The sequence below is a fragment of the Cryptomeria japonica genome, chromosome 7, assembly GCF_030272615.1.
Source record: "Cryptomeria japonica chromosome 7, Sugi_1.0, whole genome shotgun sequence".
Lineage (NCBI taxonomy): Eukaryota > Viridiplantae > Streptophyta > Pinopsida > Cupressales > Cupressaceae > Cryptomeria > Cryptomeria japonica.
Genome location: NC_081411.1, coordinates 202277378 through 202349466, shown reverse-complemented (window position 1 = coordinate 202349466; position 72089 = coordinate 202277378). Strand labels below are relative to the sequence as shown.

The window sequence follows — 72089 nt, the reverse complement described above, 5'->3', positions numbered from 1 at the left end:
GCTTGATGTATATTAAATCATTCAAAAAAGATGAATAAATACATGGCGATTTAGATTAACCAACGACACAGAGTGAGTTTAACTAACCGTTCAGAATAGATACCCTAACAATGTAAGTTTGAATCATTCACCCTGTTATATTCAAATACTTATTAGGTCAGTGATTTCACAAGCTTTCAATTCATATTGGTTTTTAGCCAGTCTTAAACAACAACACATTAAGGAACAAATTAAGTCTAGAAAATTTTAGTTAATTCTGACTATTTTGTACTTTTGATCTAGATATCAACCGTTAATGTGTGATGTTTAAGCCGTCCTAATTTGAAGCAGTTATGTTGAGATGATATCATTCATTTATGGTGTTATTTGATTTGAGTCACAAAGAAATTCTTAACATATATCAACCCCAAAGAAGAAAAAATTGGTTGTATATGAAATGTGACACTATCTCATCTATTAGACATTTAATACATTAAAAATTGGTCAATATGAAGTTCAAATCCAATTCAATGGTTGAAAATATATTTTGCTACAACATTTACAATTATTTATCATTTATAAGAAATTTGGACCCACCTGAAATGTGACAACATCTTAACCGTTAGACATTTAGTGTTAAAATGGCTTTTCTTAAATATAAGGTATTTAAATATCAAAAATAAATTTTAATTAATACAGTTCATGCAATATGATAGGAATACATTTTCAATGATGTAGAATGTGTGTGCACCCGTCTGCGTATTTAAGCTCAAGGATATCATAAGTTCATCTCCCTCCACAAGAGATGATACAAGTTTTTAATTTCTGTGGTAGTCTTTCTTAAAATAGAATACAGAAAGTGAAGGGAAGAGGAGCATCCGTTTCTGATTTGCATGGCTAGTAAGAAAATGTTTCATTAGAGTGTTCTTAGAATGAAAACTGTGCGCTTATCATTGCGTTAAACATGTTTCAAAAATATTGCACATTGGTTTTACTTCACTCGTCTCTCGTCATGATGGTATTTCCGAACTACATCTATCTGTGAATAAGAAAAATCAAATACTCGAGCCTTACAATATAAACTGCATATAAATGATAGAAACAAGTTTGACTTACATTACATTTCCATTTACACGTTAGGATCTAACAATGAAATTAAAAAGCGTTAAACATTACACGCTATGACTCTGGATTTCTATTAATCAACAGCAAACAATGTACATAACAGCTAATATGGATATGTTCAATGTCCAACCCCTGGGCTATGGCCTTGTGGATGGTTCGCGATGGGTGTTCCTCCACTAACATCATCTTCGCTTGTTAGATAAACACCATATTTACTCTGCTTAGACTTTACACTATCAAAGCTTTCATCTGCTGCCAAATAGCTTGCCTTCTCGTTGTCATTAACAACTGGGACCTTACTGAAGATGGGGATAGGAGCAACTGTAGAGGTTATTACTGCAGTATTAGGAAGCTTCATTGGTCGAGATTCAGAAACCAAAATAGCCCCAGCAAACACAGACAGAGAAATAATGAAAGCAAGACTAGTTTTCATATTGTATTGAACAGAAGCTACTGAGGCCGGGTATATTAGGGATGGTAAGAGGGAAGCACCTGAGTGACACAAAAAACTTAAAGACGTCAAAGACTAGTTATTGTTGTTGCATTTACTATATCACCTAACACTGTATATATAGACTTATTTGGTTCCGAGTCTACAAGAAAATTAATATTTTATAGAAATATAATAATCCAGATTCTATGCCAGTAGGAAGTCTGTATAAAAGTTCCCTACCAATGGGAAATTTGAGTGTCATGTGGCATCTATATTTTTTTATCTAATTTGTTAGAATGATATTGTTAGTATTTTACTCTTAAATTTCAGTTTGTACTGAACAGAAGTTAGTGCGTCCGGGTATATTAGGAATGGGAAGAGGGCAGCACTTGATTGACACACAAAAGTAAAAGGCGTCAAAGACTAGTTGTTGTTGCATTACTGTATTACCCAACGCTGTATATATAGACTTATTTGGTTCAGATTCTACAAGAAATTTTTATTTTATAGAAATAAAGTAAACCAGATTCTCTGCCAGTAGGAAGTCTGTATAAAAGTTCCCTACTAATGGGAAATTTGAGTGTGTCATGTGATAGACATTTTTTAATCTAATTTGTTAGAATGATATTGTTAGCATTCTATTCTTAAACAAATTAGATACTTTGACACTAAACAGAGTGATGGTCAACAGCTTCAAATTCCAAGGTCGGAATCTGTTAAATTCATTATTTTACTGGCATGAATTTTACAACTTGTCAAGTATAATTTATAGGTATTGACAGTCTCAAATGAATAAGGTCCTCACAACAGTCTGCAGCAAAATAGTCTATAATTGCATGTTCCTCTTTTAGAATTTTAATACAATATTGAGAAATGAATATATTACCTATTTTCCCATCTACTTGTTTTTTTATAATTCACTTCGGAATGTGTGAAAAGACACAGATTTCTGTACATGTCTACTATGTTAAAAACGCTTTTACTTAACCGAAAGAATTTTAAATATCAGAACAGGCAACTAGGTACTATTTGCTGGGGAAGTGTCTAACAATTTCTTGTTTGTTATGAGTATAAAATAGGGTTTGCAGTCTTCCCTTCGTTCCAAATATATTTTGAGCGACGATTCTATAGTAGGTTTTCATTATTAATGTAGACATCACAACATATTGGCAATTGTAAATAAATATAACATGTCTTTATCATTTCATTTTACAGTCCACGAGCATAGCAAAGATCCTCAGTTCAAGAGTAATATATTCCAACTAGACCTTTTATGAATTACGAGATGACCGTATATGAATAATACTCTCACATGATTTAGAGATGCGTTACCTAGCTGTTTTTGTCTAGCAAGATTACCACTTGCGGCGTGAGGCAATACAATGGGAACTTGGGTTTTAGGGTAATGGTCGGTACCTCAAAACAGCTACACTTTATATTTTATGAGTGGTCGTTTTGTTGGTCTATTTTATTATTACTATCTTGTTTTGATCCTTCTTCACATTATATCAAAGCTAGACCTCTTGTGTTGAAGCGTTAAGATGATGCTGACTGATTTTTTTCAGCTAGATAAGAACTGAAATTGATATATAAGATTCATATTAACCAATTTATATTAGATTGTATTTCTTTTTAGTCTCAAGAATGAAGATTTGTTATTTTTTTATGGATGTAGTTTTGTACATTAGGAGATTGTAATTAAAAATGTTCAAGGTAAATTTTAAAAGATAACCAAAATCATAAAGAAAGGTAGTTAAAGAAATATAAAATTCGAGGAGAAAAGAGGTAATATTTGTGAAGCTTTGTGCTTAAATTTTGATAGAATATTTGTTTGAATGCAAAATTCAAGGAGGAAATAGGTATTATTTGTGAAGACTTGGGCTTAAATTTTCATAGAAGATTTATTTTTTATTAAAGTAAGTGGGGAAGGGCCCCAACCTACTACAAATCAGACAAAAAACATAGAAAAACAATTTTAATATAGTCAACAATGTGTATATGAGGTAGGCCAACATTGGTAAAATAACTATATCTGATAAAATATATCAAATATAAAATCAAATAAATAAAAATAAGGTTGATCTAGAAACTAGACATAAAGAAGAACCTAGCACTAAATTTTGGTATTGATTTTACTTGATAAAAGTGCTGGGTGCCTATTTTTTAACATGATAAATACTTAGAAGATGATGAAAAATAAAATCAAGAAGCTCTACACAGCTATCTCTTGAAAATCTAGGTCAAACTTGTAGGATAGTTGGGCCAAGTGTCCTAGTCATATGGTTTTTATCTATTGAAAACATAGGAATGTTTTTTTTATGTATGTGCTTCTTGCCTATAACTTCCTCACTATTAGATCTAGACTTTTGCACACAATAAATAGGGACAATGTTTGTATCATACAGGGGCTTACCTAATTCGAAAACCTTGTGTTGTTGTTCCCACATCCACAATGGAAATGAAGAGATATTTTGCATGCGCTCACAAGGACCGAGGCTAACCAAATGATAAATTTTGAAATAATCAGACATTAATTTAGGTATGAAACCCTCTCAAAGAATATCAAATAAAGGTTTGGTGTGATTCTAAAGAAGTCCTAAAATAACCTTAACATAAATTTTATAAATTACTTGATCATAGCCTATAGCAAACTTGAATGATTGAATGCCTAAATTTGCTTGCGCTTTAGAATGTCTCAATTGAATGCTTGGATGTGATCATTTGAATATAATTTATCCACTTATTTTTGAAATAGAAAACAAAATTTTATTTATATGCAACTGACATATTTTAAACACAACCTTTTATCATGAGCCAACAAACAAAACTTGGGATCACCCATATTGCAAGAATGAATTTCAAGTCTCAAAATTTAAACCTATTTTATTAGGATAGGGTTGTGGGGAGCTCTAGTCCTAGAAAAATGCACTAATGAAAAGGCCTAACAAAAGGGTAATTAATATAGTTTACTTAATTGGTCCTATAATCAAGAACATACATGCATAATCAGTCCCATATACCAAAATGGGTGCTCAACTTAGTGTGAAATTATTAGAGTAATCAATTTACAATGCTCTATTTAACCATCATTTTAGTTGGGATACAAAATTATAATCATACCCATAGTATGATACTGAGAAGCCAAATATCCTTTCATAAAAATATTAAATAGATAGGAGAACTCCAAGGTTAAAAAGGTATTCTCCCTTAAGAATTAGGGTCCAGTTAATCCATAATGCCAAAATAAAAGGTTAAGCATGTAAAATGTAAATAAACCATATATTTAGAATAAAATATTTATAAAAAATTATTTACATTAAAAAAATACATGAAGCATGCTTAGCACATGCATGAATCATACATAGAGCATCATGAGCAATATGGTATGCATCTAGGAATACTAAGATCCATAGACTCTTACTAGGAGCCATATTTACAAATACATAAGGAATAACCTCTCGGACTAGAAAGATACGTAGATGCTTACTACGAGTCATGTCCATGAATATAAAAGCCATGGCCTCTAGGACTAGTAATATCCCTAGATATGTACTAGGAGCAATATTCATAAGGGTTCATGAATCACAAAATAGCAATTTGTTTTATACTACATGGATCATAAACCAATCAAGACCTCAGAATCTAGTAGAAATATTTAGATATAATAGGTGAGAATGACATCAATGATATCAAAGATTACTAGGAAAGAAAATTGTGTTGCCTATTGAGTAATTTAGATAAAGTGTTGTTAAGGATAATCAAAAGGGGTGCTATGATAGAACAAGAAAAATCATGGTGTATGCTCAAAGTGAAATTCATGGAGGAATTTATGCCCCCACCTTAAAGTGATTACTAAGGCCAACTAAGAGAAATTGCATTTAAGGTACTAGAAATTTGAAGACAAGAACATTGTAAGATTGAATTGCCCCCAACATAGTCAAATCAAAGGGATGTCACTTGAAAATAAAATTATAAAATAAAATATAAGTGATTGGGGTTAGTATGGATTCTTGAATAATTAATGCATACTGAAATGATACTCCCCGAATTAACCTCATTTCCTATATACAATGGAACTACAAGTACAAAAGAGGATGAGTACACAGAATTAAAAATACTTTTAAGACAACATGGAAGATACTTAAATGTCTAACTGCTTTACATCATCCGTAGAATACAAAAAAATAAGCATTGACAATAGAAGCATATTTAAAACAAATAGAAGAATGTAACGATAGTGTGAGTTACTTTTATTTTTTGTGCCAATAAAGCATCAAGGTTCATCCAAAGAGAAGATAACAAAGAAAAACATGTCGAACAACACCTAATAGGGAATTGCATTAAATATGAGCATACACAAAAATAAAAAAGGTATCGTAGTTATGAGTTGGTCTACAATAAATTATATACGTCCCAATCTTAGCCATCATAAAGAGATTGTAATAACTATGGTAAAGGAGCTAAAAACAGTGAAGTATAAGGAGATATATCTAGTTTCGTAGATGAAGGATAATTTCCTAAGGAAGGATCACAATGTGTGTTACTAGGAACTAGAATCATTTATTGAGAGAACATTAAGAATAAATATAAATGATTCTTCATAATTTCAACTTTATCAACAAAATCTTTATCAAATTGTATCACAATAAGTGGCCTAATAGTACTAATAGCATCACCACTAGCATTATCAACCATGGTAGAAGAAGAAGATTCAAGAAGAGGAATATAAAAATTACTCAAAATAAAATATTAAATCTTTTTTCGAGGGTGGGAAAGTTAAGGAGAAATCTTAGGACAAAAAAGAGAAGAAATATTAGGAATAGGTGAAAGTATGGTTGAAGAGATCGGACCAATTTATCATCTATGGTATTGTAAATTGTATCCTCATATAAGTCATACTCATTTGGGGCTCACTTCTATGGTTTTTCCATCTTGCCTCTGATTTTGATTGATTATGGTCATCCCATGTCTCAATTTGGATTCTCAACATAATTTCATGCTCACTAAGCTCAATTTTGTCTCAAAAAGAAAGGAAATCGACACCTACTACCCTAGTCATCCTAGAATATGGTGCCTAGTTCTTCAGTCCAGTCAAACCAAACCCAACGTTTGATGACTAGGAAAATATTAAGTGAGAAAGTACTCCCCATTGTCACCCTCATTTAATATTTCAATACATTTTGTGAATTTATTTATAAATAAAAGAATCACCCCTTCATTTAAACATCTCTTAAATTTCCCAGTTTCAATTCACACTCTAATTGAGCACTTTCAATAAGTTATGTTCAAGGCAGTATATGAGATATGTGAAGTGAAGAATCCAAGCATTCAATTTAGCGTCCATGATAAATTTTATGTGTTACACTATGAATGGAGGCATGTATTAGCTCTTATCAAGAAACATCAACCTTTCATGAGTTTTCTAGTCAATAATTTTCATATCAAAGGTATCATTTGTCAATTTTGCATTTGGTTAAGGTTTCTAACCTCTTTCCTACTATGGGTAACCTCTCTTTCCAAATTAGAATTGTTATAGTGGAGGTTAATTCCTATATTAGGTTTTACATAGGCAATCCCATATATACCATAATATTTTCCCCTCCGTTTTGTGTGTAGATGATAGATATAATAACTAAAGAGTGAAAACAGAGAACTATAGCTCTAAATTTTGAATAGGTAGAAACCCTTGGATTATGCCAAATTTCTCACCCATCTGACAATTTTTGACTAAATTTTGGGGAGGGTGATTCAAAGAACATTCTAATTCAATATTTAAAGTCTTCGGTCATAGGAAACCTATCAGGACTAAGGTTCCTAAGACACATGTTCACCACTTCCAAGAACATATTTCAATGAGAGTTTCTTTTTAGTGTCTTATTTCCATAATTTTGCATCTAAGTTGAACTTTAGTTTTGTATCTTATTCTTTATATTAAATATTTTCAACTTTTGATCATTTTACATAATTATTACATCATTCATATGAAATTATTATAAATTAAAAGAGGATAATCAATACAAGTACCTAGCTCTCCTAAAGGACAAGATTTGGGCCTAATTGATTATTCTCTATCAATTTTGATGAGGATTAGAAATGACTCGTAGTTTACATGTTTGGACTAGTGATCTTCATTCACCATGTAATGCCTACCAAGAATACCCTAGAGAAACTAACCAACTATCTAGAAAAGTAGGGATATATTTTTTAAAAGAGTTACAAGAACACATAAAACCTAAGAGAAACACATACCTTCAATTAGTATGATCAATGAAGCTTAAGTTCAAAAGAGGAATTATTTATAATATTTAAATTTTATTCTCTAGGGTAACTCAATGACATTACTTACATAGACCAATAGTAAAGATATGTGAAATATTAACTAACAATAATACATGACTTTTTCTACTTACACTAATGTTCACTTCATTACATAGAATATAGGAAAGTAACCATTTAACCCATATTTGACACTTCTAACACATTAAGTCCATTTTAATACCTAGTTATCAAATGTTCCTAAGTTAATAATTCTAATATACAAGATTATCCATACATCCCTAAAATATACCCAATACCTTTCTATATAGAAATAAATTGCTTAAGTCATCATTACATTATATATTGCATCTCATACAAAGTAATTATTACAAATATACATTATGTAATTCGAATAGGAGGTCATGATACACCACTAACTGCATGAATAATATCCAAGTTACATATTACAATGATATTTCTTGAACATATTGAATAAGTCACATCTACTCTATGAATCCATGGCACAAGAATTAAGAGAAGTAAAATCCTTAATCATGCACAGGAACATCTAATGAGAAATCCCAATGGGAGAATTCATCAAAAAACTCCAGTTATTTGACCCCCTCGAGGGCACTAAAACTGTTGCTTCTACCCTATGGTACACTTGGTGCAACTTTCAACAAGGCTCCAATCGTATTTACTCCAGACTGGATAGATTTTATGTTAACAACTTCTTCTCCTTCTCCCCTAACCACTTGGGGAGTGCGGTTGTTATCCTGCCAGTTACCCTTTCTGACCATTTCCCTATGCTTGCAGTCATTAACACTAGAAACGCTATCCCCTTCAGCAACCCCTATAGCAAGAAATTTATTCTCAACACCTCCCTCCTCAAAGACCAAGATGTTCTAGGTGCCCTTAAGGTGGTCGGGTTCTTCAACCTTCAGTCTCAGCCTCCCCAATCCTGCACTTTCAGGTGGACAAGGAATGTCTCCGGCTAGTAGATAGTACTCCAAACCATTGGCCAAAAGAAAGCCAAGGACTCTAGAGCCATAGAAAAAAATCTCACCCATCGCCTCCAATCCCTAGAGTAGGATATTCAGACTAACCCCTCCTCCCCACCTTGGCCAAGCATGTCTCTAAAGCTAGAGACATCCTCAAAAAGCACCAGCAGGTCAAAATTAGGGGAGCCTTCATTAGAGCCCACAACCACTGGCTCCAATTTGGAGATAAAGGCTCCAAAATCTTCTTTAACCTCCTTAAGAAGAAACAAAACAGAGAAAAAATTGATAGAATAACTATAGACAACAAGGAACTCCTAGATCTCAATGATATCAAAGAGGCCTTTTAAATGTTCTATAGAACTCTCTTCACCTCAGAAGATAATGAGGCCTCGAAAGAGGCTCGACACAAATGTAGTACCATCATCCCTAAAAGGATCTCTGATGATGATGCTCTCCTCCTCAAAGCCAGGATCTCTATACAAGAAATTGCTGATGCCATTAAAGCCCTCCCTCATGGATAATAAGGCCCCAGGCTCTGATGGTCTCCCTATGGAGTTCTACAAAGCCAATCTTGATTAGGTCACGCATGACCTCTATGACATATACAATGAAGCTCTTGACAATGGCACTCTGGGGGAATTCATAAATAAAGGTATTGTTAAACTCATCCCTAAAGATGGAGACAAAGTGCTCATTAAGAACTGGAGGCCAATCACCCTCCTCAATGTCTCCTATAAAATCCTTGCCAAAGCCTTAGCTACCCACCTTGAAAAGATTCTTCCAAAATTCATTTGCTCTACCCAAACTGGATTCATTAAAGGCAGGTACATATTGGAAAACCTTGTCACTAGCTGGGAATCCATGGAATGGGCCAGAACCTCTAACCAGGACACTGCCATGTTCCTTGTGGAGTTTGAAAAATCCTATGACAGAGTCGAGTGGGATTTCATCCTCATGATGCTCTGAGATTTTGGCTTCCCTAACAAGTTCTGTGACTATGTCTGAATTCTCCTCAAAGATGCTTCCGCCATGATTGAAGTTAATGGAACCCTATCCCAGCCTATTGATCTCTCTAGATCCATAAGGCAGGGCTGCCCTCTTGCCCCTGCTCTTTTTGTTATTGCCTCAGATGCCCTCTTCTATCTCCTTAGAGATGATACTCTATCTCCTAGAGTCCATGGCATCGCACTGTCGGATAACTCTGAATTGCTGAATATCCAATTTGTTGATGATACCTCTCTTTTCCTGGAGCTCTCTAGGCAAAACATAGATTCCCTCAACCTAAAAATCAACACCTTCAGTAAAGCATCTTGAGCCAGGATCTCCAGCTCCAAATCTATTTTACTTGGCTAGAAGGATGAACCTCTAGACAGGCTACAGCAAGACAGGTACTCATGGGGAGGACCCAACAAGATTGTCAAATATCTCAGTATCCCCCTCTCTTTGGGACATGTGGACCTGGGTTAAGGGGAAAATTGATAAGAAGCTCAACAAGTGGGACAATAGGATCCTCTCCCTAGCAGGTAGGGTTCAAGTATGTCAAAAAATCCTCTCCTCATATAGTATCTACTACTATTCGATTTGGATGTTCAACAACTATCAAATTTATGAAATTCAAAAGGCTATCAAGCACTTTCTCTGGTTTGATCGTAAGGGCAAAAGAAAGGCCCATGCTGTAAAATGGGCCTGGTGCCACTTAGACAAAAGAACTTGGAGGTTTGGGCCTTAAGGATCTTAAGCTGGAAGGAATCTCCCTTGGCACCAAATGGATATCTCATGCACTAGATGGGCAAGAACCTTGGAAGATTCTTATCAGAAACAACATTCAAAATGGATTCCCAAAGGCTGCTTAATCATGGAAAGTCCTCCCACTTAGTGATCTACTTGCTGGAAGTTTCTCAGTGTCTGTCCAAGGCACCTGGGTCTTTAAGTCCATCTGGAAAGCCTGGAAGCATGTGTGTAGACTTATCTGCAACTCTAGCATTGATTGTGACAATACTATACATGTTGAAAGGTCGATTTGGTGGAACCTCCACCACAACTCTAAGCCACTGGCCTTAACCCAAGGTTGTTCTGCTAGATTCTAGCATAATAAGGGGATCAAGTATCTTATGGATATCTTAGAAAATGGCAATGTCATCACCTGGGAGGAACTTAGTAGTAAATTTAATCTCCCTGCTTCACAAAAGCGAACCTACAATATGATTAGGAATGCCTATAACACCCTCAATCTCCCTAAAAACACTCATGTTGACACCCATAGATACCTCTCATTCCTTTGGAAGGATGGTTCCCCCCTCTCTAAAATTAAATCCAAAGCTATCTACAACCTGCTTAACCAGGACACCTCTGTGATCGAACATGTCAACACCCTATGGAATGTACACCATAGCCCTACCGCTTGGTATAAAACCTTTGAGAACCTTTGGAAATCTCCCATCCCCCCTAAGATCAAGTGTTTCAGATGGCAACTCTTACTGGATAGATTGCCTATTAGGAATAATCTAGCTGCATATGATCTTTGTTCTGTATGCAATAAACCTGAATCCACTCGGCACATCTTCCTTGACTGCCCTTTTTCTAGGGAGATCTAGTTAATGTTTGTAATATCCATTACTGAGCATGTCTTTACCTATGATATAGTTACTAGTTTCGTCCATAATCTTAAAAAGGATGCTAACTTAATTTGGCAAATTTTGTCCTCTTTTATCCTTTGGTTTATTTCGAAACTCGAAAATGAGGAGAAGTTCCAAGGTAATGCTAGGGAACTTACTGGTTTTTTTAAAAAACTAACACATTAGAAAATTAATGTACAGGTTTGCTTCCTGATGAATGTTGAATGAAACAAACTCTTATGGTTCCTCAAAGAAGGCCGAGCCACCATGTTTATATACGAGATGCAAGATGGTTATGAATGGGCAAGGATCGCAGATAATCAAACTACCTTCGAGAGTGCAGTTAAGAAACTGATTAAAGAACTCCAAGATACCAGAGCTCCACCCTTCAACAGGGTTAACATCTGCATACAAATCATGGAAAGGAAGAAGGTGGTCTAGATGGAAGGACCACAGGGGTGGACCACATGGCTGGAAGACCAGGATGAAATCCTCCTCTAGTTCCCTATGGCAGCAAGCACAACTTTATTTTGGAGCTTTCTTTTAGTGCATTGTATATGACACTCATCTAGTCCTTTTTGGTTCCACTGTTGAGGCCCTGCCTCCCATGAACTCATCTGTATAAACATATTTTTTAATCTCTCCATTTATAATATAAAAAGTTACATATTACAATGATATTTCTTGAACATATTGAATAAGTCACATCTGCTCTACGAATCCATAGCACAAGAATTAAGAGAAGTAAAATCCTTAATCATGCACAGGAACATCTAATGAGAAATCCCAATGGGAGAATTCATCAAACTACCTGACCATGTGGAACCAAAAACATCCATCCTTGTGCTCTGTAGAATGAAATAAGGCCCCACACACACTCTAAACCTAGGTTGACACCTAACACCCAAGGAAACATGAACATAGGCAAGATAGCGGAAAACTAAGGACTAACAACATAAGACATAGGCTTAACTACAATAAACAAACTTACTAGAGGCTTCTACAAAACACAGAGACTAAGGTTGTAGGACACACATAGGGAATAGTGTCATCACATACCTTAAATAAGAATTATACTTACGGTCTCTCAGTAGACCCTAGCACCTAAGTGACACCCATGCAGAACCAACTCAACCTTTTGTGAAGACAAGGGAGTACAATCATGCTAACAAAGCCTTCCTAATCTGATCCTAAGCCTGAACTAGCACTCTAGCTATTAGTGGGGCATCATGATTATCTTGTTAATGTGAAAATTCTCAACCCCTATGTTTATTTATTAGGATTATCACTTGATTGAAACAACTTCCAATGAGATCTCCTAGCAGCCACTTATGGGCCTCCGCACCCACTTGTAAGTCACTCCCCCTATCATATTCTTAGAACCTAGGGTGTAAACATAAATATAAATAACCCATGAAATTCACATGATACATCATTACATAGGTTCCACATCAAAATCTGAACCACATTAATATTTTAATCCTTAACACATTATTCCAATTGAATTTGCATCTTGTGCAATAGCAAGAACACAAGACTGACAACTCAATATACATGCATACATAGAATCCCTCAAAATTTAGTTAATCAACTCTAGAAAAGACACCACGGAAAATTACAAAACTCCAAGGTAAGCCTCTAGTTTGACTCAAAGTGACATGGACTTCAAAAATCAACTAGAAAAGGAAAACATAACAAGAAAAAACACCTTTGTTATTTATTTTAGCTTTTTTGACACTTCTTATGGAACATTTACAAATTAATTTTGTGCATTCACAACTTATTTTAAAAAATATAACATATATACATTAACGCATTTAGAAAATTGACTAGAACATTTAGGACATAGGATGGCACATGTGATGATTATTTTAGCGCATATAAAATAGGGTTCAATACACAATACAAAAAATGACATACCCACAAACAAACTTCATATTCTAGACATAAAAATCAATTTACACCCAAAAGAAACAAATGTTATTTGTACCCAGAAAATAATATTAACAGACTCTATGACCAAAACCAGATTCACAAAAGTGCATACATTAAATAGCTCAAGCAAAATAAAAAACATCTTTATATCAAATTAAACATAATGAAAAGAAGAATCTTTTTAAAACTTCAAAGGCGACATGCAAACATTCAACAAACAATATTTTCTCTTTTGAAAAAAAAATACACAAATAAAAGGAGATAAAAACATCACCAACCTAGTAAAGAGATTATTTGGAAAAGGAATAGGGAAGAAGGACGTATCCACGTGCACAAACCTTCTCATGAAGAACAATCAACTTCTTCCAGCACAATCACAACTACAATGAAAAATTCCTGAGGCAACCACAATCAGCCCCAAACATGCATAGAAAGATCCTTCCATATCTAAGATCAAAACATTTTTTCAAAACACAAAACCCTAAAATCTACAAATTTCTAGAACATTATTATTTTTCCATCAATTGAACACAAAACCACCCTTCTTCTCAAAAATCCTCCAAATCACCAAAAATGTACATGCATAAATCTAAAAACATCCTTTCCCTCTTCCATGAGGAACTCGATTAGCAATTTTCTATGCAAACACAAAAATCACTCCACATCATCATTCAAAAGAAATGGGAAATAAATAATAATTACCAAATTCAACTCCAAATAACCAATAAAATAAAAATAAATAATATTAGTTCATAAATAAACATAAATGTTCAAACAATATGATTCAATAAAATTATCATTAATATTTTATTATAAGCTCACAATAAATATATATTTATATATCTAAACACAAAATTATTTATTGATTACATAAAAGAGCTATGCATGATAATTAATAAATTAGTCACCACAAGTATGTTAAATCAACCCAATACAAAGATTAAATGAAGTACCACATAACACCTAATAAGGCACCTCTAGCCATAGCACTAGAACTAGGAAGACACTAACTAATCATAGAGTGTGATAAGACCTTATGTCACCTCTGATCAATTGCCATGGGGATTATTAGAGACCTGATCAAAGACCTAATTATGCTCAGGCATGTCAAAAACTTCATTCAACCTAGTAATGCACCCTGTATGAACCTTGATCCTACCCCAAATTAGGGAAGGACCAGGGTGTAGCACCCTGGTCTTCCTTAATGGGGACCTATCTTTGGATCCATCCCCGACCTATCTCAAATTTGAAGGGGGGAAAACCCCTCTATGTCGGCTCAAGTCAAAAAATTAGTTAGTTAATCCTACAGACAAGTATATAAGAAGGATTTCCCCTCTGATTTGACAATCTATCATGCACACACTAGAGGTCTTCAATAATTCAAGAATTCAAGCATTCAAGAGCAATTGAGCATTTTCAATTTTCCTTCAAGCTTTGGAGCAGCAATAGAGTTAAGATTTCAAGCATTGAAGAGGAGATCATCATTATACTTCATGAAATCATAATTTCATGTGGAGGCAAGAAACATTTTTGCAAGGAGATATAAGCATTTCATTTTCAATCAATTCAACATCCCTTAAAAGAGGAGGATTTCTACTTTTAGTCATTTCAATAACATTATTTCAACCACTTGGTTAATTCCAAAATTGGGATTTGACCTAAAGGAAAACCCCTATTCCCTTCCCTTTCCTTATATGTGCAGGAAGCAAGTGCGCAATTATACTTCTCAAATTAAGCTCTATCTGCGGAGGCAAAAAAACCATTTTTGATGAGTGGAAAGTTTAGAGGACTGATATGAGGGCGACCTGGTCCAAACACACGGTCCCTACAAGTTTTGGTAGATTTCCTAGAGTAGCTTTGAATCATCTTAAACTTCTCATATCCAAGTGTATGATGAAATCCCGAATCTGTAGCTCACTGTTTCCTCATATTTGTCTTCATTTCCAATACTTAGTTTCAATTCAACTAGTCAACTTACAAAAGAGGTTCAATCACTTTCCAAACACTGACAATCTATTGAGTATTTAGTCCATTGCATCATTTAGGATTGGATCTAGTGGATTCATCCCCTCTTTTGAATGTAATTTCCCCTGAGTGAAAATCAGCTTAGTGAATTCTCCTTTCCAAGTGGTGAATTTTCTACTTTACAATACATACATGCATACATACTTACTTACATATATATACATATATATATGTATATATACATATATGTGTGTGTGTGTGTGTGTATGTATGTATGTATATCTATATGTATGTATATATACGTATATATATGTATGTATATATATGTATATATACATACATATGCATACACACACACACACACACACACACACACACACACATATATATACTTATAGATATACATTCATATATATATACATACATATATATGTATGTATGTATATACATATATACATATACATATGCATATTCATATACATATAAATTTATAAGTATATGTGTGTATATATATATATATATATATATATATGTGCATATGTATACATACATACATACATACATACATACATACATACATACATACATACATATATATATATATATATATATATATATAAAGTAAACAAATAGGTGAAATAGAATGACAACATCACACCCTGCTCATAGATGAGTGATGTGACAGCATCTCTTTCATGTCTACAATAATAATGAAATCATGGAAAAGACATAGCATCATCAATGATATAATTATATGTAATATAAACATTAAGTAAAGTTAGCACATGGCATGACATCATCATAAATAAGTATAAGCCACAACATGCATATAATGAATACACATAAATAACCAAACATGAATCCAAACATCATCATAGTCCTCGGTATATTATCTTCCACATAGAAACATAATATATCAAATATCAACATGCAATGTCTAACATCAAACTAGAAGTATCAAAAACATAAAAAAAAGACATAAGTATCTATCAAGAGTGTCATAAAATAGTGTGTCATGGAAGGGAACTACACACCACCTCTTCATTTTGATGAACTTGGTATTGATTGCTTAATTTCTAATTTGGGTGTTCAGAAGTGATTTTAAATGTATATAATTTTTTTTATATTTAGAGACATTAATTAAACTTTTATACGATTTTATCATCATTTATTTCACTTGCATTTCTTTAATAGGTGGTTAATTGATCATTTTATTACTATATTGCATTGTTTTATTACTTGTTTCATTACTATAATTGCATAACATTTTTTAATTGCTTGTATTATCTTTCAAAATTATATAAAAGATATTGAGAGAATAAACCAATTCCTTTTCCGTTACCTCTAAGCTTTCCTTCCTTGTTTCCTAGGAGAAATTGGGCATTGTTGGAGCCTATACTTTCTTGTGAGCTTCCTAATCCAATATCCCTCTAAGAATAAGTTATAGACTCATAGATTCTTATGGTTTGAACACTAAAGATGTTGAGCCTAAGTTGGTTGATGACTTATTCCCACCAAGGATCTTGTGAGAATCTTCTTCTCTTAATGTAGGACCTACCTTGCCTAAAAATACTAATAATTCCTCCCTTCATGGTTCTCTTGATGAGGATTTATATTCAGAGCAAGTCCCTAATAAACAACTAGGGAAGATTGAAAAGAAATAAAAAGACCTTCAACAAATTATGAATCAATAGCTCTTTGTTGGAGGAGAAATCCCCTTCATTGAATGTTCAAGGAGGTTGATTTAAAATGATGAGCATGGTGTGAATTTTTTGCATGGTACAACTCACATTGTAGATGATAACAATATGAAGTTGGATAGTGGCATGGAAGTTCTTCAACATTCCACTCCTCTAACCCAAGATGATATTTTTATGCTTATTCCTACTACAACCAATGTTCCTACATACACATCTTCCATCATTTCTGCCACTAAACAAAGGGGTAATGATATCCATGTTAGTAGTGGGGGGAATCCTATCAATCAATATGCTTATATTCAAACTTTGACTAATCTTCCTCTTGTTTCTCAACCATTGCCTCCACCCACTTACCATAATGTACCACCTCTGTATCATGCTACACCTTCAAATCCTCCATCATAATTTGTTTTTTCTAAACCTAATTCATTTATCAAAGCAACCAAAAACCACTTGTTGTGAAATATGTCATATTTACAACAAAAAATAAATAACACAATCCAATCCAAATTGACTATCTCTACATATTGCATAGTTATCCCACTTGAAACTAACATTCTTTACACTCCATTTCCACAAAACAATAAGGTCCCTCATTTTGACAAATATCATGAAAATGGTTACCCCCATAGTCATCTAAAAATTCTTTCCAATTTAGGCAGTGATTTATTCTATGACCAAATGCTTCTTGCAAAAATCCTCCCTCATTCTTTATAAGATAGAACCTTAGAATGGGTTTTATCCTTACATGGTTATTCAGTTGTTAATTGTCATCAATTAGTTGATTCATTAATTCAACATTTTTAAAACAATCTCAGATCACAAGTCACTTTGACCAATTTATTGCATTATAAATAATCTGTTAAGAAGAAAAATGACTACTTTCATTGGTTGATATTAATATTTGCTTACATAAATTTCTTATCCTATTCTGAATACTAATATTCAAAGTATTTTTATTAATAATTTAGAAAAAAAAAAATAGGGCTAATATCTTGTAAACATCTTTCACACAATTGTGCAAAACACTTCAAAATTAAAAACTTCAAGTTAGTCAATATGAACCCTCTACATATTTGAATCAGTTTAATAGAAATAAAGATTATCATCAAAAATTTCATAACATTAAAAAATAAAACAAGAATTAAATTAAAATCAATAGACAAAATTCCTCAAACAATATTGATACCTAAGTTCCAACCACAACCCCTATTGTAGCTCACTTTTCTTCAAATTTTAAGAAATACAACTTCACTCCCCTTCGTGAGACCATGCATGGCATCATTCTTTGATTTATTAACAAAAACAATGATGAACTTTCTCACTATTTGTTTTGTAGACACTTGCAAAACTTTTACCACCTTCTTTTGACTCACAAGCCTTTTGTTAATACCATCATCAACCTAGGTATGACATAGAGAAATGCATGTGTTTTAAGCATAAAATTCATGATCTTGTCAAATAATTTTAATACTATAGTGATGGATTGTGTGAATGATAAAGGGAATAAATCCATAAGACCACTTAGTCAGAACATGCAAATCTATGCCATTACTTTGTCTTTGCATTCTACCATTCTTGTTAAGCATACTAATAAAGGCTTTATATCTATTGATGGTATGTATAATGAAGACAACAATGTTATGAACTTAATTTACCAAGAGAAATCTAAGATTAAGTATCAATATAGTTTTTTTTTTACGTAAAATGATATCATATAGGAACCCAATGTTTATGTATTATTATGATAATAAAAGATAAACTCTAAAGAGGAAAACTTATTAATTTAGTGTTTATGGTGAATTTTATTATCAAATAACATATCTACACAAAATAATCTCATCAATACATAGATCATAAATATGACATATTTATCAAGGTGCATGATGGTTTCACTTGTCCTATGATAGGTTGCATCACCCTTTCTATGAAAGTTGGTACTAAGTGCTTAGATGTTACCTTTTCCATTAACCCTACCTCAAACCAATTTCATGTAAATTTGGATCATCCTTGGCTCACATCCACCAAAATAGTCCATTCCACCATTCATATGTGTTTAAACTTCCCCACAATGGGAAAGATGAATTGATCTGCCATGTCTTTTTCAGAAATTGGATAATCATGGAAACTTTGGCCTTTATTTCTTTTAGCCTAAAAATATCAACCATGTAGAAACTCATTAGGATATCCTATCCATTTGTTATCAGAAGTATAAATTCAATAAGATATATTCCTTAGGTAATCCTTCAAGGTCTACTTTGACTACTCTCCATAAGGATCCTTTTTCATCCATGGATATGGAAGTAGCTCATCTTGCTCAACGTCCTTGATTAGGACTCATTTTTAATCCTACTATTCCTCCTATATATCCATAAGGATCCTTTGGCATCTTTAGACATGTAAGTATCTCATCTTTCTCAACATCCTTGATCAAAATTTCTTCCTACTCCTACTATTCCTCCTATATATGTTGTGATGCTAGCTTCTCATTCCTATAAAATTAAGAAAAGAAAATGTCCATCACCTATATCTCTCAACCTAGTTTGTTTCCGTCCATTCCTAGAGAAAAGGAAGAAAGGTAATCATTATTTCAATGACCCCAATCTTCTTCTACACAAGCTCAAATAAGTTGTAATAAATAAAATCATAGTGCAAGAGAAAATCAATGAATACATAGTTCCAAGGCTCATGAGCTTGCTTCTAAAAGTGATTCTTCTCCTAAGTATTCAATTAGTTATTTATTCCTATCTTCCTGCCCTTCTCCCAAACCTATAGAGGAGCTTTACCTTGACCAACCTTGCCAAAATTTGAAGTTTTCGATGCAAAATGATTCTTTTTCATATCATCCAATCAAACATCCTATTGCAATAAATATAAATGGTGATTCTTATGATCTAGTTTAGGATTTTAATAATGCTAATGATGATCTTTCTTCTATGTTTTCAAAAGCTAAAACTCTTGTTCTTAGTGACAAACATAGTGATACATCATTATAGCATGTTCTGTAATGCCCTGCCAAGAAACCCTAAAGGATTCAACTAAAAATCTCGAAAAAGAGTGCAAATAATTTTTTTTTAACATTAAAGAACTTAAAGATGCATTAAATTAAATATTGCAAAACATTTGCACAAATGAAAGACTTAACTTAAACACCTAAATGGTTTCCAACGAAGATTACTTGATAAATCCAATGAACATTAAGGTTTATTAATCCAATTAACAATGAGAATCACTAAACCTACTCATGATAAAATGATTACCACAAGGACATAGAAATAAAATTCCATAAGAGAATTAACTAGCATGATTGAATATATACATCTGATATTAGCTACATCCATCATAATCCATATTACTGCATCTAATTGATAACTTCATACATGCAATAAGATTAATATCATCTAAAATTACATTATACATTGTAACCATAATTCCATTCATACATTATAAATAAAAAAGAACCAAATGAACACATACACCATACAACACCAAAATTGATATCGGAGTTCACCCCTGATGGGCTACATCTTCGGGTCTACTTCAAATGCAAGACCCATCTGATTAATAATAGGTGAAAAATACATAAGGTTCACATCAATACATCTTGCCATTAAGGTATACAAAAACAAATGATACATATGACCACATAGGGTCCAAGAGATACATGAATGATCCAAGAAGAAGAAAGAGGATCCATTTGAAACATGATATGGAGTAAATACAAGAGAACAATTGGAGCACCAATGAAACTAAATCCTCACATTCCATCATAAGCATCACATGATCTAACATGAATATCAAGTACTCACAAAAAGCATAAACAACTAGATATGACTCCCATAATAGTGCTCCAAGAAAAAGCAACACAAACTGCACACTAGTGAACATAAGGGAAGAGTGTCATCGCATAGCTTGGTATTGTTACCCTGGCAGGCTTCTATAGGTCACGGCCCCCATCCACTAGGTTACCCTAGCAACCTCTCCCAAACCGCCGGCCCCATACAAGTCTCATGTGGACCCAACACATCCTTTCGTGAAGACAAGTTTGTTGGTTTTCCATTTGAGGCCCTCTAGCTGCATCCTGTGTCTGTACTAGCACTCAACCCATGCGTGAGGCACAATTATCTTACTTAGTGTTTCCATCTACCAAACCTCCTAATAAATTATTAAGTTATCACTTTCTTAGACAAACTTTTGATGGGTTATCCTGCTTACCACTTTGGGTGCGGCCCCCACTTGAAAGCCTCTCCCATATGACACTTAACCACAAATCAAATGAACTCCATAGAACCGAGGTATACACAAGAATAGTATAAAAAGTTCAAAGCAATAGAAAACCACTTGGCCAAACAAACCCTTGCACACAAATAACCAACTAACGATTCTCTGACTAGAGACGTTACCAGTTACGAATCAACCACATGAAATCAGCCAATACTCATAACCAAGGACTTGACATTTGAAAATAAATGCAAATATAGTAAATGAAAAACATGCATTTTCACTACTCTCTAATGACATTATTTTTCCATTTCGTTTAAAATACACTTTGGTGAAAGTTTTCCAGTCCAACTAAAATTTTAAAATACAACATTTGAAAAATCACCATTACACATTAAATTACACACCAAAATCATATTTATATAATTTTACCTATTTTCCAATATATATATATATATATATATATATACATATATATATATATACATATATACATATGTATATATATATATATATGTATATATATGTATATATATGTATATATATGTATATATATGTATATATATGTATACATATATATACATATATATACATATATATACATATATATACATATATATACATATATATATATATACATATATATATGTATATATATATATATATATATATGTATATATATATATATGTGTGTGTGTATATATATATATATATGTATATATATATATGTGTGTGTGTATATATGTATATATATATGTATATATATATATATGTATATATGTATATATATATATATGTATATATGTATATATATATATATGTATATATATATATATATGTATATATATATGTATATGTATATATATATGTATATATATATATATATGTATATATATATATATGTATATATATATATATTATATATATGTGTGTGTGTATATATATATATATATGCAATAATACATCATAACATTTAATCCACTAATTAAAATAAATAAATAAATATATATATATATATATATATATATATATATATATTAAATAATATTTATTAATTAATATTCATTAAATTAATTAATAATTAAAATATATATATATAAAACTTTATTTTAAAAATTTGTTTAAGCACCAAAAGGTACTGTCACGCACATGGGGGCTCACCCACATAGTGGGTTGAGCACTGCCTATTGTTTGGGGGGTAGCGCTGCCCATAAATGGAGACAACACTCTCCATACAATGGGAACAACACTCCCCAAAGTGGTAGTGGGGTCGAGTCCTCAGGCTCCCCCACTACCACATTAAATAATATATTTTTTTATCATTTTTTTTAAAAAAATAAAAAAACAAAATGCATTCCCAAAAACATAACAATACCCGAAATTTATGAGTTTACACAATAAACTCATAAATTTCAACAGTCATTCAATAGGGTATGATTTTTTATTTTTAAATTCTTCTTCCTCTGAAAAAAAAAAATCAAATCCCCAAATTCAAAGGCTATCTGGAAAAAAATTGGTGTCAAATAAACACAGGGAATGAACAATTTGTTTGAAAATTTTGCTAGCATAACATCTTGCCAGTGCGTTTTTTTTTTAAACAAAACAACTACTCCCAACTATAACTAAATGGGAGTGAAATATAAATCAAACTATTTTTAACCAAAAATTTGGAGAGAGAATTAAAATTTAATAAAAACTTCTCCAACCAATTCATTTTCCCCCAAATTGGAAAAATGGAAAACTAATAAAATCTAAACCCCCAAGCATGTTTATTCAGCTAGATCTTTATACTGATTTAGAGAACAAATTCCAAACATCCAAACAATGAAACAAACAAGGATTCACATAGAACATTTTTCATTTCCATTTTTTATTAAACAAAACAAATCAAAATCCTACTTGAATAAGATTTCCTAGATGAAAATCTGAGAGGAGCTACCAACTTCCCAGTTGTAGAAATTCCTTAACAAACTTATATGTGTTCCTGGATGAAGATTGATGAAGAGAAAACCCCTTCTCCAACTGTAAGAAATTCTTCATCCAAAATCCCCATTTTTCCCAAAATACCAAAAATCCTCTCAAATTTAGAAAATTCTCTCCATAAAATTGTCTTTCTCCATAAAAGATCTATTTTTTTATCTAGTATCTTTCCAAAATATCATCTTTTCTTATTTTAGGGAAAATTTATTTTCTCTCTTTTTTCACTTTTCTAAAATGCAAAATTCCAAATTTTTTTTTTTTTTTTCTAATGAATATTTTTAACTTTAAAGTAATTTTAATTTTCTGATACACAAAAGTCAACTTGAGATATTTTATTTTCACAAATTTTAATTACCTTTTTTTTTAAACAAAAACATATAACACAAAATTAATTCACCATAAGATTTTCAAGAATAAAAATTGACTATTACTTTAATTTATTCTTGACAATACACCTTAATCCATAATTACCATAAGGTAATATAATAAATTTCACAATTTAAATACTAGAAGGATTTAGCAAATCACAAAGCAAAACACACACAAACTCAACCAAACATGGTAAAGATATGACTCGCATACCAAAATTGACAGAGATAACCAAAGATTAACAATGCTTACCACTAAGCCAAGGCTAGGGACGATATGAAGGCCAGGTGGAGTCGGTATCGCATACCTACATGGTACTAGTACCTGCAATTCCTGCATCAACAAGCCATATATATATATATATATATATATATATATATATATATATATATATATATATATATATATATATATATATATATATATATATATATATATATATATATATATATATATATATATATAATAAAAGTGTTAGCTCAGGGTCAGTACCACATAAATCAGATTAAGAAGTAATCATACATAAGAATTAATGTGTAGTCAACATTCATCGTTACACACATCAAGCGTAATACCTAAATATAACATCATAACATGGTATATCAACCATCCAAGTAAGCCACAAAAAGTCAACCAAGGTCAAACTGGGTTAAAAAGACTATAAGACTAGGGAAGGGGTACTACATGGTCCTTATTTGAACATACCAGAGATAAGGTATTCATGTACTATACTAGCCATATCTCCTTTAGCATTTTTTCTACCACATCTAAGTGATGTTGAGAAAGATTGGGAGGTGGATGATTTGCTAGACTAGCTTGTGGGTGTAGTAAATTATTGTGTATTTTCTCGCATGTAATGTGATCTCCTTAATGTAATTCTTAGTATGTCTTTTTGTTTATTAAGATCTCTTTGAAAGGTTTTTGATTTCTATGTTTTCAAAGATACCAACCCTTTTGTAACATTCCTCTCTTTGTATAATCACTCTTTTATATGTTATATACATCTTATGTCAGAAATGTGCTTTTGTATTGTTTTTTTGGGGATGATGCAAAGCATTGAGATATTTTTGGTTTCTTCCATGTTGACCCATAAAGACATTTTTGTTCATCTTATGTGTTGTTATTTTCTTATACTTGTAGTTCTACTACCTTTAAAGGATGAGGTCAATTCAAAGTAATCATACTTGATACACATGATTTATTTGATTTACATACTAAAACCATGTAGTGGATCCCTTATGTTATTTTTCATGTCTTGTTACCATCACCTTTGATTTGCCTATTTTTTGGGACATCTCATTATTTTGATGTGCTTTCATTTTGGATACATGTATCCTACCTTTTATAAATTTCCCCTTGTAAGGCATAAGAAAACACTTTAACTTTGGGTGTACACTTTGTGCATGCATGAAGAGTTTGGTTTATATACTTCAAATACACACCGTGATATATTTGGAACACACTACAACACCCATTGTGCAATTGATTTTTTGGATTACATAGGATATATAGGATTGGTTTTGTAATTGTATATGGTGAAAATGGATAACAACAATGATGAAAGACTAAATGAATTCAACCACAAAACCCTATCCTAACAACAACAAAGATCCACCATAACATATGAAGATTACCTAAGACAATGCAAATCAAATGAAATCACAAAGATTATACCATCACATGTCCAATAGGGTTTGGATCTCCATTCTTCCTATCTCCATTGATCTTGCTTGATATATTTGCTCTCAGAATTTATGTGTACAAGAGCTCAACAAAGAACGGAAATGTGGTTGCAAGTAGGATCACATATGAAAGTGCAAAGTGTAGTGAAGTCGAGTGCATAATTGAGTTAGCTAGGATGCATAGATTGATTAGGGTTTGATAATGAAGGAAGCATCTCCTTATATAGAAGACACCATAATAAATGGAGGGATAAGATTGAGAGGTGTAAAAGATAAATGGTTGGCTATGTTTAAAGGGTAGGTAGAGGAAATAATAAAATAATGAGAGGGTAGGTAGTGTAGGAATTAAGAGATGAATGACATGTGTCATGGGTAGAAAAGGCTAATGAATTAATTAAATAAATAAAGATTTATTTAATTAATAGAAGAAGTGGGATCAATTAAATAAATAAGATATTTATTTAATTTAAGAAAAGGATAATTTAAATAAATAAATGTATTTATTTAAATGAGAAATAAGGCAAGAAGAGGATAAATGAATTAATTAAATAAATAAAGATTTATTTAATTAATAGAAGAATTAGGCTAAAGTAATTAAATAAATAAAGATATTTATTTAATTAGGCATGACAATTTTAGGTGTCTACATTTTGCCCCTCTTTGAGACAATGCAGCTTGTCGCGTTGTTTCAAAGAAGATAAGATGAACTGATACAAAGTTGTCCCAAGATGGGAATGATATTTCCCCCTCGAGAGATTGGATGAAAATGTCTGGAAAGATTGCAGACAATCTCTTGATAATAAAGAAAGGTTAGAATGGACTGACCGAATAGGATAGAGTGACAGAGTCATGGGATAATGAAGACTGACTCGGGAAACGAGGGCTAGGGCTAGGGCTAGGGTAGTCTATAAGATAGACCATGAGGGGAAAAACATCCTCATTGTCATCCACACATCTAAGAGATCAGAGTGCAGAGAGAGAATAGAGCAGCAGCAGTCAGCAGCGATGGCATTGGTTCACAGATTCGATCACGTTTGCCGATTTCAGAGGCCAGAAGATGCAGGAGAGCCGGTGAGTACCGCAAAACCTCTTTGTACTTTGTTGCAATAAATGTTGTCATAAATGCATGCTAGGGAGTGCAATAAATGCACTTTAGGATAATGTCAAAAAATGTCAAAAACATGTAGGCACGTCTACGTTGGTGCCAAGTGCATCTATATTGGCTAGGCGCGTCTGTGTTTGTGCCAAGCACAGCTATGAATTCAGCAGCGTCCATGTCAAATGCGAGCGTGTCTACATTGTGCAGACACGTTTGTGCAATGTAGGTACGTTTGTGCAGGACATGCACGTCTATGCAGAGCATAGGCACGTCTATGTATTTTAGGCGTATCCGTGCAGAGCAGGCACGTTTATGTAGTATGTAAGCATGTTTATGTCATGAAGGCGTGTTTATGTCTTCAAGGTCAAATCGACAGTTCTGTGATGATCATACGCTGACGATTGGATAAGCTGTTGAGAGGATACACTCAAGCAGTTCCTCTAGGGAAGACTAGGATAGCAGATAGAGCTAGGTTTGATAATTCTGTGATAGAACATACGTAGCCAATTAGGAAACTACTCAATAGGATACACTCAAGTAGAGGCCCTAAGATAGGATAGATCAAGGCACTTTGTGATGAACAGTGAGTACCAAGACATAGTACATTGTGATGAACAAGGAGTACCAATAGGAGCAGCACTTTGTGATGAACAGGAAGTGCACATATGAGCAGCACTTTGTGATGAACAGGGAGTGCAAAACTCGTAGTACTTTGTGATGAATAGGGAGTACCACTAGGATAGATAACAACACTTTGTGATGAACAATGAGTGTCACTAGGATAGAAGCAACACTTTGTGATGAACAATGAGTGTCACTTGGATAGAAGCAACACTTTGTAATGAATAGTGAGTGTCACTTTAACTGATATGATTGCTTTGCTTGACTACAAGAGTACCTACCTATGCTAGAGTCACGAGAGAGATTCCCGTCGACACAAAGATTATGACCAGAGCTGACATTCGAGGACCGAGCTCCTATTGAGGCTATGGGTCTGAGATATATCCTATATGTGCCTGAGTTTCAGGTGAACATGGGGTTGCTGACTGCGCTAGCTGAGAGATGGCACTCAGAGACTTGTAGTTTTCATTTACTAATGGGTGAGATGACAGTCACCTTGGAGGATGTATACAGGATTCTGCGGATACCAATCGATGGGGAGCTGATACCCTATGATCGAGATGGAGACAAGGAGGCACTGAGATGAGTGTTCTAGGATCTGGGACTAGAGATGAGGGTTGGACACGTGGCATGGGATACCATGATAGTGATAGGAGTGGCACTACCAGCAGTGCTAGGAGGAGTGATCAGTGGGTTCTTGTGTCCAGACAGGGTGACACGAGGGTTGGTTGTGGGTTGGGGGAGCACCTTGGAGACACTAGTTACACAACACACCAGATATGCCTGAGGACCGTGTGTGCTGGCACACTTGTATTATGAGCTACATCAGTTCGTCTACCATGGATCCATAGGATTGGGCTGCGGAGTTACATTGCTATAGGTGTGGGAATATGAGCATCTGCCAGTGACACGGCTGATACATTTCAGAGGCCGGGGTCATGGACGTAGCTTTGTTCATTTATATGATATGATTACATCACAGCCACAGATTGGCAGGTTGGAGCATTGGTGTCGAGTTCTAGATGAGATCGACACTGTGATATGGAGGTCGTACCGTGAGTGTGAGTAGTGGGAGGAGGACATAGTGGATCTACCATATACTTTCCAGAGCAGATATCTGATTGGGTGGATGCCCTATGTATTGGAGAGATAGTTGATTGACAGGGTGTGCAGGCAGTTTGGCTATATTCAGTGGATGCCACGGGGTTCTGGGATGTATGCTCAGACAGTCAGGGATCAGGTACACTTTGGGTCATTGCTATCATATGATCAGGCAGTGATGCAACTGGTAGAGATGGTGTCGATGCCATGGGATATGTCGCTGGAGATTGAGGATGCAGGCATGGATGCAAAGTACACGGCGTATTGGGCTGAGCATCCCTTTCCACGACTGACAGACCCAGGGAAGCCTGTAGATGGAGATGGTGGTGGAGATGGAGATGATGATGGAGATGGTGGGGGGAGAGGCCGGCGGAGGAGATGGGGTGTTGTTGGAGAGAGGAGGGTGGCTCCACGGAGAGAGGGTGGGGAGGAGAGACATGCTCGGGTAGTGATGGGTTGCGGTGGATTGCCACTATAGGTGCCAGCAGCATAGGGTCCTAGACAGGTGCAAGGACAGGGGCAGAGGCAGGTACAGGCACAGGTATAGGCATAGCCACCAATACATGGGGAGCCACAGGAAGAGCCACAGGCAGAGACACAGGGGGCCGAGGAGGAGGAGGATGAGCTACTTGAGCTGAGGGAGATCTGCCAGGGAAAGGCAGATGAGATTCAGGACCTGGAGAGGGAGACAACTAGGCTCAGGAGGTGACTGAGGGAGATAGAGCATGAGAGGGATCAGGTTATCCAGTGCTATACTGAGGCTGAGATAGCACTGAGGGTTGGTTGGTAGGCGGTAGAGGACACAGGGGCTGGATATGCCTATGTTCTGTGGGTAGGGGAGGAGATAGGTTACTGGTGAGACCTATATTATGGGGTAGTGCCACTAAAGCAGCAGACGAGGAGCTTCTGTAGACCATCACGGACAGTGATGGCCATAGGAGGGAGCTAGAGGAGATAGGCGTCCAGCAGTGGGGTTATGGGTCCTCCACCACCACCAGATAGAGGGGACAAGAGAGATGATCCTAGGGCGAGTCCTTCTAGGGCTCAGACTCCGTCGACGCTAGGAAGCTCCGAGGGAGGGAGTTCATCATAGCCATAGAGGGCTCCCTATGTATCAGTTTGGTACTATTTTGTATGATGATGTAGACACCTTTGGGTGATTTTGTAGCCATATGTTTTTTGACATCATTGTATCATGACACTTTTGATTTATATACATGAGATTCACCTTTGCAGTATGTATGTGTACCTATATGATGAGATGTTTCATGATGTATGTTTCTATGTGATGGTTATGATATGGATGCAAATATGTACATGATGAAATGCCATATTTTTGTTCTTTTGTGTTTTATATGTTATGCATATGCAATTGTGAATGTATGGAATGCAAATGAATATGATAAGGATGTAAAGTGTGCTAACATGTGTTGTGTATAGGATGTGATGTGATTATGATATCTATATGTATGTATGAAATGCTTAATATGTGGTAATGCAAGTGCAACTACATGAGATGCAAATATTTTTGGCATGTCATTATACTCAGTCGTGTGATGGCAAGCTACACGGACTCAAGAAGGACGATGGAGGTCAATCAAGAAAGGGGGATGAAAGATAGAAGATATGAAAGTGAAAGAGCTTCTTGTGTGTTATCATCATTGAGCTTTATTATGGCAAGTAGGTTATGACAATCGAGGCGTATGTTTGACCTAGAAAGTCATTGTACCTGTTTGCATGGAGATAAGATAGTTGCAAACAAGGAATGCCCCAGTTCATACTAGACTCTCAATGTCCTCATATCCCTGGACAAGTCATAGCATTACTAAGAGACAATCCACAGACAACAAAGAAAAAAATAGGTGGCGATACCCCATCCTCACCTTTCTAGTCAAATACATCCTGGAGATAGAATCTCTAGTCAAAGACATCTCAGAAAAGCTAAAAGACATGTCACCAAAAGATAAAAATCAAAAGAAAACCAAGACTCGACACCAACATTCATCGTAGTCCTCAAGTTTAGTGTCTCCTGTCACTTGTATAAGTCGTATTTGATTAAGGTCACAATGTTTACTTTCATAAAAAGGATAGATAGCACTGAACCATATGTTGTCTAAGTCTGTTAAAAGATTTGATTTGTTGAAGCCCATTGTTGCTGTTGTGTCTCATCTGAAACTGACTGAATCCATGAAATTGATACTTTATTGCAGAGAAGATGGAACTTTATTATGGATTTATGATGCAAATGCTGCCTTATTATGGATTGTGCGCGGATAGACTGAAGAAAAGTGGAAGAAAATGTACTCCTCGAAACATGTGATGTTCTCAGTTCCACACCCATTACTAGACGTAGGATTAGCCTTAGCCACAGATAGGAGCTGATTTATTATGGATGGAAAGGGATGAAAAGGGATGTTATTATGAATGGCTAACCAAGCATGGGTAGATCAATAACAAGCCATGATGGGAATGTGTATAGTTTATTATGAATGATAGGTTGTGAGTGTGTGCAAAGTGAAAGGATGAGATGGAATCCTGAAGGAGGGAGGAGCAATGTCTCTATTCATGGCGCTGGTGACCCAGTTTACACCATGGTAGTTGCCCAGGGTGCCACCAAAGTGGTTTTCACCGTTGGATGAAAATGTTTTTCTATTTTTCAATTTTTTTTTATTTTTTTTGTGTCACAAGGTGCCTGTTTGCCAAATTTTCACAAAGTAACGATTTTTTTATTTTTATGATTTTTTTATTTTTTTTTAATTTATTTATTTATTTTTTTGTATTCTGAAATTTTTTGATTTTTTTTTGTATTTTTGAATTAGGATACTCTTAAGAGCTATGTGTAAAACCTGCGAAGGTGCATGTTGTTGATAGGATCATCCAAAGGTTCACCCTCTATGGTTGAGAGCTGATATGCACCAGATCCATATGTTGCTGTGATGATGTAAGGACCAAGCCAGTTTGGTTCGAATTTGGCCTTCTTCTCTCTGTCTTGTTGGTTTTTAGGATTTTCTCTAAGAACCAAGTCACCTACCTCAAATGTGTGAGGCTTCACTTTATGATTGTAACTGTGACTCATTCGTTGTTGATAAGCCTTGAGATGATTAAAAGTAGTTTGTCTTCGTTCATCCAATAGTTCAAGTTCTTGTAAGTGAGAGACCCTGTAGTCTTCATCACTGATAATGTTTTACAAAGAGACTCGTAAAGAGGGTAGCTCAACCTCAATAGGCAAGATAGCTTCAGCACCATAGACAAGTGAATAGGGTGTAGCTCCTATAGGTGTGCAAATACTTGTGCGGTAAGCCCAAAGTGCAGGATTAAGTTGGATATGCCAATTATGGCCAGCGTCGTCGACTATCTTTTTTAAGATTTTAAGGATTGTTTTATTAGACGCCTCAGCTTGACCATTACCTTGGGGGTAATATGGAGTGGAGAAATGATGAGAAATATGGAAGCAGTCACAGAGTTCATGAACATCCTGATTTTTCAAGGGACGCCCGTTATCCGTGATGATGGAAACATGAATACCATATCGACAAATGATATAGTTGAGAATGAATGTAGCAATTTGTTTTCTAGTGACTTGTGTGAGAGGCATGACTTTGATCCATTTTGTGAAATACTCTGTGGCAGTGATTATGAATTTATGACCGTTGGAAGAGGGAGGGTGAATCTTGCCTATGAGATCGAGTCCCCACTGACAAAAGGGCCAAGGAGTCACAATTGGTTGAAGTTCTTGCGCTAGCGCATGAATGAGGTCTCCATGAAGTTGACACTACTTACATTTCTTGACAAACCGATATGAGTCTTTTTCCATATTGGGCCAGTAATATCCAGTCCTGATGAGTTTCTTGGCTAAGGTAGGACTACTAGAATGTGGACCACATATCCCTTCATGTACTTCACGTAACGCAATCTCAGCTTCATCGCTTTCTAAACATCTAAGAAGAGTGCCATCTAGACCTCGACGGTATAGGATATCGGTTAAAATGATGTATCGAGAAGATTGGCGAATGAAAGTGTGACATTGGTTATTGGATAGATTGGGAGGTAGGATATTGTCATGAAGGTATGCAAAAATGGAACCGTATAACTGGGAGTGATTTCATATGAGGGAACCAAAAGGTTATCCACCAAGAACTCATAGCAGGTCTCATTCAGTGGTAGATCAATTAGTGAAGCAATTGTAGCCATGGCATCTACAACTCGATTCTACTCTCTTGGTATCTACTCAAAGTCTAATTTCATGAAATGTTGTTTCAGGTCATCCACCATTCTTTTGTAAGGTATTAATTTCTCATCCTTTGTTTGGTAGTCATCAGTTGCTTGAAGAATTACAAGCTGAGAATCCCCAAAAACATGAATTTCCTGGATCTTCCACTAAACTACAATCCGTAATCTAGATGTTAATGCCTCATATTCCGCTATGTTATTAGTGCAGGGAAATGATAATCGATATGATTTTGGTATAGAATCGCCTTGAGGAGTTATGAAGAGGATGCCAACTCCTGTCCCATGCTGTGTGTATGAGCTGTCAAAGTATAGTTGCCATGGCTTTGCATGTGACACTGTTAAGATGGATTCATCTGGAAATTATGAAATTAGAGGAACATCATCTATCATGGGAGCATCTGCTAACTGATCTGCAATAGCTTGTCCTTTTATTGCTTTTATGTCCACATACTTGATGTCGAATTCACTTAGGATCATCACCTATTTGGCTAGTCGCCCAGTAAGTGTTGCTTTATTGAGAAGGTATTTCAATGGATCAATCCTTGCAACCAACTTAGTCTTATGAGTTAGCATGTAATGTCATAGTTTCTGAGAAGCAAAGACCACAGCGAGACATGCATGCTCAATTGGTGTGAAGTTTAGCTCATATCCCACCAATGTACAACTGTTATAGTATACTGCCTTTTCTTTACCCTCAACAACCTATTGTGCTAAGAGTGCCCCCAGTGTTGTTGAAGTAGCTGATATGTATAGTAATAGAGGTTGGTCCAGAATTGGTGGCATCAAAACTGGCAGATTCAGAAGATAATCTTTGAGTATCTAGAAAGCCTATTGACAGTTATCATCCCATTTGAATTTGATTTTTTTATGTAACAAGTGTTGAAAAGGATTACACTTATCTGCAAGTTGTGCTATGAATCTTCGTATGGACTGGAGTCTCCCTTGTAAAGATTGAAGTTGACTGATATTTCGTGGTGGTTGCATCTCTAGGATGGCCTTGACTTTTGCTAGGAGCTTCCCAGAGGTTACTCCTAGGAGCTTCCCAGAGGTTACTCCAAAGACACATTTCTTGGGGTTTAATCTTACTTTATACTTTTCCAACCGATCAAAGACGACTGAAAGTATGTCCAAATGTGTATCTTTGTCTATTGATTTACCCAAGAGGTCATCAACATAATCTTCCACAGTTGCGTGCATGAGATCATGAAAGATAGTAGTCATGGCTCTTTGATATGTAGCACCTACATTTTTTAGCCCAAAGGGCATGACATTCCAACAAAAAGTTCCCCAAGGGCAAATGAATGTTGTTTTGTGTTGATCCTCGGGTGCGATTTTTATTTGATTGTAACTAGAGAATCCATCCATCAAGGATAACATCGCATGACCTGCTGTGAGATTGACAATCAAGTCAATATTTAGTAATGGAAAATCATCCTTAGGACAGGCTTTCTTGATATCTCTAAAATCTGTACATATTATGATACTACGATCTGGTTTACTGATAGGCACTAAGTTGGAGATCCATTCAGGATAATCAATTGGGTGTATGAATCCAACATCCAATAATTTCTCAAGCTCTGCTTTGACTAATAATGCGACTTGTGGATGCATCTTTCTTAATTTTTGTTTCACTGGTTTTGCCCCCGGTTTAACAGTCAAATGATGCATTACCAAATCTAGATCCAATCCCAACATATTAGCGTATGACCATGCAAAGTTGATTTGTCGTTCTATGAAGAAACATATGAATTTTGACCTTTCTAACTCTATCAAAGATTGAGCCAGGAATATGTTGTGTTGAACTTCTTCTATGCCAATGTTTGTTTTGATAGTCTCCTCTACCAACATGGATGACTTTTCTTCATATGATGCTGGGAGAATGTCTAGCCTTCCATCTTCGAGTGCCTCAAAGAGGTTTTCCCCCTCAGATACGTCCTTTCTTTTTACTTTTTTGGGGTTAGACAGCGCCACAATGTGGTTTTCTCCATAAGACCCTTGATTTGTTTTTATTTTTACATTTTTGTGACTAGAAGGCCTGACACCCTCACCGAAATATGCCATGCTATTGAGTTCTATAGTGTATCCCTCTTTATGGTCCCCAGGGGGAAGATCATCTCATATGCCAAGATAGTCAATAAAGGCTTCATCATTTTGGAATGTGTCAAACTATGCAGGTCCTTCATGGTCCCAGTCAATAAGTTGGTGGTGAACAAGGGGGAGGCCTTTTATGTCTTCGAAGTTAGCAAGGCTAAGAGTGAAGATTTAGTTATATTCAGGTATGTTGAGGTAATTATCAAGGTCATCGTTGGCACTCTCCTCATCAGTCTCGATCGTGAACGAATCTAAATTATCATCACTAGTAGCGCATTTTGGGATAGGTATTCTCATTCTATGTGATTTCAACCTAGGACCTAGAGGCAAGGACTGTACGGCATCCTCTGGGGTTGTTTCTTGACCAACTTTGAATTTTTCATAAAATTCCTCTTCTTCTGTGGGTTCATTTGGCTCTCTAAATGTCTCGGTGAGCTCGTAGTCACTGGAGGATTTTTCTGAACCCCATTCCCATTCATTGGAGTCTATGGAATATCGATTTTCTTGTTGCATTTTGGCAGCTTTGATTTGTAATGCTTCTTCTATCCTTTGAGTGTGGACCTTGGAAGTCACGAAACCAAGTCCCTTCGAGCGTTCCTTTTTGAATGTCAATTCAGGTTGTAAAGGTTCAATGATGCCTTCCTTTCTTAAGCCAAGAGGGCTTTTACCATCATACCCAAATTTTTGTAGAATCTTGAACCCTTTGCCATACTTCTCACATGGTATGTTGATGTGATCTTGTGTATCATTTTCAAGGTCTTTGTAAAGCATTTTGTATAGGTCTTCCTCTTCCAGTTCACCCCATCTTTGAAAGATAGTAGGGTCCCATTTGAGTATAATGATAGATACCTGCTTATTAGGATGTGGTCTTCCATATTCTTTTGGTGAACTCATGACTTGTTGTAAGTACATGGTTTGATTCAAAGTGTATTCACCCATGCCCTTGTCCTAGAATTTCCCTTTAAGTTAACCTTGTTTTGATGTCGAAGGTTTTAATGACTCAGGATCAATATATGCAAAAGAAGCAACAACTTCCCTATTACTTGGAATGATTGTCTCAGTTTTCAGTCTAAAGTTATTGCAGTATATGAATGGATTAGGATCCCCATTAACTGTTATTTCAACTCCATTGTGAGGAAACTTAATGCATTGGTGATATGTAGATGAGACTACCCTTATTTCATGAATCCAAGGATGTCCTAGTAATATATTATATGTGAGATCTAGGTCTAGGACTTGACAAACCACATCCTTCGTAACTGGCCCAACTCTGAGAGGTGAGGTGATTGTGCCTTTGGATGAACGCTCTTCATCATCATATGCCTTGATGGTAATTTTGTTTGTAGAATTCACAGCTTTATCAGAATATCCCAATTATTTAATAGTGCTCAATGTACAAATGTTTACACCTGCTCCTCCGTCTATCAGGACTCATTTTATTTGATGTTTGTGTATGAAGGATTCAATGTGTAAAGGTGCATTATGTGGCTGACTTACAGAGGTGTCATCGGCTTCTGTGAATGTAAGGGAGTGTTGAATGGAAAGGTATCCCACCATGGCTTGAAAATGGTCCATGTTCAAATCAGTAGGGACAGCAATGTCTCTCAAGATTTTGTCAAGAATAGCTTTATGTGTGGGGGATATACGTAAGAGTTCAAGGATGGAGATTAGCGCGAGTGTCTTCCCTAACTGTTCTACAAGGTCATACTTAGGTTTGGTTGATGAGGAAGTGGTGTTTTTAGCTGGAGCACCTTGCAAAGTGAATTTACCTTGACAAGTTGTAACATTACATTCAGAGGTAGGTTCGAAAGAAGATCCAATGCCTTTTAGGATAATCTTGGGTCTTTGGGTGGAATTCTCTGACATTTTTTCCTTGATGATAATGGTAGAGACATAATTATCCATTGAAATGTGATTGATAGTTGAATCATAGTTATAAGATACTCTGGTATAGTTGGTTTGGTCATCTATGGCTGCAGCTTTTCCCTTGTCGTGCTTTGGGAATGGTTCCTTAAACATCTCATGTTCTTGATTGGATGAGTGTCCTTCAATCTCAATGTCACCTCTATCAATATGGTCTTGTATGATGTTCTTCAGTCGATGACAATTTCCTGTTTTATGACCCTTGCTCTTATGAAATTCACAATATTCATCATCATTCCACCAATTTGGTTTAACCTTTGGCTCATATGGAGGCAAATCTGGAATTGTGATTACTTTGTTTGCCACTAGCTTTTTGAAAATAGACTCAAGTGGTTCTCCCAATGGGGTGTACTTCCTTCATGATCTAGAAGTTGTTTGAGTATTCACTTGATTGTTTGTAGAGCTTGATCCCGAAAAAATGATTTTGGGTTGCACTGTATTAGCATCAACAACACCATCATTGATTGTGTTCTTGTTTTTGTTCCAAAATCTTGGCTTATCTTTTCCTTTAAAGTCATCTTTGTTTTCCTTTAATATCTTAATGACTCCTTGTTCGATTAGGACCTTTTCTGTCACTAAGCCTTTTTCAATGACGTCCTTGAAGGTGGACAAACAAGATTTCCTTAGATCATAGCCAATGTATTTGTTAACATTCTAAGTGAACATTTCTACCATTTGTTTTGGTGGAATTTCACAAGAGCATCTGCTGGCTAGATTCCTCCATCTTTGTAAAAATGATGCAAAAGACTCTCCCACTTTTTGCTTGGTGTTGCACAAGGTAGTGACTGATATGTCTGTCTCTATGTTGTATGAGAAATGTTGTATAAATGCCTCAGCTAAGTCACCCCATGACTTAATTCTAGGTGGAAGTTGGGAGAACCATTCCATAGCTTGATCACCTAAGCTTTGTGGGAATAATCTCATCAAATATGTCTCTTCCGAAGCTACCTCAATGCAAGCTGTGAAAAACTATCTTATGTGTGCCTTAGGATCCCCTTTTCCTCTATACTTATCAAACTTAGGTGTCACAAAGTGTGTAGGAAAAGGAGGCATTGGAATGCTCTTGTCAAATGGATAGGGACATATGTCTCTCATTGTGTAAGTTGGCTTCAGTGTATTTATGTCCTCCATTTTCTTTTGTAAGTCCTTGATTTGTTGTTCCAAATTATTCTTAGGTGGAGATCGACTTCTTGGACCATACCCCATGCTTGAGGCACCAATTGGAGGAGGAGCATGTTGCATATATGGATGATATTGATCATACACATGTTCATATGGAGGAGGTCTATAATGATGCTGCATATAAGGACCACTTGGTATAGAGTCATGAAGAGGAATGGAATATCTGCTTTGTCCATGTATACCATACTCTATAGGCATGTCATGAGTTTGTTCTAGTGTGTTGCCCCCAAATTTGATGTGAGGTTTCCTTGTGTCCAAATTTTGAGCATGCCTTTGAATATCCAATTGCTTTGGTGGTTGATCCTTAGCATTGGTATGTGATTGAGCATATTTTTCTACATAAGACCTCCATAATGGTCTGCAAAGGTGAGTATCATATGCTTGACCATGTGTATGCGGGACCTCTAGTTTTTGAAACAAAGATGATGGTGATTCAGGCACCATATGTGGTCCTCTATTGCCTCCACTATTAGGTCTCCTTTGATCCATGTTGGAGTGAGGTTGTTGCAAAGGTCAATTTTCCATTATTTGAGACATGTCAAAATCATGAGGGATCTTGGCTCCACTTTGTGCCATCACTTGTAGAAAGTATTGTCTATCTATCCTCATTATTTCCTCAACCAATTGATTGAAATGGGGATTCATAATGGTGTCTTCCACTTCTGCTAAATGTATGGGGAAGTTGTCCATATTGTCATTGTGTGTATCATTATTGTTTGTAGTGTCCATGTTCTCAACATTTGGAATGTTTCTATAAGCATCCATGTCAGGTAATGTAGTATGATCAGAGTTGAAAAATATATCATTGTCATACTCATAGGAACTCATGTTTGCAGACTCTTGAGCCTCTTTAGTTTCTCTCCTAGATTTTTGGGAATGGGTTTCAACCATGAACTTGGTATTTATCAAGATGTGTGAGACTAGATGAAAATGGAAAGAGTATGGAAGACCAAGAGTTGAATGGAATGTAAATGAATCTGAGGTTTACTTGCAATATCCAAAGTGTAAGACCAAGTATGTATGTAGTAGAGTAGGTGTGACTTCCAAAGATATGATTGTTTCTCTTAATGAGGTAAGTTGACCTTGACTCTAAGTAAGACCAAATGAGACCCAAAGGTGATAGACCTTGATGAGGGACCACTTAGCAAAATGTTGTTGTATGTAATGTGTTGACAAAGTATGATGAGGACAAGCAAGTGACCTTTTGACTCAAGTTTAGACAAATGTGAATGTAATGTAATGTGTAAAGCAATGATGGACTTTGTGAGACCTAAAGAAAGGTTGAATTCTAGATGAAAACCTGAAGAGATAGCCTAGGAAGCTCAAGAATTTTGAAACCGATTGCTCTTGTTTGTTGGACTGTAAATTTTTCCTATTTGTGAAGTTGTTTGTTGTGACCAAATATAAAATTTTGACTATTTTTCCATGACAAGAGGACACAATGTTGATAAGGACTCAATGTTTGCAAGTGTTTAGACTCAAAAAAATGATTCAGAGAAAAGTGTGTTGTTTGATGTAAAATTGTTTTGCATACACAAAAGACACAATGTTTTGTTGTTTGGTCTTGAATGTTTGAATGTTCAAAATAAGACAAGCACAATTCTTATGGTTGGCTAGGACAATAGTTGTTGATCCCACATGGAGTTTCCCCCGAGGCTACGCTATTCAGAGTGGATACTTAGATGCTTGACCCCACTGGCTCCATCCTCGGCACTCACTTCTCAGGGAAACCAAGCATCAGTCCCCACAAAACTCCCTGTGGTGAACTTTGTATCTCTACTAATAACCGTATGTGTGTGGGCCACTACCAGAGGTCCAACCTCCTGCCCCAACAACTAGAAGGATTCTAGCTTCTAAAACAAAAAGGTGCTAGTAAGGGCATCCACTCGTGTGGCCATACATGCGACACTTTTAGCTCTATAAATACAGAAGGCTCCCAGCCGATAGGGGTTACGCCCTACAAATGATCAAATAAATTTGATCAAATGGGTTTATGGGGAGACATAGTGTCAGTATGAACTAATCAGCACACATTATCCATAGTTTTCACCATGAATACAGTTGTTTATAGTGGTTCAGAAGAGGTGGGTTTTTCTCGCTACCACTTGGGTCATTCTCTCCTCACTAGTAGTCCTAATGACCACACGGGGAGACAGGCCCTCTAAAGATTAAACAAAAAGAGCCTATTGCCCAAGACATAAAGGACACTGGTTCAATTTTAGTGCACCAATTGAAGTGTTTGATAATCTATGAAAACAAGGCACACAATAAAGAGCAAAATAAAATCCTTGTCAAGGTCCTGCAACAAAGATTTGTTAGTAGTTTGGATTATTTCAAATGATCACCCCTTCCCGCAAGCACACAAGTTAGGTAAATTTTAGATCCAAAAGACTTTGTGAAATAGGGGCCTTCAACAATGTGTTTTGTCGACCAATTCAAATATCTGATTCATCATAAAAAAAGACCACCTGTAAAATTTCAAGAGATTTCCAGAAATGTAATAAAATCCAAAAAATTTGCTAATTTGCTCCAAAAATTAATTTCTTATGAAACATCATAAAAAATTCATATAAAATGCACAATCAATCCAAAAAAATTGAAATTTTTACTGGCGAGTTCTGATGGTCTTCCAAACATGCATAAAAAAATTTCTGCAACAAATCCAAACAGTTTGTGAGATATGAGTAAAATAATGCAAAACCCTAATTTTCAAAGATCCAATTTTTGAGGAATGATTTTGCATCAAATTTAAAATCACAAAGAAAATATCCTATGTATAATTCTTACATATTTCCAAAAATATAAGAAAATCCAAAAAATTCGCTAATTTTCTCTCAAAATTAATTTTTTATGAAAAATCATAAAAAATTCATATAAAATGAAACTTTGATCCAAAAACTATGAAATTTTTATTGAACACTTATGATAATGTTTCTAACCTACATAAAAATTATGATACCAAAATTCGAAGCCGTTTGTGAGGTCTGATCAAAATAAGGAAAAACCCTAATTTTTAAGATCCGATTTTTACGGAAATATTTTGCATCAAAATTAAAGTCACAAAAAATAGATCATGTGTATAAATCAAAGATCTTTTCAAAAATATAAGAAAATCTGAAAAATTTGCTAATTTGCTCTGAAAATAAATTTTTTATGAAAATTCATAGAAAATTAAAATATGCTCCAATAGATCTGAATTTTTCTTTACGAGCTCTTGATATTGTCTTCAACCTGAAAAAAAAATTTGGTGCAAAATTTCCAAGCCGTTTGTGAGATATGATCAAATCTCTCCAAGATCTTGATTTTGTGTCCAAAACCCTAGCTACACAAGGTTATTCTCCAAATTGTTTTACAAAACAGCAATATAGGTTTAGAAAAATCTGCAAAAAACATAGATCTAACAAAAATCCATGCCCTACAGGGCATGCCAAAAATTTTAAGGTGAAAATGGATAACAACAATGATGAAAGACTAAATGAATTCAACCACAAAACCCTAGCCTAAGAACATCAAAGATCCACCATAACATATGAAGATTACCTAAGACAATGCAAATCAAATGAAATCATAAAGATTATACCATCACATGTCCAATAGGGTTTGGATCTCCATTCTTCCTATCTCCATTGATCTTGCTTGATATATTTGCTCTCAGATTTTATGTGCACAAAAGCTCAACAAAGAACGGAAATGTGGTTGCAAGTAGGATCACATATGAAAGTGCAAAGTGTAGTGAAGTCGAGTGCATAATTGAGTTAGCCAGGATGCATAGATTGATTAGGGTTTGATAATGAAGGAAGCATCTCCTTATATAGAAGACACCATAAGAAATGGAGGGATAAGATTGAGAGGTGTAAAAGATAAATGGTCGGCTATGATTAAAGGGTAGGTAGAGGAAATAATAAAATAATGAGAGGGTAGGTAGTGTAGGAATTAAGAGATGAATGACATGTGTCATGGGTAGAAAAGGATAATGAATTAATTAAATAAATAAAGATTTATTTAATTAATAGAAGAAGTGGGATCAATTAAATAAATAAGATATTTATTTAATTTAAGAAAAGGATAATTTAAATAAATAAATGTATTTATTTAAATGAGAAATAAGGCTAGAAGAGGATAAATGAATTAATTAAATAAATAAAGATTTATTTAATTAATAGAAGAATTAGGCTAAAGTAATTAAATAAATAAAGATATTTATTTAATTAGGCATGACAATTTTAGGTGTTTGCAGTAATATTTGTGTTTGGTGTGCAATTCATTACCCATTTTATAGTTTATTTTTTAGATTATTTGGCAAACAAAGATTTCACTTTGTAATCTTCCTTTGCAAGAGTCAACTAGCATAACACTCCTTGTTGGACATATTTGACTCTCTTATCTTATGGATCCTAGTAAGCATCCCTTATTAGTCTATATGCCATACTCTTATTTTTTCTTACATGCTACATGTGCATGTGTAACCTATGTGGATCATGTTGCTCATTTTATCTTGATACTTAGGATCAATATGATTCTTAGTCCTAGGGGCTTTGTGTTATCTTGTATCTATAATATCTTCGTGAAATTATTTTTATGCTATCATATCATAATGTTATTATAGATACAAGATAACACAAAGCCCCTAGGACTAAGAATCATATTGATCCTAAGTATCAAGATAAAATGAGCAACATGATCCACATAGGTTACACATGCACATGTAGCATAAAAATAATTTCATTATTATAACACTCTCCTAACTAATATTGATACAAGATATTATAGATATTATATAATTTCATGAAGATATTATAAAAATTGATCATGGATGATTACATGAATACTTGAATGCTTGACTTCAAATCTCTCCTCTACTGCCTTGAATATCCCTTATTGAAAGTGCTCAATCAAAGTGTAAATTATAATGGGGATATGTTAGGAGATGTTTAAATGAAGTTAGGAGAGTGTTATAATAATGTTATACTTTTTATAAAGTGGGCTAAATATAGTGTCACAAATTGTATCCTTGTACAATTGATATTCATTTTGGGTTTACATTTATAGGTTTTCCCTCCCTCCTTTAATTCTAACTAATCATACTCATCCAATTGCTAATCTAGATGCCCAGCACAATTAAGTTCTCATTGACCTCAAGTTTGGCTCAAAAGGTCAATATAATGGCACTTAGCACCATGTTCAATTCAAACTAAGCACAAATTTGAGCCTCAAATGATCAGAAAATTGTTAAGTAGGAAATTCCTACTGGGACTTTTTTAAAATTTCAACATGTTTTGTGAATCTGTAAGTATAAATATAAATCTCACCCTGTCATTTAAACATCTCCTAACATATCCCCATTATAATTTACACTTTGATTGAGCACTTTCAATAAGGGATATTCAAGGCAGTAGAGGAGAGATTTGAAGTCAAGCATTCAAGTATTCATGTAATCATCCATGATCAATTTTATGTGTTCCTCCATTAATGAAGGATTGCACTAAGTCCTATCAATTATAATCAATCTTTCACAAGGCTTCAAGGAAAGAAGATTCATAACAAAGGTATCACTTTTTAGTTTTACATTTTCTTAAGGTTTTCACCATCTACCTTTTAAGGGGTAAGCTTTATTTTCTAATAATCATTATTGTAGTGGAGGTTAATTCCTACCTAGTATTTGACATAGGATTTATCTCATATACAATACAATATTTTTCTATCTTTTTGGTATGTAGGTGATAGATTCGACAGTTACAGAGTTCTATAATTTAGATAGAGACATAGGGTTGAAGATTTAGAGCAAGTAGAAACCATTAGACTAAGTCAATTTTCTTGTGTTTCTACAAATTTTGACTAAATTTTGTAGAGATATCTAAAGAGAATTTTGATTTGATATTTGTATTCTTAGGCTGCTAGACACATATTAAGACAAAGGCACCTAGCACAAATATTAACCAATTTTAGGCACAAATTTTAGTCACAAGTTCATTTTTATGTCTTATTTCTAGATCTTCCCTTCCATGTTAAATTTTAGTTTTGTATCTTATTTATTTTATTGAATATTTTCAATTTAATATCATTTCACCTTATTTTTGTATCATTTCATATGCAATAATTATGTATCAAAAAATGATAATTCGTCACAACAAACTAGGTCTCTTAAGGTACTAAAATTGTGCCTAAATTATTATTCTCCAATGAATTAGATGGGGCTTAGAATTCACTCCTATTTTGCATGTTTAAACTGCTGAATCCCATTCCCCGCATCTTCAATATTTAATTTCTTGAGAGAAGGAACAAAAGGGGAAAGGTTCACTTCTCACAGTAAGATCATCAACTATAGAACAACATCATCTCCTACATTCTTTGACATAATGATTCAATAAGTTATAATTTATATCTTTTGTAGGAGCTAACGTATCACCAAACATCAATTCCTTTATTACCTTAACTCTAGTGGTGAAAGGAGAGATGCAAGGAACCTCTGAATATTGAAAATACAAGAAGAGGGTAATATCTATTTTCAATTGACTACTTTCTTCTATAGTTTAAGGAAGAAACATGAATGAAATAAATAATTAAGATATGAGGAGGTATAGATAATGTAGATTACTTTCCTCATTGTCTTACATAGGATGGTGGAGGTTGTATCATACCATACACATTGGACACTTAAGGAAGGGAAATTATACCTAGTCTAGGATGTGGTTCACTCACTACTTATGGGGTGAGAGTAGGTACCATCTCATTCATAGATAATAAAGGATCCTCAAGGGTAGGAGTTAGAGTGGGACCAAAGGAACTACTTAAATAAAAATAGGTTATTAGATTTCAAATATTAATAAGTGAGGAAGAATGTGTCCCCATGGGGTTAAATAAATTTAAGTGCCTTTAACCAAAATTATACAAGTGAAAAAAAACTATGTACGCACAACAACTCAAACTTACTATGATAGGTAGTATTCATGTACCATTATATAATATCATAAATTTTATCTTATATAGTTTCACACTATGTTTGAACCCATTTTACTAATTGTGCCTAATTAATGCTTGATTATGGTTATCATTATGATCGTTTCCATAATATTGGTGCATTCCCCTAATCAGAATGTTTTTCTTAACTAAAATTGCTAGGATTAGTGCTAGGGAATTAAGTTCCCTAGTCCATACAAGTTGGAGGAAAATTTCAAATATGAACGCCATCATTACTAATGGTAGGAATTTTCTCTTTGATTTTAGTCTTCTCTAAAAATTAAGTTTGAAAACATGTAATATGCATATAGATACAACTCTCTCTCTCATTTAAAAATCTATCTAAGATAAACTATCAATCCTATTAGTAGAAAAAAATCAATTTAGAAAATATCTACAATCAAGGAGAAAGGAATTCAAGAATACAACACTTTTGTGGTAGATAGCTAGCAACAAAGCATAAATTTTGGCTTGGTATAAATCAAGTAAATGAGACTTCAAACAAGATTCCTATAAAGAGTTGTATAAAATTGAAATGAGTTACCTTGGAAAAGACAAAGTTGCAATTTTTTCTCCATTGGAGTAGATATAGGCTTACAATCATACATGCCGATTTTCTTTCTAGGATTGTCATGACATATTTCATTTAGTAGATAAAAATATGATGCTCATTATACCATATCACCAAGGCCCATAAAATAATTATGTAGCCCCAAATTTATCATGTTAAGGGATGTCTTTAGGTCATTTTTCTATAGTATAGATGAGATTGTTTAAAATCCATGTGATCATAAGATTATACATAGACAACACAAGAATGAAAATCTCTATCCCTTCCTTCTTAAGTATAAATTAGGATTGGAGGATCTATGAGTGAAACCATGATGCAAGAAGTAACCATATATATGTTTATGTACCAATTTTGAGGGGCTTTTTTAAGCCCATAAAGTGACTTAATTAGAAGACATAACTTCTAAGGATTATGTTCCTTAGGTTGGATCATGTATACTTCTTCAAGATCACCCTTCAAGAAAAAACTCTTGACACACTTTTTGTGAATCTTTCATCATTTATGCATGGCCAATTAACAAACAACTCTAATTATTTTGAGATTTGTAGTTGGTACGAAGGGATTCTTATAATCAACTCCCTCCTATTGAGCATATTTTTTATGCTTTATATTTGTCAATAGATCCATCTACATTATATATTATTTTGCAAACCCATTTGCATCCTGCATCATATGGGTTTCTTTCTTGTAGGTAGATTTAAAAGCTCCAATGTTTGATTCCTCATCAAATATTCATACTTGACATCCATGGATTTCTTTCACTATCATTGAATGAGGACCCCTTGAGCTATGTTATTTTTATTACTATTCACAACTGAACTCATCAGTACAAGATTCACCTTATTTCTTGTCAAACTTCTTATCCTAATTCTAGAGGAGAGGTTTGGAATTGAATCTAGGTTGTATTCCCTAATTATGGTTTGGACCTATTTCAAAAATAGATTTATTATTGATATAAAGAATAATTATCCAAATTGCTAAAATCAACCAATTATGCTGCTTGTAGCTCATCTTCTTTTTTAGTAGAATCCTTTATCTCATCATCTAACTATGAGATAAATCTATGGGAGGTGAATGACTCTTCCTTATGGACCAAGGAGTCAAACTATGATTCATTCCCTACAACATCTCAACTCTCATTAATTTTTTGAGGCTTATGATCCATGAGAGGAAAAGATTTATAGTTAATATAAACCAAAAAAAAGTTACACTAAAGTTCCTTGGAGTCAATATAATTCCTTCTATTACCTGATATATATATATATATGCAATACAAATAAATAATCTAAAATGAGAGATTGATAGTTTATAACTAATCCATACCTTTTCTAGCGTCTTATCCTATAAAATTTTTGTAGGAGATCTATTTAGAATATATATAGCACTTTTGAATACTTCTACCTAAAACTGATCCTTCAATGTGGTTTTGGAAAGAACATATTGAGCCATGTCCATGATGGTATGTTTGTGACACTTTGCAATATCATTATATTGAGGTTTATAGGGGGAACTCAAATTTTATTTGATGTCATCACTCTTCAATAATTCTAAAAAAAAATTAGAGGTGAATTCCCCTCATCAACCTATGTGTAGGAGAATAATAGGATTGTCTATATCACATAAAAATTGATGGTACGACTCCTGAAAGTGTGAAAATCCTTCCCTTTTCCTCAAGAGAAAATAATCCCATGTCTTTTGAAATGAGTCATCAACTAACAACTAGACATATATTCAGCCTTGAAAGGAAGGAATATCCATATAGTTTGGTATACACAACCTCAAGATACTCATTAGCATGGAAGGTTCTTTAATCAAACATATCCTAATCTTGTTTTCCTACAAGACATCCAAAACATATAGCCAAATAATAGGAATGATGAGGAAGGAATGTTACCATCTCCTTGGAACTGAGATGATGGAGGGAGAAAAAATATAGATGATCATATATATAATCTTAGAGAGAAGTGGATTTTACTAAGAGGCATAGAGAGAAACTACAAAGGTTGAGATTGCATCAAGTACAAATAATTGATCCTTCATAAAATCTCTAGCAATGATCATACAATATTGTGAGATGAGATAGGATTTGATATAATCCTTCATATAGAACTCCTCTGTAAACTTTTAATTCAATAGTTGACTAATAAAAAATAGAATTATTTTTAAACCTAGAACATAGTCCAAGGGGTTGAGCTTAGTTGGTTAAAGCATTAAGCTATGAATGTGGAGACCCAAGTTCAACTGCCATGAGGGACACCTTTATGTAGAATTCTAAGTTGTGACTCTTGGTCTTCCATTGGTTGTTTAAAGTGGATTTCTAAGTTGTGACCCTTGGTCTTCCAATTGTTGTTTCTAGTTTGGTGCTTGAAAGGAGCTGGTATTTGTAATAAGTTTGTAACGTGGATGCTCGAATGAGCAAAAAATTAGCTTTGTGATTCTATGATACTTAATACAAAAAAAAAACCTAGAACATATATTACCTTAGTTATAGAATAGATTCTTATCCAAAGAGTAAAAATGATAGTAACAAGTCCTTCTACAACACACTCCTTATCATCTATATCAAGATTAGATCACCATGGGTAGAGTAGTCAAAGTATCAAACAATTCTAGATTGATAATCATTTGTTTTCTAGCACTAGAGTTAATCAACAAAAATCTCTTAAGGGATATAATCTCTTGGAGATAAGAACCACATTCTAATTGATGCTAAAATTTATTGTATCTAGTATATGCTCATCATATGCCTCATCCTACTAGGTTATAACATACCCTTTATGCTTTCATCGATGATGATGTCCTATTGACTATCAAGGATCACCACTAAAAGATGTTCCTTTCTTACTATAATTATCTTGGGTAAGGCCATTGTAATAATAGTGATCAATGTCATGTGTGTTGTTATGCCAGATGTAACACCATCAATTGTTCTTTGTAGGTTTCTAATATTGTTGTGTTGTCTTTTGGGAGGCTTTTTTTTTTATACTTTTGAACATGTCGTCTCAAAACTTGTGCTTTCTCTTTGAATTCATCTTGTAATGACTATATGGATTCTTCTCTTTGAATAAAATCCACTAGTTCTTCAAACGATACCATATAATTAGTGATATTCAGTTTCAAGAAAAAAGACCTAAACTAGGGAGGAAGAATTCTCAACATGATCAAGATGAGTAATTTTTACTCCACCTTCTCTCTAATTAACATAATATTATCTCATAGATCTGAGTGACATGCAACACAGTAAGTCCTTAACTTTATCACTAACTTTCATATTGAGAGTAAAAAGTGTGTACTAGAGATATAAGATAATACTCTAGTTCTTTGAACCTTATAAATAGTGGAGATGACATCCCAATCTTCCCTTGATATTTTTGCATCACCAACATGTGTCTAAACCTTGTTAGAGATTTTCAATGCGATCAACCTCAAGGCTTTTGCATCAACCTTATGAAACTTTTTTCTTTCATCTACATCATTTTTATACTAATGTACATTAGTAAAAAACTCCCAAAGATCTTTGAAGTGGAGAATCGAGCATATACTTGTCTTCCATGTGACATAATTAGGTTATTTTAAGAGTTCTAGCTATAAAATAAGTAACTTGGGAGAAAACATGATAAGACCAAAAAAGAAAATGTTTCTCGAAAAGAGTATTATTATCAATGGTATGTTGATGCACATGCCTTATTTAGGAATATACATCCTTTCAAGGAAAAAAAAAATTATATGAGCTTGATAGAATCATACAATGAGAACTATATGCTTACTTGGACATTCTTTCTAAATTTTGTTATCAACATCATAGCCTTGTTTGAGCTTTACACATACCTTTTTGGATTGGTAGCACATGTCAAAGAAGAAATACTCCAAAATTACTTACTAAATCAACTCATCCAATTATAAGTTTTTAATATTCTAGAGAGAATTTAGTAGGGAATAATAGAAATGAATGATAGATTGGACTATATTTTTTTCTTCATAATTACTAACAACACTATTGTCATCATCTAAAATTTTTCAAATTCACTAGATCTTACAAATGTGCTACTTTTTAACCATAATTATCTAATAATCTAGTCAAAGAAAAAAATACAACGATTTACACTAATTAATCAACTTATTTTAAACAAACTTTTTGCAACACTGGTGTTGGCTAATGGTAAACTAAAGGATGTGAAATGCATTGGATGGAAGATCCCATGTAAGATAAAATAAACATAGGAAGCTTAAACAAATCTAAATTTTCTCAACATAAATTTAGGCTTTCTTCACACAACAACAACACTAGATAGCTTCCTATTCATGGTGACCAGATAACTTTGCGGATCATTTATTCTTCACATAGTAATCATGTCTTTTGTATTGTTGTTGAGATTAAAACACACCATAATTCTTTAAAAATTATTCTCTCAAAATTTAAACACAACAATAGAAATGAACACCATTACACCCTCAAAATATCTAGACATATTCTCCCTACATTTAGATGTGAGAAGAATGCACTTGGGTAAATCTATAAACCACTAGTTGTTTCATAACTTATATTGTCCAATCTATCAGAGTACTAAAAACTTCTTCATCACTCTAATTAGGCATACAAAGCTTCAAAGATCACTACATACTCATAGGAACTCAAGAGAAAGAGAGAACTTTGATACCAAATTAGTGTAGAGGAGGAAATAAAAAAGTCAACATGATGAATATATTAACTATGAAAAAGTATTAATGTAGTGTAGAACATAGTTAACCATTAATAAAAAATTAGAACTAAAGATATAAAAGAATAGTAAATTACGCTAACAAATTTTCATTTAAATGCAAATCCCTCTCATTTCAAACAATAACTTACATAATTTAGCTTTTACTCAAGCATATTTTAGTTAGTTGAGCATAAATGTGTAATCAAATATTTAAAGAAGCTTTCAATCATTAATCTTCCAAGAACCATGAAGCCAAGATTTTCATATTTGAGGTAATAATTTTTAATTCAACCATTTTCATTATTGTGTTAGCCTATGTTGTTCTAAATAAAATCTCTCTTTTTCATAAAAAATAACTATTATGGAGGTTTTAACAGCAAGATAAGGTTTGACTTAGGCAAGCCCATATACAACACAACCATTCTTCCCCAATTTTTGTCAATGCATGTTTAGATGTTGCAATAGAGAGTGTTACATGTGTATAGTGAAAATAGTGACAAGAATTACTAGGTTTTCAACAAGAAAAAACCCTTAGACTAGGGCATCTAGCAAATGTGTCCAACTATTTTTGGCTAAATTTCAAGGAGACAAACCTACAATACCTCTTGATAGTAAATTTTATCCTTTTCTCTTCCACAAACACCCTTAGATTAGGGCTCTCATCACACTAGTCTAATGTTTTCAAGTTTGGTTTATAGTTACATCTTCATTTATGTGTCCTCTTTTGTAGATCTAGAAAACTATGTTATTTTCTATTCTATAATTTGTTGTTTTTGTTTAAAGTTATCATTTTTATTTCATTAAACCTAGATCTTGTTAGGAATTGCATGCAGAAAATAGCAATTATATGCAGACAAATATTAAACACAAGAATGAAAAACATATAAATAATAACAACAAAGAGATAATATTTAATGTGGTTCACCCAATCTCGAGCTACATCCACCAAACAAAGAGTCCAATATTATTATCTAGGAAATCAAAACCAATTACAACTGTAGAAATAGATTTGTCATCTTAATCCCAGGTGGATCGACTTCATTTTCATACATTATTCCATCAAATACTATGCATTAAATATTATTATTTATCCATCATTAATTTATTAATATTATCATATATCATCAACAATATTTATATTATCATTTATTCATTATTAATATTATTATTATCCCATATTCCATTTATTATTTAATAATATTATTATTCTATGATTTATCATTTATATATTTAATAATAATAATAATATTTATCCATTTTTGACAAATACATGCATAAGAGTTTACACTTGTTATTTATTCTTTCTCCTTTATCCACTTACACCCACCTTATGCATGTGGGATTAAAACTTTCAAGCCATCTTCTTTATCCCACATTTATCCCATAATCTAGATTCAACCTAAGAATGACTATTTAAGAAGAGCCCCTCTCCCATTTTGGGATCCATGACTTTTGTATTCAAGATCTTGCATTTTTTAAGTTTGATCTTGCTTTCTTGCATATACTCACTTTCACATTTCTTTGCAATCATTTTAATCTCCATTTTCTCACAGCTTTCATAGAACTACATCTGAGAGAAATAGTCATTAAATATGAAATATTGATAAATTGGACTACAATGGAGGTAAATTCCCATTGCATGCATGTGTGTGTATTAGTTTAGACATTTTATTTTTGCATGCATGCTCATTGTAGGTACTTCATTGTTGGGTGGAAAATTTTATCTGGATCTTCTCTCATAAGATCTCAGACAAATTTCTCACCTACAACAACCAATAATCCCCTTGTAACTCAAAGCCACTACAAAATGCTACAAAATTCTCTACCGAAACCCCTAACCCTTCTAAGCCTTTTTATCAAGACTTCTGTCAGTTGCAAAATTAGAGTTACAACATGTCACCCAATAGAAAATAACACCCGATGCCTTTATGAAATCATAAAAGTCTTTTTGGCCTTGCGGGGCGGTGCCCCTTAACCCCGCAAGGGATGCTACCTGTTGACCCCATCTTGGAGGCACTACCCCCAAACCCCTATTGAAAAATATGGGGGGAAACCACACCTATAGAAGAAGGGAGAATTTAACCTTCAAATCTGATTAGGCTTCATATAACAACATATCTTGCATATTTATTTTATAATATCATATTTATTTCCCCACAAAATGGGAACATAGATCCAAGTGTTCAACTCCCCTATTCGGACTACAACTATACCTTATTTATTCTCTCTGATGCTATATAATAGAAATTTGAGACCTTAGTTTTCATCCCTAGGCTAGGATCTCATTTCCACCATATTTAATTTTGGTAAACCTAATATTGTATTATGCTTGCATAATATTTAATTTGCATTTTCAAATGCTTAATCTGTCCGTGCTTCCATAATTTCTGGTTTTGATTTTTATATTTGATAAATTTGCATAAATTTAATATTTAAATGTATAATTAGTTCTAAAATTTATTGCTAACATTCTTGTATTTGTAAATTAATCATAATATTTCTATCTCAGATTGCTTAATTAGGAGGTTAATTGAACATAATATTTCTTCTACACATAGTTTAATCAATTGGTTAATTAATTCCATCATTTTTGTCCTTTCATATCACTTAATTAATTGGTTAATTGATTGAATCATTATCAGCTTATATTCTATTTACAATATTTTTTTTAGAAGAGTCCAAAAAATTGAGAACATAAACTAATTTATGTTCATTTTCTCCTACTTTTCCTCTAATGATATCTAGAAAGTAGTTGGTCTTTCTATCCATCTTATACTTGTTTCTAAGCTTAATAATCCATTGTTCCAATTTTGATATCCCTATCAGAAGAATTTATCAACTCGTAGCTTCTTATGGATTAACTAGTAATGATGTTGAGACTAAGTTGAATGTTGAGTTGTTCCCACTAAGTAACTTAGGAGAGCAATCTCCCCTCAGTCTAACACACAGATTACATAATATACCTAAAAACCATTCCCCTCATGATTCTCATGATGGGGATGACCCTTGATTCCAATTATTTAGTGAATAATCAAATATTATTGACAAGTAATTAAAAGGAGTTCAATAATTTATAAGTATAGAACACTTGGCTAGACAGGTTATCCCCTTTATTGATAGTCTAGAGAGATTGATACTACTGGATTCACATTGTGAAGATGTTTTATATAGCATATCTCACATAGTCAATGAAAACACTATGGCCATAGCTAGTAGAATGTAAGTGCTTGAATTTATTACTCCTTAAAACCAATTTGATACCCAAGTACCCATGTGTACAACAATAGCATTCATTCTTACACACACATCCTCTATTGTGTGAGCCAATATGCAAAATGTTAATGTCATCTAGGTTAGTACTGGGCCTAATCTTATCAATAAATATAAATATGTTCAACCTTCTGCCACTATCCCATTTTTTTCTCAAACTAACCATCATTCATTTCCACCCCTAAAAAACCATAATATTCCACGTACCTGCCATAATGTCCCTTCCAACCTACTATCAAATTAAAAAATTTCATAAGCCATTTCACCTACTAATTTTTTCATAAACCAATTGTTGAAAAATGTGGCATTATTACAATAACAATTGGCCACCTTCATCCAAATCAAATACCAACCAACTCTTACATCATATTGCACAAGTATCCCACTTCCATACATCATTATTAACATTCTTAACCCACAACACACAAAGGTAGCATGTTTTGAGAAATATAATGTTAAAATATATCTTGATACTCATGTGTTGGCATTTATTGCTTTATTCAGCAATTGATATTTGGCTTGGTTTTGTTCTTTGCCTTGTAATTTAATTAACATTATTTTGTAGTTAGCTAATCAATTTTCATGCAACATTTTTAAAATAATAATGGGCCACAAGTTACATTAACTAATTTGGTTCATTTCAAACAAGGTTTGAAAAAGAAATTGATTGATTTCATACGTAAATTTCAAACATTGTATTCACAATTTTCTTGTTTTCTTGATAATGTTTATGTTCAAATATTTTTTCCTGAAAATTTACAAATTCATATTAGAGATGAGATTTTATTCATGAAATTGTCATCATTCACATACTTGTGCATATTGTTTTGTGATAATCAATTTTCAATAAGTTGGTATAAAGGATCATCATTTATGAATCTAGTTAACAAATCTAAATAGGCTCCTCAAACTTACCAACTATTTAGTAAATGAAAAAAAATCATTTAGATAAAAATTATTTCTTCTAATATTGGTAAAACTCAAGTTCCAACTACAACAGCTCTCATTCTAGCTCACTTTTCTCCCAGAAAAAAGAATCACAACTTTAGACAATTTTTCAAGTCCTTACATTCTATTATGTTTTAATTGTTATACAGATTGATTAAACTCCCCCCATACATCCGGTAGAGACTTTATCTCCTTTATTTCATGCAAAGACCTTTTGTCAATATCATCGTACTCCTAGACATGCTCTTGAGAAATTTATTCATCTAAGGCATGACTTGTACAAGATCACATTAAATCAAATATCATATAAGTGGATTTTGTGAATGATAAAGGGAATGAATCCATAGCACCTCCTAGTCAAAATTAAATTTTTTTACTAGATTTTTTCAATCTCATTCAAAAATGCTTTTAATTCTAATTATAATTATATACACAATGATGGACAATACAACCAAGATGAACATCTAATAAAAGTGATAGAATTTTTCCTTAATAAGAGAAACCTACGACAAAGCTTGGACCTAGTATTACCTTTACCCAAAGTGATAATGAAATTCATGCACTTGATGTATGACTATACATAACTACTAGAGTTAATGAAAATTTCACAAGTGGGGTTTTCATTGATCTAGCATGTATGGCTAATTTTGTTATCAAAGAATTTCTTTATACATATGAGCTACAAACAATATGATAGATATAAATTCTTGATTAAGATGCATGATAGTTTCACTTGTCCCAACATTATATCTATAGACCATCAAGTTAAAGTTGGGAATTAAATCTCAAATACTCTATTTACCATTATCCCTACGTCAGTCTAATTCCATGTGAATTTGGGTCATCCTTGGCTTACTTTCATTAAATTAGTCCCTTTTATAGTACGTAAGTATTTGAAGTTCTCATTTGAATGAAACATGCTTACTATATTACATAATGGGTTCTGACCCTTATTTAGACATAGAAAATTTATGCTTGACTACTTTTGGCCACAACAACCTCAACCTATTTGAACTAGAGAAGACTCTTTGATTCTTTCCAACCAAATTTTTAAACCCAAGGTAATAGATGTGTTATCCTTAGTTAGTTCCTTAGAATCCACTCAAATTTATACCCCTAATGATCCTATAATTTCTATGGATACCTAAGAAACTCTTCCTACACCATAGGTAATAAATGAACCATATCATAGACTAAAAATGCTTCTTCTTCCTAGAGTGTCTATTGTGTATGCTATGTTTCCACCTCTATCATTCTATAAAGGAAAATGAGGTAAGAACCCAACACAAATTGGACCTCCTCCTAGTATCTCTCAATTTTCAGAGGATAATTCTTTTCCTCCTATTCCTAAAAAGGGGGAAATAAAAGAACTAATGTTGAGTGATATCCTAGCTCCTTTTGTAAAACCTTCAAACTAAAACTAAAAATGTTAGTGAAAAATAACATTATCAAAGATTTATGATAAGGCTCAAGAATCTTATAACAAGAAGTGATTTCTCTCTTAATCAGTTGAATGTTGATTTAGCCCCACCTCCTAATCCTTCCTTACTTTTACTCACTCTAAAGATGAGCTCTACCTAGGCCAACGCAACAAAAATATTAATTTTTTTATTATAAATGACTCTTCTCCTCCTCCTCCTATTAAATCGCTTATTGTGATAAATTTAGATGAAATGGTTGAAATTATTGAAAAATGATTCTAAGTTATCCTTGATATTTTCTAAAGCATGAATTTTAGCTACACATGATACTTATAGTGATCCTTACTTAGGAAATGGTCCATGTTTGTAACTAGAAATATCTGCATGTACTATACTATTTTGATTGCCATTGGCATATTTCCCACAGTCTCATTATAATTATGAGAAATATTGTGAAGCAACTGATTGCTAGACTACTTCATTGGTGCAATACCTATTTGTTCTAGTGTATTTTCTTTTATGTGATTTGATTCCCCATGATGTGTTGCTTGGTACATGTATTTTCCTTATTAGGTTGTCTATGGATGACTTTGAAGCTCCATTGGCACAAGGATACAAAGAGGTCAATCATATTGTGACATTATTTTACATGTTGTAATCTTATATCACAAATTCTCTTTTATGCTATCTTTTGGGGACAATGCAAGGTATTGAGGCCTTTTTGGTCTCTTCCATGTTGACCCAAAAAGACCCTTTTTACCTTGTTATGTGTTCTTCCTCCTTTTTACTCATAGTTCCTCTTTATTTAAGGTATATGGTTAGTTCAAAATAAACATAAATATATGCATTATTGACATTATGTGTATATTGATCCAAATATGTTGATCCCTTATGTGATCTTGTTTTATAATGGATATCACCTTGGATTGCCTATGTTTGGGGAAATTTGATTTTTTCAAAATGCTTTCTTTTTAATGTATAGTACTTAGAAGGAAAATTATCATAGTTGGTATATGAAACTACTTTAAATTGGGGGCATACATTCTACGTTCTATTCCACTTTGTGCACACATCACAAGATTGGTTGTACATTTTGATCACACACCATAAAATTATTTGTGCTATTGCAACATCCTTTTGGGGTTTCATATTCAAGATTTCCCAATAAATATAGATTTTAGATTGGCCTTGTAATGTTAATTTGTGAAGCTCACCTAGTGTATCACAACTTGCTAGCCCTTGTGATACCTTCACCTTACACATCAGCAACCTGGCATAGTATAAATTGCTAGCCTTGTGACTCCTTGTGGAAATGGATCCTAGTAATTATTTAAGGATCTTACTAGTACTAGAGGCCATGCACTATGTCTTTGTAACATGACTCCTTTTTAGAGTTTGAGAATCTTACTATTTCTAGATATCGTGACTTTTCTTTTGATATGGTTCCTAGCAACAATATGAGGATCTTACTATTCTGAGACACCATACCTCTTGTTCTTCATTATCCATGTGTGTTACCAATGATAATCATATTTCTCATAGGTGTGTGCAATAAGTTGAGTCCACTTTTTGGCCAAAAAGTGGAAGTGTTTTCCCTATCATTAAGAATTGCTCCCAATTGACCTAAGAATTTGAATCACTTACAGAATGAATCTCGGAAAGACTCAATACTATAAAATGTAGTGCTCAAAGTCTAGTTTTCAAATATATAATTTATTTTAATACCCAAATGAAACAAATTAAGTTTCAATAGGCATTTCTAAAACCTATAGTTTAAAAGTGACTTTTTAAGGACCATACCATGCCCATGTACAACAAGAATAATTTGACCTAAATGAAAGCATTTTTCTTAATCCTTTTGCAAAAATTAATTTAACACAATCACCTTTGATGAGGAATTTTTTTTTGTAATTTTTTTTTGTTAATTTTTTTAGGCAAAATTGTTGTTTTGAAAAAGTCTTATGTACGACACAAATGACTTGAACTAAACTTATCATTTTTTTATTTTTTTTAAAGTGCATAAAATGGTCTCTAGTTTGATGCAATATTAAAAAGAATTCAAACTTCTTAGAAACAAAAAAGTCATTCTTAGAAACAAAAAAGTTATGAAAAAAAATGAGAAACCTTGTTGTTTAAGTTTACAGACCTCTTTCATTAGAATTGTTTTAAAAATTAAAAAACTAATCCAATTTTTAAAAAATACATATTTGGAATCTATATAGTCTCTTTTATAATGGATTTTAATTTATTCAAAAAATTATGCAAAAAGGGTCTTCAAGTATATATCCAAAGTTAATATTTTTTATGGAAACTAACATAGCCTTCAAGTTGGAGATAAAACCAGATCCAAGGCTAAGGGTCATCTCCCTAAGCCTTTTTCCAAAGTGAAATCTAAAGCAAAAATCAATGAGCTAGTATTTAACTTTTTTAAAATGGGATCCCCTTTCATAAACGAGATCCCTTTTATTTTTTGTATTATTTATTTTTTATACTATAAAATACATGAAATGTAACATTTAAGTAAAATTAACATTTCGATAGGTTTTTGGTTTAACTCGATTTATTGTTTGATGGATTTGGGTTTCGGGTCCCTGTAAAACCTGTTTATCTTAATCAAAAATATTTCAATAGGTTTTTTTTCCTTCATATTTAAATGTGATTAGTACTTTAAGATCTATTTCATGTATATATTGATTAGAGTGGTTCCAGATCTCTATGAGTTATAATGTAGGCTCCTATCAATATTTTATTTCTCTCTTTATATTACTCTCTTTATCCAACTCAAGCCTAGACCAGTCTCTCTCTATATCACTCTTCTTCTATCCCTTCTCTGCATCTCTCTATCTCACTCCCTCGCAAAATCTAGACCTATCTCTTTACCTCTCTCTCACATCCTTTATGCTCTACACCTTGTCACCTATCTCTCTATACACCTCCCCTCACTCCCTCCCTACCTCAATTTCTCTACATATGCCTTTCTCTATCCCTCTCTACCTAACCACCTATATTTTTCTATTTACATATCTCTTCCACCGTCTCTCTCTTTCTCTTTGGACCCTCTCTCTCTCTCTCTCTCTCTCTCTCTCTCTCTCTCTCTCTCTCTCTCTCTCTCTCTCTCTCTCTCTCTCTCTCTCTCTCTCTCTCTCTCTCTCTCTCTCTCTCTCTCTCTCTCTCTCTCTCTCTCTCTCTCTACATCACAATATCTTGCTCCTTCCATCTCACACTCTCTATATATCCATGTCTCTCTAATTATTTCTATCTCCTCTCTCCCTCTTTCTATGCATCTATCTCCCCACTCACTCACTCTTAATAAAATTAGAGAGGGGGGGAGTAAGAGGTACATAGAGTGAGTGAGAGGGAAGATAAAGAGAGTGATTGGAGACATAACTAGATACAAATAGAAGGAGAGGGGAGATATAAGTAAGTAGAGAGAGATGGATAGGTAGAGATGGGGAGAGTGAAAGGGGTGGAGAGGTAGAGAAAGACAGAGGGTGGGGAGGAGAAGGAGAGAGAGTGGAAGAGATATGTATGTAGACAAAGATAAGTTGGAAAGGAAGGAGAGAAAAGTATGTAGAGAGAGATAGAGAGGTATATGTAGAAAAATAGAGGTACGTAGGGAGTGAAGGGAGGTGTGTAGAGAGAGAGGAGATAAAGAGTAGAGATTTAAGGATATGAGAGAGAGGTAGAGAAACAAGTCTAGATTTGGGGGGGAGAGAGAGAGAGGAGATAGTGAGATAGAGAGGTAGAAATAGGATGTAGGGAAGATAAAAGTAAAGAGGGAAGGAGGGAGGGGTGGAGAGGTAGATATGGAGACAAAAGAGGGAGGGGGTAGGTAAGGAGAGTGAGAGGAGAGATAAAGAGAGTGTTTGGGGAGATAGATGGATAGAAAGAGAGAGAGAGGGGAGATAGAAGTAGAGAGAGATGGATAGGTAGAGAGGGGGAGATGGAAGGAGGGAGGGGTGGAGAGGTAGAGATGGAGACAGGGAGAACATGGAGGCAGAGGTAGAGAAAATGGGAGGGAGAAAGAGAGAGAGGGTAGAAGAGAGATGTATATAGAGAAAGATAATTTGGTAGGGAGAGAAAGGTATAGAGAGGTATATTTAGAGAAATAGAGGAAGGTAGGGAGTGAGGGGAGTTGTGTAGAGAGAGAGGATAAAGAGAGTAGAGAGCTAAGGATGTGAGAGAGGAGAGTGTGAGATAGAGAGGTAGAGGGGGCATATAGGTGAGATAAAAGTAGAGGAGGGAGGGAGAGGTAGATAGAGAGAATGAGAGGGGAGATAAAGAAATATATATGGAGATGGGATGGATAGAAAGAGAGGGAGAAGGGAGATAGAAATAAGTAGAGAGAGATGGATAGGTAGAAAGTGAGAGAGTGAGAAGGAGAGGAGGTAGAGAGGTAGAGAGAGAGAGGATGGTCCAAGGGAGAAAGATAAAGAGCGTGAAAGAGAGATATATGTAGAGAAAATAAGTTCATAGGTGGAAAGAGAGGTATTTTGAGAGATAGAAAGGTATATCTATAGAAATAGAGGTAGGTAGAGAGTGAGGGAAGGAGTTTATAGAGAGGAGACAAAATGTAGAGAGTTAAGGATATGAGGGAGAGGTCGAGAGATAGGTCTAGATTTTGGGACAGAAAGGAGAGAGTGGGATAGAGAGGTAGAAAGGTGATAGAGATAATATAAAAGTAGAGTGGAAAGGAAGGAGGATTGGTGAGAGAGAGAGGGTGAGAGGGAGAAAGAGAGAGAGAGAGTGGAAGAGAGATATATGTAGAGAAAGATAAGTTAGTAGGGAGGGAGAGAAGGTATGTAGAGAGAGGTAGAGAGGTACATGTAGAGAAATATAAGTAGGTAGGGAGTGAGGGGAGGTGTGGAGAGAGAGAGGAGGCAGCTAGTAGAGAATTAAGGATGAGAAAGAGGTAGAGAGATATAGGTCTTTATTTTGGTAGAGAGAGGAGAGAGTGAGATACAGAGGTAGAGAGGGGATACAAGGGAGATATAATTAGCGAGGGAAGGAGGGAGGGGTGGAGAGAGAGAGATTTAGAGAAGTATAAGTTGGTGGGGAGGGAGATAAAGGTGTGTAGAGAGGGATAGTAAAGTATATGTAGATAAATAGAAGTAGCTAGAAAGTGAGGGGATGTGTGTAGAGAGAGGAAATAAAGAGTAAAGAGTTAAGGATGTGAGAGGGAGGTAAAGAGGTATAAATTTTGGGATAGATAGGAGAGAGTGAGATATAGAGGAGATAGAGGGGAGATAAAAGTAGAGAGGGAAGATGGGAGGGGTGGAGTGGTAGAGATGGAGAGAGACAAAGATCTTAGGTGGAAGAGAGATGTACTTAGAGAAAGATAAGTTAGTAGGGAGGGTGAGAAATATATGTAAAGATAGATAGAAAAGTATATGTAGAGAAATAAAGGTAGATAGGGAGTGAGGGGAGGTTGTGTATAGAGAGAGGAGATAGAGAGTAGAGAGTTAAGGATGTGTGTGTGTGTGTGAGAGAGAGAGAGAGAGAGAGAGAGAGAGAGAGATAGGTTTAGATTTTGGGAGAGAGAGGAGAGAGTGAGATAGAGAGGTAGAGAGGTAGAGAGGGGATAAAGAAAGAGTGATATGGAGAGATATAGGTCTAGAGCCCTAGGAATATAAATAGAGTGAGATAAAGTGAGTGAGAAAATGCTAATACGAGCCTGTTGATTACTGGAATTTGTCTTTCTGAAAATTTATAAGATCTTCTAAATTATAGAATTTGTAAATTTTAACTCTTGGAGATTCGAAATCACTCTCAAACATCATGTCAATATATAAATCCAATTTAAAATTTATGTATAAGAAAGGAAAAAACACATATTGAGATGTGACTTATACTTAAATGTTATATTTCATGTATAAAGAAGTCATTTTGAATATTAAAAAAAATATAAAATATAAAATAAACGGCATCTCATTTTATTTTGAAATGGGATCCCATTTCAAATTTTAGCTCAGGACCCCAAAGCAAAATGGGATCCCATTTCATTCAACACATTTTTTGTGTTTTAGGCTAAGTTCAAAACTTCCACTCTACGTGGACTCAACTTTGTGCATTTACCCTCACTTTGTATTTTACTTTTATCTTGATATTTTAGATTGAAAAGATATTATGTCTTGGAGGCTACCACCTTTCCAAGCTTCGTGTTTTCTTGTCTCTTCAATGCCTTGATGAAAGCATCTTTGGCTTCTCTGAACTTTGGAATATATAAATAATATGCATACATGTAAACATATATGTAGCACATATGAGAAGAAGTAGGATAATAATAGAAGAAGATATAAATAAGAAAAAATATATTTAATGAAAAAAAATAGTGTGCATAATAGAGATATAAAAGTATGATGTATCAAGAGATTGTAGTAGAGATATAAAGGGATATTGTATATTAATATAATCAACATGTATTGGGTTATATGATTTGATACATGTGTGAATGGTGTATTAATGAATGTTTTACTTTACTTGTGTATGTTATATTCAAACAACTAAGATTTGTACATTTTATAATCCTATTATTTATCCATCAAATAAAATATAACTATAACAACTATAGTAAATAACACTAATTAAGCACATATTTTGTCAAATATGAAGCTAATAATGTGAGAATTTGAAGGCATTTATAAACATTGATTTATCATCCTCAAGTATTTTTTGGAATCCATAAGTCCTCTCTCAATCTAAATTATTAGATGAGAAATAAATAGTCAAATTATTTGATTTGGTGCACTTTAAAGAAGAAAAAAATTACATACGTCACTTTAAAACTTTTTTTTATGATGTTTTCATATCTTATAAATATTTCAAGGGGTTGACCTATGAGAGGGATTCCTCTTTATGAGATGATGGCAACCTTTTGTAACTATTTTGAATACCACCAATCATCATAAATAAAAAAGGAGACGATAAGACAAAGGTCATCTAACAAAACAGTAAAGAAGAACTACAAATTTTGTAAGATTGAAGTTAGATGTAAAAGACAAATCTATTAAATGTGTATGCTTGACATAGAAATACATACTTGACCTCTAACAAACTATAGATTATATGTAATATTTTAAGCATATCTCTAATAAAGAGAGTACATTTTTTAGCTATAATAACTTAAGGTTCATAATTCTCATCCAAGACATATATTATTTATCAATGAACTAAATGTCTCTATCCAATATATTCACATTTAAAATATTAACACTTAATTTAAAATATACATTAGCATACCAACCTATCTTGATTAATAATCTAACATTTATTTTAATTATGAATTAATACACAAACCTATTTAGATTATTATTATATATATTTATTTATGTAAATCATAAACATTATTTAGTTTACTTAATAATTTTAAAGAATCCAATTTTCTATTTAGAATAATAAATATAAAATATAAGTACTTCAAGCTCCAAATAAATAGAGTTGACTTTTCACATAGGCGTGGAGCACCAACATGTCTCCCTCATATAAAATCTATTAATTATATTTTGTTTAAAGATTCTTGCACATAATTTATACCAAGAAGAACACGTACACGTTTGTATATAGGATATGAATCGATTGCAACAGACCAATTTATTAATCTAACGAACATAGCAGCTACTTCATATATAAATTGAATTAGTTGGCATTGATTGATTACAAGTCGATATAGATTATCAGTATGATCCGTTCTCTCTGCTGCAGCACCATCTCATTGGCAAATAATTGTAAATTAAGAAAATTTTACAAGTGCCTAATTATTTAAATATGTCAAACGAATGTTTTTAATTTTTCTATTCATATTTCAATGTATTTATGATGCCTCTTCCAATTTTTTAAGCGTTGAATGTTAGCATCTTGATAGGAAGCATGATAGACAATGTGCACACGGTATTTGTGCATGGAATCAGTTGTAGATAGACACTAATTTTGGTTGTATGGATAGAGAAAACAATCATAAGTTAGGAGTACCGGTATTGTAGCTTTGTTGTTATCTATTTTTTTATGAAGTTGATCATCTCTTTCGATAGCAATAGCAAAAGAATCAATTCGTGCTACTTACTGTGATTCTTATACCTACTAGGGCAAGCATTTCCTCGACCGGGCACAACCTCTGAGTCTTTGGTTTATGCTATCTTTATAAATTAAATTCAACCAACCGAAGAGCATATGACCGACAGAGAGAGGAGATTGGGAAGAGAGGGAGCTTGTGGGTCGTTTCAGCATATGACCAACTGCTAGTGATAAGTTGCCTTAGACAGTTGTCTTGAAAGAAGTTTGAGATCCAGTTAGTATGCCCTTAAAGTTTATGGACTTCAATACAATTTCTTTCTAGGAATCAGTTAGTAAGTACTGTTAACTATGGGTGGAAAGTTGAGCCTGGGCTTGTTGGTATTGTTGGGGGTGTTCATTTTTAAAGGTTCAGCTCAATCAAGCCTGCTTAGTACTAATTTTTATGCCAATTCCTGTCCCAAGGTTGAGGCTATTGTAAAAAATGTTGTTAGTTTGAAATTTAATCAGACATTTGTTACTGTTCCTGGGACGCTGAGGCTTTTTTTTCATGATTGCTTCGTTGAGGTAAGCACATTTCTTCATCTTCCAGACAATTGTGTGTCCCTGGAAGTCCAAATTTTCATTTTGTAAGACATGATTTAAATTATTGTAGCTTGTAATAGTTGAGTAAGCAACATATTAAGCTAAGCGAATGTTAGGCAATTCTAAGTGATTAACATTTTTAAGTTTACAAATGTATTTTTAGTGTGACCACACACCTTAAGCAACATATTAAACCTAAAAATGTCAGTGTAACACTTTTAAGCCTAGAAATATAAGCTTGCATTGTATAAATATGTGCTTGATTAATGTGACCACTAGTACTAAAATCCTGTGCCACGGTATGAATCTCGTGAATTTAGTAATGCCAAATAATTTGTTACATTTTTGTGTGCGATAGGGATGTGACGCCTCTGTGATTATCCAATCTACTGCGAACAATACGGCGGAGAAAGACTTTCCAGACAACTTGTCCCTGGCTGGGGATGGATTTGATACTGTAATCAAAGCGAAGCAAGCTGTAGAGAACGTATGTCCTAATATCGTGTCATGTGCTGATATCCTAGCCATTGCTACCAGAGATGTTATACGACTGGTGAGTAATGCTCAAAACTATGTAAAAATAGAATCCTAAGGAGTTTTTCATGTAGGATAAATTTGAATTACCTATTAACACACCAATAGAAACATGCACGATTTGTGTCTATGTAGTCATGGACATGCAATGTGATAACTGGTGCATTAACATTCGCATAGGATGGATTTGAATGAATTTAGGAAGTGCCACTATATTATATAGAGTTCAACAGAACTTCCTACGCAAAGACTACCCATGACAGGCTTATGTTTCTGGTCTCTGGCTTTTATGTAACTTCATATACCCTTCTAAGGCCTTGTATGCTTTTGTGTTAATCTAGATCTTGCTTTTCATTATCTGTCACTAGCATGCTTTAGCCAAATTACCTGCTGGATTCAAACCTTCTTTCTTGCATAGGCACTTGTCTTAAATTACATTTGATATAGCAATATGCTTAACGTCATATTAAATTCAATTGCTGCTACCATAGAAATTATTAGGGCACTATGCTTTACGTTATAAATGCTAGCGTACTTAAAGAATTAAACCTATTTCCTTAAAATGAATCTGATTATCTGTTTTGCATATTCATTAATTCCTTCAATAGCCGAATGCTTAAAGAACAAAACTACTTTTTTTCTTTTCTTATATCCAGGCTGGAGGCCCAACGTATAGCGTGGAGTTGGGGAGAAGAGATGGACTCATATCTCAAGCATCCAGAGTCAGTGGAAACCTGCCCAAGTCTTCATTCAATCTCGATCAGTTGCTCTCTCTCTTCAACAACAAGAGCTTATCTCTGATAGATCTGATTTCTCTATCTGGTAACATATTATACCAGCTTCTAACAATTGTATTCATATTTAGTTCTATTTCTTACTATCTTGGATCCAGATCGGGGAATCTTGTCGCCAGTAAAGTTTTTATTTGATGTTCCCTATGGAAAATGAACGAAATAATCCTAATTCACTAATTCACATTTAGAGAAACTTCCACATATTTCATTTTGTTAAGATTGCACATCGAGAAACAATTTAAGCGACTTCAAGTCAAAATTTGCATAATCTTAAGGACTAGATAGTTGTTTTCCTTCTTTTATTTAAATTTTCATAGTTCTTACCATCTTAGATCTCGGAGTCATTGTTGAAGGGAAATATTACTAAGTAAACATTTACCTCAAATCAATACAATCATTTCCATATTTAATAGGGAGCATAGGTTTTACTTCGTAGTTCAGGGTAAGAATTTGGGGTATTCATTTTGTCAAAGTTATACAGGGTATAATTTCAACATCATCTTTCATGATCCTGAAATGTTACACTTAACAAGATTTAATCTCTAATGAAATCACTTGAAACCATTCAACTTCATTAATAAACTTTCATTTTGATGATCTTGTAACAAATAAATGACACAATCTTAATTTTGTTTGTTCTAAAAATATCTCATTTTATTATTACGTCTTGTTTCTAAATTCAACTGATTAAAATTTTTTTGAAACAACATTTAAGATCAATATTTCCAATCACATTCTATGATACATCAATTCATTTCATTTTATTTAATGACACATCACAAAGCAATTTAACAAACGCCAAGACAAAACATATACACTAAAAACACTAAAAATTGTCTACCTTCCATCTTCATTATGTCCTTAATTTAGTTTCTTAAACATTACCAGCTCTTGTGCAGTCCAATAAACTAGAAAGACAAATTTCAAATCCCTTGTGATTTTCAGTTTGTACTTTTTTTCTTGAAAGTTAGTCTTGGCTCTATAGAAATTATCCTTTTGTGTCCTAAAAATATCAACCAAAATCAACGAATTTGATAAAGCGTTAATTAGGCTGTAACGAAATTCCACAAACTTCATTAGGTAGTTTCTTACGTTTCTAAATGTTGAGGTAAAATTAAATTTTGCATGCCTCAATCTAATCAGTAGGCCTGGTATGAGGCTCAAAATCAACTCACGCAGAGGCAATAGTCAGATCCATGACTTCTCTACAATCTAAATGAGTTAGGTATACTTCATATCCTATTACAAAAGGGTGCCAAACACAATAACAAGCGGGGCTATATTATAGAATAAAGAATTCTATACGTATAATTTGGTCTAAACATGTTTTACTAATATCATTTTTTTCTTTATTTTCAGCGGCACACACAGTAGGGTTTTCTCACTGCAATCAATTTTCGAGCAGAATTTATAGCACTCCAATTGACCCCACTCTGGATCCTACTTATGCGAGTCAACTACAAGGAATGTGTCCAAAAAATGTGGATCCTACCATTGCTATTAATATGGACCCTACAACTCCTAATATATTTGACAATGTCTACTACCAAAATCTCCTAAATGGTAAGGGCCTTTTCACTTCTGATGAGGTATTATTCACAGACGGACGGTCCAAACAAACTGTTCAACTCTATGCAAAGAATGTCTCTGCATTTAATCAAGGCTTCATAAATGCAATCACAAATATGGGTCGGATTGGTGTTAAGGTGGGAAATCAAGGACAAATTAGAAAAGATTGCAGCGCTTTCAATTAGTAAGGCTGATTCTTAGATTTCTCAATCAATTTAATAGTTGAAATAAATGTGTCTTAAATTCAAGGCGTTTGTAGATCAGAACTAAGAATGCAGATTTTGGAAATCACGCATTTATTGTAATGTGTGTTTATTTCCTTTGGATGGAAAGGTAGACTGTGCATGGTGAAAGAAGAATAAGCCAATTCCTGGAAGCAGGGGAGGCTTGTGTTGCTTCTCCTTTCATTTAATTAATCGAGTTATAAGTACCAAGATTTTAAATACAAATAAAGAAGGATGTATTTATTTATAACTATGATTTTTATTGTTCTTTTATCTAATAAGTTCTTTTAGATAGATTTTACCATCAAATAGTTGGATTGTTCTTAATAAATGGAAGTTACAAATCTATAATTTTGTTATTTGATAGTTAAATATTTTATTGTAAATAATATTGATATTATTTTTTAATATATTTGGAACTGTGTCTCAATCTTATATCTTAAGGTTAAGAATATATATATATATAATTTTTGAGTTATAGAACATAATATTAGAATTTTCAAAGGTTTATAGATCATTTCATGCTAAATGATGTTTGTTGCAAATTTATTATCCTTGAGCCCATCAACAACCACCTGTTAAAGAGAAGCCCATTGAAGATCTTCTTGGGATCCATATACCTCTTCCTCCCTCTTGCACAACAACAATAATTAATGTTTTGATAGTGAAGTTATTTCGATAGGTAAGTTTGAGTTCTGAATTGAGAGGGAATTATGAAAAGGACAGCAACAAACAAAAGGAAGAATTTAAAGGATGAGAAGACAAATTAACACTTACTGTATTAATGATTAGATCAGAAATAGAGAAATTACACATTCAACCATAGAACATTGATCACTGCAAAATTATTTAAATAAAAATTACTTTGAATTGTGCAGACAATTGTATTACTGAATAACTGTTAATGACTTATGTATATGAAACACACAAAATAAGAATTAATTAAACTTTATTTAACAACATTCAAAAGCTATTATCTATATAACTAAATAAAGGAGACTAAACTCCATGCAATAGTCTACATGACTCAACACACTTTTACATGGCTCAAAATAAGAACGAATGAAAAGATAAGTTTTATTATTAGTCAAAAACAAAGTAAATTGAATTTCAATTACAATGTAAAAATAGAAAATAAACTAAATATTATTGCACATACATGCAATTTATTATGCAAAAAAAATCAATAAAATTCAATTGTCATTGTCAAGATAATGCATGCATGCATGTATTCAATCTACCCCTGGATGAGCAATACAGATGAGTCCCGACTAGTTCCCCAACTCAATAAAAATGGATTTAAGAAGTGATTTGGTGAATATGTTAGCAACTTGCTTAGATGTAGGGAAAAACTACAATTCTACTTGCCCTAATTGAACTAAATTATGAATGAAATAGCGGTGGATCTTAATGTGTCTGGCTCTTGCATGAAACATTATATTTTTGGTCATTGCAATAGTGCTTCTATTGTAAGAAAAAAAAAAAGTGATTGGATATTCTTGAACCAAATGAAGATCCATTGAATCCAATTTTCTTGACAACTTCGTGTTGTTGTAATGTATTCTACTTCTATGGAAGAGACAGACACAATTACTTATGTTTTACTACTCTATGAAATAGCTCTAGATCAAAATGAGAAAACATAATCAAGGGTGGATTTTTTATCATCTATTGAACTAGCCCAATTACAGTATATGTGTAACCAACTACTCATTAGGAGAATAATGAATCCTTAAATTTTGTGTACCACCTACATACCTTAGGATTCTTTTTTGTAGTTTCCTAATGAGTTTCATGTCAATCCCACATGAATTGAGAGATGAGTCTCACATCATACATAATATCTAGTCTAGTAGTAGTGAGGTATGAGACTCCCAACCAAACTATTATATAAGGTTGCATCTACCTTGGAACTTCCATCTTCCATGGTTAATTTTTCATCAAGGGCTACAAGGGTGGAAATGGAGTGTATGACAACATTTTAAATCTCTTCAATAGATCAAAAAAAAATGTAGATTGAGAAATAGATATACCTTTAGATTGTTTTTGCACTTTCACATCAAGAAAATAATGCATGAGCTCTTGATTGACTATCTCAATTTCTTGCCTCATTTCAACTTGAAATTTCTCCATGAGAGTTATGCTATTACCTATATAAATAAGACCATCAAGATTAAGAAAAAATATGAGAATATCATTACCAAGATGTTGGATATATTGGATTGGCACAAATGGACTTTGATGGAATCCCTTCTTCAAGAAATAATTGTCAATCAAATGCATGTCATGCACAAGGAGCTTGCTTCAACCCACAGAGTTATTTCTTCAACTTGTAAACAAACTATTTTTCCTATAATTTCATAGCTTATAGGCTACTCTACATAGAATTCCTCATCCATATAATAATTGAAGAAGGCTAATTTTACATCCATCTGATAAATTGGCCACTTGTGTTGTGCAAAAATATCCAATATAATCTCTATTGTATCAAACCTTGCAATTAGAGAAAATATTTTTGAATAATCTATTTCAGGTAGTTTTGCAAATCCTTGTGCAACTAATATTTCCTCACATTTTTTCACAAAACCCTCAGGCTATTTCACTATATAGATTTATTTGATACCAATTAGATGTTTATCTTAGGAAGGTGCACTAACTTCCTTGTATTATTTTTTTCAATTGCATGCATCTATTCATTCATAGTATCATTTGATACTTTTGTTTTAATAGATTCTTCATACATGGAAGGGTCAACATGAATTCAATTAAGAAAAGTGTAAGGTAGTATTAATAGGATTCACAAGTCTATGTCTGGAAACAAGGAATGTATTTCATTGTCTATGTGGTTTCATTGAAAGGAGAATGATCTACTAGGTTCGAGATGACTTAAGCACAAAGTGGATTCACTATGCCTTTGTTGTGTAGGGACTATGACTATGCAATTAAAAATGAAGAATGCAAGAAGTAGGTCCAAATAGGTTGTAACATAGCTTTCGACATGCACACAAAGACTAGTAACTAACAAATAGATTCTATAAGAAAAAGTGATAGAGCTGATTGTAACTAATGTACAAACTTAATTTCAAGAAAAACTGGAGGGAGCAAGGAATCCAACTCAGATTACTCCTAGGATTGAATCGCCCTACTCAGTAAGCTCCTAATAGTTACAACTTTGATGAATTTCACACTATATATTTCCACTTTCTCATTCTATACATGATTTGTCAGTTTGTCACCTATTCCTACACAAAGAAAACCAAAAAATGTTGGGTACAAAGGGGTTTGCCTATGTTAAATCCCAATTTTTGAAATTTAATTGAAAGCATGATGTTAGGTAGTAGAGTCTAGAACTGAAAAAATAAATATTTATACCTTCATAAACCTTCTTGAAGGAAAAATGTTCATGAAGATGCTTGATGTTGACTTGATTGTATTTGACTTTAAAAAGAGAAGACCATGGATGCCATCACAAATGTATAGATCTGCATATTACTGTGAATATTCAATTCCTTGATGCTTGATGTCTTTCTCTTGAGAAACTGAGGCATGAAATTGGTATCATATCATTGTTTGTCCTTCTTATTTCATAATTATTCACCAAAATGAGGGAATCTGATACTTTCTTATATAACTCTCCCAAGAATTTTTGGGTGTAAAACTCAGAGAAGTCTGACATGAGAAAATAATTCTCACTTAACCAAAATGAACATTAAGTGGTTTAAATTTGGGGCCAAATACTTGGGAGCAAGGCACCTTGGTTGGCCCACTACTGGGAGCAAGTCTCCCTAGGCACCCTACTCCCTCCAATGTGGCCTCAAATTAGGACTTGGGGTCAAAAATGGAAAGGGGAAGATAAAATGAGATATGAAATTGGGTTGGATCATTTATTTCGAGTACAAAAGGCCAAGAATTCTAAAATAGGGTGTATATAACAAATAAATTACATAGGGATGTAATTTACAATGCTAAACAAATAAAAATTGACACTTGTATTCATATTAGACCTCCTCTCATAAATTTCATTCAAACTTCATATCTTTCATGAAGTGGTTGGACTTGGTGCTAGACTTGAACATGCCTAAAGTTGTGTTATCTATGAAACTTGGTGGACTTGATCTTGGAAGGAACAATCTAGACCTACAATTAAAGATTAAAATTCAACTTGGATTTGTGGGGAGAGGAGAAACTCAATCATCTTCAATACCCATGATGAGTGGTGTGATTTTTTTGAACACCTTTTTCCCATTTTCATACCCCCCTTATCAAAATTCACATCTGAACTAATGATCCATTTATTTGTGTCAGGATTATATAATTTGTACCCTTTAGTTGCATCAAAATAGCCCACAAAGACATAAAGTTGGGATTCCATCGTTCTTCAACTTTTGATCTATAACATGAAAATTTGTAGGACAACCAAATACATGAAAGTGAGTGAAGGCTTGTGACCACTCCAAGATTCCTTTGGAGTCATATTATTAACCAACTTTGTAGGGGCTTCTATTTAGAATGTATACTATTGTGGTTATCCCTACTCCCTGATAGAAATTGGGAAGACTTTTAGATTATAACATGCTTCATTACATTTCTATATGGTGCTATTTTTCCTTTTGACAACACCATTTTTCTAGGTGGTATAGGCTAGAGTATGATGTCTTTTGATGCCATGAGTGATACAAAAATTAGAAAATTATTTGGAAATAAATCTCACTCTATCTATTTTGAGTATTTACTCTTTTCTATCTAAGCCTTAAAACTCTTGAAGCATTCAAAAGCCTTATATTTTTTCTTGAGAAAATAAACCCATGTGTGGCAAGATAAATTATTAATAAAAGTCACAAAATAAAGGTTCTTACCCAAATATTCCTCTTGCATGTCACCATAGATGTCAACATGCACAAGCTTTAGAGGATATTTTTCCCTCCATTGAAAACCTATCTCAATGTTGTTTGCCAAGTGCACAGTCTAAGTACATTTCTTTTTCTTGAATTTTTAGAAG

The 72089-nt window shown here is 33.7% G+C and overlaps 1 protein-coding gene across 1 annotated transcript; it reads left to right on the top strand.

Annotated features, from left to right (window-relative positions):
• The first annotated feature begins 11693 nt into the window (after nucleotides 1–11693).
• LOC131048238 (peroxidase 73-like) lies at nucleotides 11694–67085 on the top strand. Its single transcript, XM_059208409.1, has 6 exons — nucleotides 11694–11807; nucleotides 60304–60331; nucleotides 63800–63951; nucleotides 64328–64522; nucleotides 65160–65325; nucleotides 66657–67085. Exons 1-6 carry the CDS (start codon nucleotides 11694–11696, stop codon nucleotides 67049–67051), a joined length of 1050 nt encoding a protein of 349 aa, XP_059064392.1. The 3' UTR covers nucleotides 67052–67085.
• Nucleotides 67086–72089: the final 5004 nt, after the last annotated feature.

Coding starts and splice junctions, on each gene's coding strand:
- LOC131048238 (XM_059208409.1), top strand. CDS start 11,694: ATGCAAGATGGTTATGAATGGGCAAGGATCGCAGATAATCAAACTACC. Junction 11,808..60,303: donor GAGCTCCACCCTTCAACAGG/GTTAACATCTGC, acceptor AGAGAGATATAG/GTCTTTATTTTGGTAGAGAG. Junction 65,326..66,656: donor AGATCTGATTTCTCTATCTG/GTAACATATTAT, acceptor CTTTATTTTCAG/CGGCACACACAGTAGGGTTT.